Source organism: Nuphar pumila, chromosome 10 (assembly GCF_984573655.1).
Source record: "Nuphar pumila chromosome 10, dmNupPumi1.hap1.1, whole genome shotgun sequence".
NCBI classification, from domain to species: domain Eukaryota; kingdom Viridiplantae; phylum Streptophyta; class Magnoliopsida; order Nymphaeales; family Nymphaeaceae; genus Nuphar; species Nuphar pumila.
In genome coordinates, this window is record NC_143258.1 from 42,465,342 (window position 1) to 42,537,430 (window position 72,089).

Genomic DNA, 72,089 nt, shown 5'->3' on the forward strand with positions numbered 1-72,089 from the left:
TCCTCCGAAACCCCCCTGGTACATTGTCGCCTCCTCTTCTCCCCTCTTTTCCTTTTCTTCTCCTCTTTTGTCTCTCTCCTTCTCTTTCCCCCTCGTTTCTTGGTTATGTAGGGAGGGGAGGGCTGGGCCACCTCCCTGCTGCCCTAGGTTGTAGAGAAGGGGTAAAGCCCCCTCCCTGTGAGCCCTTTTAGAGAGGGAGGGGTGGAGCCTCTCCCTGTGTCGTGCAGGGTATGGGAGGGGCTGATTCCCCTTCTGGTGCCCTTCTGGCTGCAGGGGAGGGGCTGAGCCCTCTCCCTGCTTCCGTTACTGCAGGGGATGGGCTAAGCCCCTCCTTGCTCCTTTTACGGTAGGGGAGGGTGCCAGCTCCTCCTCCCTACCCCTCTTTGTTGTTCCAGCAGAGGCCATCGGCCCCTGCACTGTTTATTTCAGCAAGGGTTGCAGACTCCTGCCTCTTTTTTATTGTTCTAGAAGGGTGGCCCCTGCTCTTTTTGCTTGCCAACAAGGGCCGATGGCCCTCTGCCCTTTGTGCACGAGCCTATACCCTTGGTAGACAGGCCCAGGTAATCTTCGAAAACTACATCGTGATGGGGATAGATCATTGTAATTGTTGGTCTTCAACAAAGAATTCCTAGTAAGCGTAAGTCATCAGCTCACTTTGGCTACATCCCTCTTTTGGCAGCAAGGGTCATTTAGCCCTGCCTCATCCTTTTTTCGAGTCAATTGGGATGCTTGGCCCCAGCCCTATGTATCGGAGAAGTCGAGTCTTCTCTTTGCTTTTGCTTTTGTCTGGGTTGCATGTTAATATCGTATATTTGCAGCTACGACGGATCTCACTCGCGCTCCGCGACCCAAGCCGTCAATCGTATACATCCGCAAACGCCAGCAAGCTCGTAACTCTCCAAGGTAGGGGAAGATTGCACGGAAGACTTGGATAATTGAATTAAGTTCAATTAAACTAAAAACGATCATTAAATGAATATATATATATATATACGAGTATGCACTTCACTCAAGGACGCGGTTTCGCGATCCTTGCCCTTTACCTTCTTACAGTCTTTACCTTGCCGTCGCGCTCTGCGCCTAGGCTCTTGCTTTTGCATATGTGTTGGTATTGTCTTGCTATTGCAGATGACGTGCAAGTTCTTGCTCTTTGTGTATGCCTTAAAGGCATCCTCGTGGAGGATGCAAGGGGCATTTATCACTCTCTCTCTTGCAGTGAGAGTTGAGTTGGGAGCTAGTGTTACATCCTCGTCTAAGGAGAAGGATACCTTGCAAGGATCCTGACTTTTCGAGTATGCAGTCATGCAGACGAGTTGGGGTTCGAGCGAACTACTTAACAGGAGTTCTATTGATAAACCTGTATTTCATCTATCGAGGCCGGTATCGAATCATACGAGGCATGTAGATACCCCGATAGCGGATGAGATTCTAGAAAATCGCATGCATAATGTTGGCACAAGGTACTGTTGTTTTAAAAGATAAACATTATGTCTTTGTGAAACACTCATGTTGAGGCTTCTATTGAGAAGCTATATCCCCTTCATCCTAGAGTACTTGTAGTCGTGCACGACACGTCTAGTACTGCGATGATCGGATGAGACAGTCATGCGACCTCAAACAGTGCTAAATGCACAATGTTGTAATCACATAAATGGCCTCACATTTGCCTTCACAGGCAAGATGCTCGAGTGGTTTAAAGACCACAGCATAGGATGGGTCGTTAGTTAAGCAACCTCTAACGCACCCATTCACTTATGGTTGTTCTATCAAGGGAGAGGACAGAGCGGTACAAAACTCCAATAGATAGGTTGTTAACAACCACCCCACGGGCAATGATCCGGCCTTCCCAATCATTGGAGTTAAGGAGAAAGGGGCTACAATAGTTAGCTCAACACTTCTGCAGAAGTTGGATGCATCCGTGACACTGCCTCCTCTGGGAAATCCTCTCTCGGCTAAAGTCGTCCCTTTGGAGCGGACTCAACTAGCTATTTGGGTTATTGAAAATACATAGAATAACAGACGCCCAAACTAGTCTTAGTTGTTTCTACGTTTTGCCTGCGCGTATCCGCAGGCCAGTAATATCGAAACATAAAGTTTGTTCACACTGGTTGTTGGGTCGTAAGATTCACTTGCACTACTGTCTTGCTTGCACTACTTACTCGCATGCACTACTGACTCACTTGCACTACTTATTTGCTTGCACTACTTACGTGTTTGCACTATTTACCTGCGTGCATTGCTTACCTGTTTAACTGCATATCTGCTTTAAACTACCTAACCTACTGAATTAAACGTACATAATTCAGTTTCCTGTAGTCTCTTTTGTGCACCTACTAGTTTTTCGCAAAACTAACTCATTCTATGGGTACAGGTGATGATTAGGTACACCACGGGCGATGGCGTGATAGCAACATGGCTTCAAGACGTTCTTCTTCCTGCTCTTAGCTTGCGTCCTGGATGTTTGGGTTTTTGTAACGAATTTTTCTTGGGATATCCGAATTTTGTACTATTTGGAGAACTTCTTAAATGAAAGTGGCTTTTTCAAGTGTTTGCAAGTAGCATTGGTTGTGCGTTTTGGTTCTTTTAGCTAACACGCCCAAGGTTGTTAGCTTGCCTTTCTGAAATTAACAAAAGAATAGTCTTCCGCTGATTTCATAAACCATCTCTGAGATAAAGAGATTTCTTTTTAGTCTCTTGTCTGTTTTTCTGAAAGGTTTACAAGTTTGAAATTTTGGGGCGTTACAATATAGGTCCTGGACTGAGTCTAAATCCATATCAACTCGGATTAAAAGGATCTGATCTAATCTAAATCCAGAAAATGTAAAAATAAAGGTGAGTCATTTTTTGAAAAATGTGATTTTTGAGATAATTGTAACCCGATTTCAAAAAAATGAAATACGAATGTTCTTATAATTACGAGACGCATCTAATAGTATACTTAATTGATTTTTGCTTTCGAATTTCGTCTGAATTTTGCTTAAATTTAAAGGTTAAAAATGAAATGTTTTACAAATATTATTCATCTTGTTTTGGTCTTGTCAGTGAGCCCTAGGCCACGCCCAGACCCAACTAACATTGCTTATAATTAAAGTTATTTTTCATGATTTTTATCAACTTTATAAAACACAACCAAATTTCACAGTTTTTGAATTTAAAAACTAAGAAAAACACTTGATATTACACTCCTTGTTGGTGAGGGGTAAGCCATAGTTTTACACTACCGGATAAGCAACCGCAGGTTGGTAGGCTTATTCCAATGCAGCCAAGTCTCTTAGTTCAGGGTGGTTTCTCCATCCTTGTGGAAAACAAAATCTCTCTCTCTCTCTCTCTCTCTCTCTCTCTCTCTCTATATATATATATATATATATATATATATATATATATATATATATATATATATATATATATATATATATATATATATATATATATATGTGTGTGTGTGTGTGTGTGTGTGTGTGTGTGTGCGTGTGTGTGTGTGCGCGCGCACACTAATGAAGATAGGAAACTACTAACACTTTCTTTTCATATTTTTTAGACTTTTTTGTAGATCTGACCTTATGTTTTTATAAGGTTTCAAAAATCAATAGCCTACAATTTCATAAATTTTTGAGGCTTCAAATACCTTTTTTTCATCCAAAATGCATCATTTAAGTGTTAATTTTTAGAAAATAAATCATGTTGAACACATCTGTTAGGTCAAAATTTCTAAAAAAATAGCAAAATTTTGATAAATATTTTTTAGTGGGTAAGTTTGGGAGGTTTTTTATTGGGTAGGTTTTCATTCTCCTATATATATATATATATATATATATATATATATAGAGAGAGAGAGAGAGAGAGAGAGCATATTAGGCCCCATTTCTCATTCTGCCATATAGTTTTGAAGTGTCTTATGATAAATCTGAACCGTTAAATATGTTTAACATTCTCGATTTAGTATGAATCAACCCTAATGTTTTTTTTTTTGACAAAAAAAACATGTTTGTATTGGCCAAAAAAAACTGATACCTTCATAGCCATTGATTTTGGATCACCAAAAAAACCTGTATACAGGTCAGATTATGGTGATCCAAAAGCCGGTTCCCACTAAACAAAACCTATAGATTACATCTATGGTGTTAATTTAGTGGGAAAATGGCGAGTTTTGAGGTGGCAAAATGGGGCAGAACGAGAAAGTAGGCAAAAGGAACTGGCTTTTTGGATAACCGGAATTGGTATTAGGTTTTTGCGGTGATCCAAATCAATGGCTATGAAGGTATCAGTTTTTTTTGCCTGATAAAAATATATTTTTTCGTTGAAAAAACATGAACCAAGAGTCGATTCTCACTAAATCGAGCATGCTAAACACATCTAACGGTTTAGATCTATCATAAAACACTTCAAAACTATGAGACAGAATGGGGCAGAACAAGAAATGGGACCTAATATCTTTAGTTCTCATATATATATATATATACACACCAACCCCCTTACTGAAACTCATAAGGACAAAGCATGTTGACTAGCTTTAACCCCGTGGATATGTTTGTAATGACATGTTTAGTAGGAAATCAACCTTGAATCGTGTTTCTTTGGCTGTAAAGTCATTGATTTTTTGCTCCCTAAAGAACCTGTATAGACGTAGGAAGAACATATCCAAGGGCATGTTCCTATTCACCCACGTAGGTCACATCTGGAGGTTCCGATCTATGGAAAATGAAAGAATAAAAGGTTGGAATTATTCACTTATGGGTTTGAAGCTGTGAGTGTAGCCAACATTTCCAATATTTTCAATGGTATCGTATTTTCTAATAGAAGGCCATGGTTAGTTTTTTTTTTTTTATGACGAGGAACCCTTGCCGAAGCAAAGAAAAACCCTGGGTGGGGCGCCGTGACCAACCTGCCTTACGTCGCCCACCTCTGAAAGCTACGGACACACCCGTGTGCCAGTGGAGTTTGATCAGGGGTCTCATGGTTAGTTTTCGAAACTCTTTAATTTGTTTCTTTTTCTAAAATGAGGTCATGGTTAGTTAACTAGACCATCTGGTCATCTCTGCCATGATTTCTTTACTAAGAATCATTCTTTAAATCTAGTTATTTTGATTGAAAAATAAATCTGTTTTGTGGTAACTTTTCCCAGGTGGGAGGCAATTGGATTTAAATTCCTTTAGGGGCAGTTTGTTGCACCCTGAATGGAGAGAAAGAGGCCTCTCTCTTGGAGTCAAACGAATGCCCAGGTGGGAAAGAAGCTGTGGGGCCCGCAAATTAAATGACGGGCACTTTCATTACCAAAGAAGTTCCGCCCTACCATGTGTAACAGGGAGCTCCTTAGGGAGGTTTGCCCACCCCCAGGTAAGCCGCTCTCCTTCCAAAATGACACCAAGGGAGGGACGTGTTTTTTCATGGGGTGAGTTGTGAACCTCATTTTTATAGGAAATATATTTTTTCCCATTTATTATATGGGTCTCGCCACATAGACATGTTTATTTCACCCTCCTTGAAGTAGGAAAGAGGGCTTCTTTTCGGGCATGAAAAAACACCCTCTTAAAAATTTGTATATACATCAAAACCACTTAATCTAATGTGTTCTTTACTTGAGGGACTATGAGTGTTCCTTTGCGACTTACATTGTAAAGTTGTGTTTTTGTTGAGTCTAATGTAAGTTGCCCGGTTCAGGTGAATCAATACCTTGAAGAGAGCCCAGTATACTTTAACCGTAAATGCTTGCATGCATAATTGTGAATGAATTAAATACGTTGAGTTTTTCTTTTGTTCACCCTAGTTCTGATTGTCATTCTTCTCCCTCTATTCTTCTTTGCTATCTTGCACTCTGATTACAAGCTTTCACTACTGGCAAAAGACAAGTAGGCTTGTGGTAGTGAAAAAAGACCACTGGATTATTGAAAGAATTAGGCCCATGACAATGGGGATCACATCTATATGGTCAGATTTATAAAACATTAAGGGAAACTGTTCCCAAAACAACTCAAGCTCGAAAATTCCAAAGATGTGAGAGTCAATTTTAACACATGCCAATTTCTTTTGAATCTATAAGAAGAAAATTTTAATATGTTTTTTTTTTTTTAAAATAGCAAATTTAATATGTCAATTAAGGGGGGCTGTGAAGTTGCAAGTAATCTCATCCACATGATAAGATAATTGACAACTAAATGTTACCCCGTTGTATTAATAATAGCTACGGCCGAAAGCACACAGGTACATGATGCTTTTTAAAGCACCTTCATTTTGGTGTCGATTTAGCACGGCCTTCAGTTTTATCCTGAACCGCCCATGTCCACTACCAATTAGTCTACCTGACCATGATCAACATCATCAATTGTTTGTAGCTGTATTATCAAGTAACTAAGAGAGAGAGAGAGAGATCGTCTGTTACTGCCATGAACCTTTCGTTTTTTCCTTTAAAATTCAGAATTGTGCACACTCCACACCCCAAAAGTCGTACTTGAATGGAATTGGCATGTTTCTTCACTTTAAAAAGTGGGGATTGCACATACTGTAGCTAAAAGCAACTGCCACTAAGATGGATGTACTATAAATGGCCTTCTGTCACCCATGCATTCAACTCACCTGACTTTGAGCAACTCCTGGAAACAAAACAATCACAAACAACAATCCCAGCCTTTGAAGGTGTCGGTTTGTCCTGGTATACATGATACCCCTGAACATTCTCATTCTGTATTCCAGAAGACTAAAAATATACCACCCTGAAGTTGGTCCTTTCATTTTCAAGTATTTCACCCTTTAGGTTCATTGCATCAACTATATTACTGTATTAGTACTGCATGCTACAAATTTGCAACCATGAAAACTACAATGGTCTCACTGGTTTTCCTCATTTCCTTCCTTCTATTTCCATGTCCTCAAGGTAGAACTCATCCTCGAAGCAAACACTGGCATTTTCATGCTGGACCCCCTTCTTATTCTCCATCCCAACCCCCTAGTTCGGAACCTTCATACTCTCCATATCTGCCCCCTACCGGTGCACATTACTACCCTCCACCCCAGCCCTCTAGAGGTGCACCTTATTACCCTCCACCCCAGCCCCGTAGAGGTGCCCCTTATTACCCTCCACCCCAGCCCCCCAGTGCTGCACCAGAGCCTACTGGCGCGGTCTGCGGCGGCAACTCTTCTTACTCTCCCTGCATTTTTGATGTAAGATCATTTGGTGCCGTTGGGGACTCTGTTACCAATGACACTGAGGCGTTTAAGTTAGCCTGGGAAGCAGCTTGCCAAGCAAACTCAGCCATTTTATTTGTTCCTGCTGGTCACACTTACCTGGTTCAGCCCACCATATTTTCTGGTCCTTGTCAAGAAGGACTTGTATTTCAGGTGGGTGTGAGTTCAACTTATATGACCCTCAGAGTATTTCTACTAAAATTTATGCTTTTTAATCATCTTTGAAGGTCGACGGTGTTATGACTCCACCAGATGGGCCAGATTCTTGGCCTGAAAAAAGTAGCAAAAGGCAATGGCTTGTGTTCTACAGAATACATGGAATGACACTCAAGGGACAGGGGATAATAGATGGAAGAGGTGAAAAATGGTGGAACCTTCCTTGCAAACCACACAGAGTATGATACTCTCTCTCTCTCTCTCTCTCTCTCTCTCTCTCTCTCTCTCTCTCTCTCTCTCTCTCTATATATATATATATATATATATATATATATATATATATATATATATATATATATATATATATATATATATATATATATATATATATATATATATATATATATATATACTCTGAAAATTCATTGGGTTGATCCATTTGGTTATGATCCCTGCAGGGAGTCAATGGAACCACATTACCTGGGCCTTGTGATAGTCCTATTGTAAGAATCCCATGGCTTGATCATGTTCCTCCAGTCAATACAGAGAGAACTGATTGAATGTGATAATAATGTTGTTCTTTTTCTTATGGTATAGGCCATTCGGTTCTTCGAAAGCTCGAATTTAACAGTGAAAGGAGTGAAGATGATCAACAGCCCTCAGTTTCATTTCCGATTCGATAGCTGTACTTCTGTTATTATTGACAGCATTTCGATAAGCTCACCGGCTTTAAGTCCAAACACAGATGGGATTCATATTGAGAACACACAGTCTGTAGGAATTTACAACTCACTGATATCCAGTGGTAAGCTCTTGCCTCAAAAGTTCCTCAGCTTCATCCTTGGTTCTCGACTTACAATGTCAAACTCTCCCAGGTGACGATTGCGTGTCCATTGGAGCAGGATGTTTAAATGTTGATATTCGAAATATCACATGTGGGCCTAGCCATGGAATCAGGTAGACCCTCTGCTTAGAAATACTAATTATTCTTTCAAATTTATGCAGCAACAGGAAGAACTCTCTAAAAGAATTTTAGAACATTACGGAAGTTTTCCAAGAGAGAGAACATAAACTTGTCGTTCAAATGCTTTTCTGCCATTGTTATCTTTTTACCTTTAAAATATGTTTTCATTTTTTTAAGGCTCTTCTTAAAGTGAATTTTGAAAACTCAAACTCCCATTGTTAAATGAGCAATGGCCAATTAAAATGGAAATTAGTCCTGCTCAACTTCTTTTCCACTGCTTTTCTCATGTACGCTAACAAAATTCAATTCTTATTGAACTCTTCAGCATTGGAAGCCTTGGCAATCACAATTCACATGCCTGCGTGTCAAACATAACTGTAACTGATGCCATCATCAAACACTCAGATAATGGTCTAAGGATCAAGACATGGCAAGGAGGGAGTGGCTCAGTTTCATCTGTAAATTTCAGAAATGTGGTTATGGACAAAGTGAGGAACCCAATTTTAATAGATCAGTACTACTGTCTTAGCAAGAGTTGCACAAACCGGACTTCTGCTGTGCTTGTATCAGACATAGCTTACCGAAGTATAAAAGGCACTTACGATATCCGGAGCCCGCCAATGCGATTTGCTTGCAGTGACTCAGCTCCATGTACCAACATAACATTAGCAGATATTGAGCTCCTGCCTTCCCAGGGTGAATTACTACAGGATCCCTTCTGTTGGAATGTTTATGGCGAGTCGCAAACTCTCACTATCCCCCCAATTTCATGCTTACTAGAAGGACTTCCTATAAGAACCATAGAGAGTTCAATGGAAAGATGCTGAACTAATTTATGAAGGACTGTTAATACATAGTTATGCTGCAAGAAATATGGAAGTTATGAGCTTCCTTTCTGGTGTAAAATGTTAGTGCTAATTAGTAAAAAGAAACAAACATAGTTCTTAGGTAGAGCAACTCTTAATACCGTATGTAGTGTACCAACCAATGAAGTTGATTATTGTCAAATCTTTCACTACTATATTTGTGGATGATGGTAAAAAGTTAAATGAACTAATGTTGAGATCATTAATGTCGAACATTTCACTACTATGCTTGTGGGTGATGGTAAAAATGAAATGAACTAATGTTAGAACCAGTACTTTTCAGAAACTTTAAATTGATTTCTTTGAATTTTCCTCAGAGAATCTTGGAGTAAATAAGTTAAATGTCATTTAATAAGAGGAAAGGTGAAGCCACCATTAGTACTTGACTAAAAAGAGGAAAAAGGTCCAGCTTTTGGTCACCATGATGAAGCTAAAGTAGGTATGAGCCGATGGGGACCCAAGGAGAGTGGAACCTTAGTTGACAACCAATGACTTAACTCAGTTCAATCTTAACTCGTTACTCGGTGAAAAGCAAGTCACCAGTTAGCTGAATGTGCATTGGATGTCATGTGAAAGGTGACCAAGTTCATGAACTCCAATGATTACGGTGCAGTCTGAATATTACAGTTTTGAAGAGGGTTACTGAGGAAATTAGATGGCATGGCAACATTGTTTCCATTATTCACGTGGTGAACAGAGGACTTTCTCCTACAGCCCAAATTGTCTTTTCTGCTCTGTTAATGATGGAGAGATCTTGTGTTTAATATCCAAAAGAAACTAAACTATGTGCATAAAACAATAACTGTTATTAAGTTTTATCATTGCACTATCCGGCATGCTAAATTGGCAATTTGGGAGTAGGGAAGGATCTCATGGTCATGCACGAGCGTCAACCATGAAAAGTATAATACATGTTTATGCAAAAGCAACCTGTGGCCAAACAACACATGAGATTAGACCCCTCGCACCCAATAAGAATATATGCAAAATCCATGAAATAGGACATGACCTGACCATCTGATGTACATCCGTCACTAGATTTACATAAGACTAACAAAAACTTTGATTATCTAAAAATATCTAGAGCAGAGAAATAACAGGAAATTCAAATAAACTAGGTAACTGGGCTCTCTGATTTGGACTCTTAACCCTCTCTCATCTATATATAGAGAGATGTTACAATATGATTCAGGTTTTCTATTTGGATAAGCATTTAACTAGCTAGGAAAGCAAATCCTAATCTTACTAAATTGTTAAAATGAGATCCTGATCAATTACTTGGATTTAATATCTATTACAAAGTACTCAATACAAGAAAATGTCTAAACTAAAAGTATGGATATCAAATAATCCCATGAACCCAGTTCAGTGGGCTTCGCTCCTGCAACACCACCTCAAGTACATGAATATCCGGGCATTGATATCTTGAATATGGATATGAGATGGATATCCCATTTTCATTGTACTAGTTCAATAAGTTGGAGAAACAAAAAGGTACACCCCTTTTCTGCTGATTTAAGACATCTTTCAATTTGCAATTTTGCAGTATGTAATTTTCGTGGACAAGGGCATTGTTTACCTTGTTATAGCCAGACATATGACACATGTAACCATTATCCATAGAAGTGCAGCATCCCACTACCGTGTCATTCATGTCAGTTTTCAAATTCGATGGCATGAGGCTGCTGTTGAGAGAGATAAGCCACAGGTACCCAAATCACAATCCACTAATTCTGTATTTAAATGTCAATGCAATGCAGGGAACCCTTTGCAGCGCCATGGTGCTGAATATCGCCAGCCCAAATAGAGGCAGTGTAAAGAAGGGGGTAGTTGGCCTCTCTCTCTCTCTCTCAACCCAAATAAGCTCATGCATTGCATCTTGGCTGATGTGTACGCAATTTTGCGCCTCTGCTGCCCTGGTCTCCATCGCCTTCAGCCGCCCTCTCTTCCTCTTGACCCCTGGCTGAATTTGTCAGATTTTCGTTCTTTTTTGGACTTTTGTCTATGTTTTTCTGTTTGCTTTCGTGTTTTCGGCCCTTGGTTTGATTCTGCTGTTTGTTTGCTCGCGGGCTCAACGTTTGTTGACCCTTTGTCTTAGTAATGTTGATGTTTCGTTCGTCTCTCTCTCTCTCTAGGGGTAATTAAATTGGTCTATGTTTGGCAAACTTTTGTAAAGATTTATATTTTTGTAAGAATGCTTATAATATGAGTTTTCCATTTCTAATTTGTGGGTGCTGTGAGTATTATAAGTGTCTTTCCCAAGGTCATGCGATGGTTAAATCAAATTACATCCACGCCCATCTTGAAAATCAGCCTTTTGTGACTTATGATTTAGATATGATTACTTATTTTTATAATTAATTAACCAAATTAAATGGAACCAACTAAAATTGTTCATACTGGCTATAGCCCATAGAATGCTGACCTAGAGTCAGGCTAACAATACTTATGGTGCGATATAGCAATGCTATTTTCAACACTTCTTAAAATCAAAGCTAGTGACCACCAACTTTCCATATCTCATTCATCGGTTCGGATTCACTGATCTGAAAGAGACGGTTCCACCCCGTAGTGAAAGTAGAAATCACTGTTTCGAAGTAAGATTGTTTTCTCATGATTTTATTGTGAGATGACTGGTAAATGGTTTGGTCAATAGAGGGGATTGAATGTGATCACTGGACTAAAAGAGTTGTGCTACTTTGATTGAGATGTCTTGCACTTTGGAAAAAACAGTTATTTTGTCAAATTAAACCCTATAGAGATTATGTATCTACATTGTTAGTAGAAAATAAGTTTTTCGATCATGTGACAAAGATGCACATAATGGTTTTTGAAGAGCTTTAAAAATCAAATTTTATACATTTTTTTAGAGAGAGAGAGAGTATCACACTTTCGCATGAAAAAAAAAACAACACATGATCCAAATTGCAATCCTTAGAAAACAATGTTGAAGACATTTATGGGGTCACATTGAGCAAATGCAACCTACACCTATGATTTCCAGAGAGAGAGAGAGGGGGGGGGGATTATTTTAGAAAATTTGGGATTTTTTCCTTGTGTATTATCTTTTTATTTTTGGCAATTTTTTAACTACAAAAACAACTTTGTAAGGTTCACTATTCGCGGTCGGTCAATATTGCTCCACTCTCTCTAAGTTGAAAGGTAGTGGTAGCAAGTTTGTCCAAGTGGGATAGAATGATGTCCAATAGAATGGCACAGAATATATATATATATATATATATATATATGGAATAATTTAGGTGCACTGAAGAGAGAGAGAGAGAGAGGATGATTGGTAGCTATGAAGGGAAGTGTGCGTGCTTCCAGTGGGGTTGGCCAAATATCTCTCTCTATCTCTATTTCTCTCTCTATGGGTGCGAGTGGTTGTATTAGGCACGCGCAACGGCTAGCAAGAAATCATGGGCTGACGTGCATTTAGAAAGGCAAAAAGAAGGCGGTGCACGAGCCTCCTTTCCTCCTAATTTTTCTTCTTCTTTTTGGGGTTTCTCCTTTCCAGTCATCCTCTTAGTAAAATGGCTTACGCCAACTAACATACTTAATTGACTCCCAAAAGCCAAGTCCTTCCACGAGGGGGCCATGATCTCATCTTGTCTTGGGTAATCAAATCTTTTTTGAAAAAAAAAAAAATTTATTTTATCCAAAGACTAATGGTGGTCCCACATCTTGCATGGAAAAATGGCCCCACCATGAGAGGATCATGGTGGCCGTCAGATTTTTGAGATCGATGGCCTACATCTTGGGATCGGCTATCTTAGTAATTAATTTCTAAATGACACCATAATAAATTTGTATGTATATATACATGTTGCCGGTGTCCTGCGTAGCATAAGATTGGCAAATAAATATGGTTTGAGTGCTAAATGATTAGGGCATTAGCATGTTGTTTGTCAGGTTCAGCTAGTGTAAGAGGGATTGCAAAGATAAAGAATTTCATCATGGAAAAATTGAAACTGATCAATTTTTGTATTGGATTAAAGTGTGCTGTTTTTTTTTTATATATTTACACCGAGAAACCGCCCCGAGGAACAGAGACCGAGAAACCGCCCCGAGGAACCGAGACCTAACCACGCTGGCTCTGCCTGCTGTACTTACGGTCGCTGTCTTGACAGCATAAAACTCTATGAGCTTACCCCTTTCCCCCAAGAGAGTGGCCATGCTTGGGCTTAAATGCTCTATGATTGCATGGTTCTTGATGAAATACCAATCTAGGCTGTTGAAAACCAGGTGCATGCTCGAATCTACAGTGGAACCCACAATTCAGGTAAAAGAAGTGCCTTCAGAGAAATCAGATCTTAACTACTATATTTATTTAGATCAACGGTCCACGTTTCAAGCTTAGACAATACATAAACCACCACTTTGGCTACCTACAAGATTCGCTCAAAAAGTGACCACATATTGATACAAGTACTTTTTCGAGTGATGTAAAAGCACAAAAATAGGGAAGCAAAACATATATATGATAGTGGTCCAAACAACTAACCAGCCATAATCTTCATCCTCTTTTGGCGATGGAGGATCTTTTGTACACAATAATATTGCACCTTTTGCTTATCAAAAAACTAATAATAATATTGCACTTTTTTCACAATAATCTACTACTCAGTTATTGCCTAAAAGTGTCTACGTCCTAGAATTAGGATTCTATATGGATCGGATCAGGCAGCTCCAGATCCAATACCTAATGGGCCTCAATTGGGTCCTGGTCCAAGTCTTACAGAGAGGAACTAGGGAGGGATGTTTGATGAAGATACAAAGAGGGTTATCTGATTAAGGTCAATCTTTTGTATTTGCATTTTCTTCTTTTGGATCAACAAATTTCCGGCATGCAAGAGATGGTGATCGTAATATGAGTAGAAGAATGGCTAAGTGAGAGAAAATGCATTCCTTCGTATGAACCATATGCACGATTAATGGAGCAAACAAATTATATGTCCACAACAGTTCCGCACACCTGGTTAGGTGTGCAGGCTTAAGACATTCACAACAAAACAACAATAACTACGCCTTCATCCCAAAACAATTGGGGTCGGCGATATGAACCAAAAAAGAAAATCATTCTGGGTCTTCCACATGAATCCTTCTCCTCCAATCATTTCTATCCAATGCCATGTCCTCGGTGAGGTTCAAAGCATTCATATCCTTTCCTATCATCTCCATCCATGTCTTTCTAGGCCTACCCCGACCTCTTTTAACTAATATATTTTTTCATTTCTTCATCCTTCTAACTGGAACATCATTAAGCCTTCGACGAATATGTCCAAACCACCATAAATGATTCTCTCTCATCTTATTTTCAATGGGTGCAATGCCTACCTTTTTACGTATCTCTTCGTTCCGAATCTTATCTTTTATTGTATTTCCACACATCCATTTAAGCATACGCATCTCAGCTACACTCATTTTTTGAATATGATGTCTCTTGGCAGCCCAACATTCCATACCATATAGTAAAGCGGGCCTAATAGTCGTCCTATAAAACTTTTTCTTCAACCGCAATGGCATTCTACGATCGCACAACACTCCAGTTGCACTTTTCCATTTCATCCACTCAACCTTTATCCTATGATTTACATCTCCATCAATTTCTCCATACTTTTGAATGATAAATCCTAAATATTTGAAACAATCATCCACCAGTATTTCTTGCTCACCAAGCTTCACTACACTCCCATCACTATTTCGTTGCTTACTAAACCGACATTTCATATATTCTGTCTTACTCTTACTCAACTTAAAACCTCTTGCTTTCAATGTCTATCTCCATAATTCTAACTTAGCATTAACCACAGCTCTAGACTCATTAATCAAAACAATATCATCAACAAACAACATACACCACGACACATTTTCTTGAATTGATCTCGTAAACTCATCCATCACTATAGCAAATAGGAAAGGGCTTAAAGCAGATCATTGACGTAACCCAACCGTTATAAGAAAATTGGTTATCACCCCTCCACAAGTGCGGACATTGGTTATTACTCCGTCATACATATCTTTAATTATACTAATGTATTTGAGAGAAACACCTTTCTTCATCATTGTTCACTAGAGAATGTCCCTAGGTACTTTATCGTATGCCTTCTCCAAATCAATAAAAACCATATGCAAATCTTTGTTCCTCTCTCTATATCTCTCAATAAGTTGTCTAAGAAGATGTATAGTTTTCATAGTTGATCTTTCAGGCATAAAACCAAATTGATTCTCCGATATCATGACAACCTTCCTCAACCTAGACTCAATCACCCTCTCCCAAAGTTTCATAGTATAACTTAGCATTAGCCCCAGCTCTAGACTCATGAGGCAAAAGACATTCAAGTTAAATAATGTTTGTAAGTTCGATACCTAGGGTTATGGATGGCAGTGGAAAGGGGAAAAATGGGGCCCCACCTCGCCTCGTTTGGATAGGGGATGGAGGACATGAAACGGAGATGGAGGCAGGGATGGAGGTTAAAATCAAAACCCGTGCGAGGATGGACTTACGCTTTCCTCCACCTCGTCTTACTCCGCCCCGCCCTGTCCCCCCGATCCCTGCTAATAAAATGCTAAAATACTCTTTAAGGATGACAATGGACTGAGGGGAAACAGGACCCGCTTTGTCCCGTTTGGACCGAGGATGAAGGACGTGAAACACAGATGGAGGAAGGGATGGAGGTTAAAATCAAAACCCATGCGGGGATGGAGACGGGGATAGAGGGTCAAATTTTAAAATGGGGTGGGGGTGGAGGCCTTGTCCCCCGTCCCCCTCTCCGGTCCACTGTCATCCCTACTTAGGGTGTGCGTCCCTTGCCGCAAGCCTGAAGCCAATGAGAAACTATATATACCATGTGAGCTTGGGTAGTACTTGTGGAGTTTTACACCACGTACACTGAAGCAAGGCCATGGCAAATGTGACACCCAAATCAAAATGGTGGTTCCCCATTTTATCAAAAAGAAAAGGAAAAAAATAAATTCTACAAACCATTTTAAAAAATATTGGATGTTATGTGTTAGGAGGTCCAAGTACAATACAAATTGGTCGCCTAGAGTTTGGATAACACAAGGATGTTAATTTTGATATATATATATATATATATATATATATATATATATATATATATATATATATATATATATATATATATATAGTGTGTGTGTGTGTGTGTGTGTGGTGAGGGGCAGAGCCAGAATTCTAACTTAGGGGTGGGCACAAATGCAAAGTAAAAAAATTAATTACTAATAAATTATTCTAATTCATGATATTAAAAAAAACAAAACTCTAATCCTGCAAGCTTCATAAATTAAAACCACAACCAAATATTATGTCATTCTAAAAAAACCAAATCAAAACCTCAATTCCAACAAACATAAAAAATTATGATTTATGTTAATTAATAAAAAATGTCTAATATTCTAATCAAAATCAAATCATAAATATTCATCGATTCATGTCTAATGGTAATTAAAAAACACGCATAAACCCTATAACCATAAACTATCAGTTTATGACGATATAAAAACACCAAATCAAAACCCTAAATCCTAACAAGCATCATTCATAAATATTCTAATTAAAAAAACTCCAAATTAAATATGTAAGCTTTTAACAAACCAAAATAAAAAATTTAAATTCTTATAAAAGTCAAAGATTTAAAGATTTGATAACCAAAATTAAGCCTTCATAATGGAATCATGCTTAATGATAATTGAAAAAAAAATAGCACAAAATACCCTAAAACCTTAATTACATACATATTCAAGTCATTTGGAAAAACCCTAATCAATATATACCCAAAGTCCAAACAAAATCATAGATTTAAGCCAATTGAAAAAAAACTCTAATATTCTAACCAAAACAGAATGTTCATTACTCGTGCCTAATGCTAACTGAAAAAAAAAAAACCAAGAAACATTAACAAAACATTCATAGTAATTAAAAAAAAAAACTACATCAAGAACCTAAACCCTAACAATACATTAGTCTAATTGAAAAAAAACCTTGAAATCATAACTCTATCAAATCTTTTGAAAAAAAAGTTTGGAAAGAAGACAATGTCTCAACCACCAGGGCTCGGGTTATGCAGCAGAAAGGCTGCCAGATGGTGGACAGCCGAACCTAATCTAGTAAAGTTTAGAGAGAGAGAGAGCATCAAGGAGTGTTGCACAGCTGTTAGTGCTAAGTATGAGAGAGAGAGAGAGGGTTGGGGATGTGGGAGGAGGAGGGGCGTGGGTCGGATCAAGGTGTGCCCACCTTGACCCGACCATACATAGAGTCAGGGTGGGCACTAGCCAACCACTCAGATGAGTCAGGGTGGGCACTACCCAACTAGATCTGAACCCGTGTGTGGTGCTACTGAAGGCATGGAATTTTTTAGTATATATCACTTTTTTCATATTTTTTGGTATCAGACCTTATGGATGCAATCTATAAGTTGTTTAGTAAAAAAATAGTTTTGAATCATGTGATTGTGACATGTAAATAAGCTTTTCAAGTGCTTCTAAAATCAATGGCCAACAGTGCACTAAAATTTCACTACTCAAAAAATCATATTTTTAGGTACAAATAATACGATCCAAGGTTTATTCCGTAGAAAACAAACCATGTTGAAAGCATCTATGTAGTGGAATTGAGTCGATAAATTGCTGAATCCTATGATTTTCAGCTCAATAATTTTGTGCCTTTCCTATACATACACACAAGCATGTACGAGAGAGAGAGAGAGAGAGAGTTAATGGATTAAAGCAGGTTCTTAGGCAAACAACAATGGTAACATATATTCAATGCCACACAAAATCATGAATACATGGATCATTTACTTATAAAATAGCATGTTTGACTCATGGAACTGAGAATCTTACTCCATGGAATGATTTTTTTCTTTTATCATTTCTTTTTTTGATTTGACAGCTAAGTTGGTGATCGCCCTTTGCTAGTAGGGATGGTAAAAGAGCTGTATGAGATCTTGAAGCTGGAATGAGCTCAAGTTGGCTCACTTACCAAAGAAAGACGTTCGAAGCTGGAAGTAATAGGATTTGAATTCTAGAATTGTTGAGCCAAGCAATATCTGGCTCTTAAAAAACAAAAGTGCTTGAAAACTGAAAGCAATAGAATTTGACTTCTAAACCTATTGCTTGCAAGTAATAGGATTTGAAGTCTAGAATCATTGAGCCAAGCAACAAGTGACTCATTTAAAAAAAAAAAAAACTTGTTTGAAAACTGAAAGCAATACCATTTGAATTCTAAACCTATTGCTTGCAAGTAAAGCACTTCATTCATTTGTTCTGCACTACACTATGTAGTAAAAATTAACAAAGACGTAGATGGCACACACTTTTGGCACCATCCATGTTTAGGCCGAGACTAGAAGTGCGATGACAAACATGGCCAATTCATGACTCATAATATGACAAATCTGGCCATTTGATTTTTTCCTTCATGCCTTTCTGTTGCCTGAAAAATTAGGCACCTTGATTAAACGACTTATCTAAATTGTCATCTGAAAAAGTTGTTGGAAAAAGTTTCAAAATATAATATATTTGTAAAGTTTTGGTGACGTATTGTTTTCCACCAAAAGTGCTTTGAAAATATTTAGTCTCATATCTAAATGGGAGAAATTTTTCTGGTGGCTTAAATAGAGTGTGTGTTATCTATTCTTTACTTTGGTAAACCGTGTACGTTAGGGTGACTTGCGAATATTGTTATGTTGTGCACGTGTGGTGCTAAAGTTTGCTTCATGTGCAAGAGCGCTTGAGGTACAATTTGGCATTTTAATAGCACATTTTGCATTCACATGCTTACAGTGGTGTGAGGCACATGTGAGGTGCTAAAGTTTGCTTTGACCAAGCCATTTTTTGATTTTTCATTTTTCAAATGGTTTGAACATTTAAAAGACTTTAAAAATGCATTTATATAGCATTTAAGGGGCATTGTGACTGTTGGACGGTTTTAGAGGTCCTTGATCGTTAGTCAAAGGTGGGTGACCGTTCAGGATCATTTTCATCCAAAATTCAAACATTTGAATTTATGGCCTTTAATTTCATTTATCACAAAAACATCTTGATCATCCTAAAGTCTATAAATTTCATCATTTTTCATCTTTTGAATCATCATATTTTTCTGAATTCTTAAGCTTTATCTTTCCATTTTTTTGTTCTCGATTTGGCTTGCCAAGTTCAAGTGTGGGAGAGGTTACTTGATCTTGCGAAGCAGTGACTCTCTTAAGGTTCAAGCCTACTTGTATCCTGAAAACTCAATCGTAACAAACCTTTTCATATCTTCTAAATTCTCGAAGTGGGACGATTGAAGTTCTAAAGATAGCGATCTTAAGAACGTGCCTCTAAACTTAGAATCTTGTTTTTCCTAAATCTTGTTTTGGTTACCACTTATTCCAACAAAAATCAGGTACCAGGTAAGTTGTCACGTAATAATATCACCTAAAAAAATCAGGTACCATGTAAGCTGTTGATGAAAAAATCAAGTGTCATGTATTGTCACCTGAAAAAATCAATGAATTTGACCAAAGAAAAGAGCAAAACTGTCAAGAAAAAAGTAAATTGGTCATGTTTGTTATATTTTTTAGTTCGTAGTCAGTTATGGTTGTGCTAAAAGTTAGCGCCATCTACGCCATTGTCCGTAATAAAAATAGATCTAAAGTATGCTCGTTGCTACTTAATGAGTCTAACCATATGAGCTGAGTTTAGCAAAACACCTATCATTTGTTTCATCGCATGCAGCCTATTTTACGAGAGAGCCAAGCACGAACCAGCCATGAGTGGCTTGTCTCATTTCCCAGCCCTGTTTGCTAGGGTAGGGACGAAGACCACTTTGACTAGAGATAGTTGACTCCAAAATGAGAAAAGGGCAGCCATTGCATTTTTATCATGTCTTCTCTATTTTTTTAAACAATAATGCTTATCTCTTGATACCAGTGAATCTTGGTCACAAGATTGACCTGTGATCAACAATCATAACTACTTTCTCAACTGCCATTGTTCATCCTGGCCTGTGACCAAAGCAAATGTGCCCTTAAGATGCTTTCAGTTCCATGAACCAAAACACCCTAAGTTCTGTAAGCAGAGACTTGATACAAATGCCATACAAGCAAGACGAGCTTGATATGGTTGAAAACATGTTTGCTTTGGTTACAGATAGAATGAGCAACCACAGATGAGAATCCAAAAGTGGGGAATCTTGTGACCAACTTTCAAAGGAGTCGAGAGAGAATCATTTTCAAGTGAGAATCACAATGACAACTTGCACTTCCACATTTTTTCACTAAACTTGAGAAAATGTTGTGATTGTGATTGGCAATCTCAGAATGCTCTGATAAAATCTAAGAACCACAAGGCTTTCAAAAGTGGCAAACAGTGTACTACCTGCACTTGATTCAAGTGCCAAGTAGAATCATGCATCCAGTCAGGGCATGCTTTGAAATATATATAGGATGTTGTAACAAACCCGGTTTGGGTCGAGCCTGGCCCAAATTGCGGCTGCGATTCACATGGATTGCACCTTATATATATATATATATATATATATATATATATATATATATATATATATATATATATATAGGCCTTTACACATATGTATGTATATGCATACATACACATATATGTAGTGTCATAAACAGAAAATCAATGTAAAGTGCACGTGTGCGACGGAAATAAATAATATGTATGCTTTTCTTTTAAATCTCATAAGTAACGATTGCAATGATCACATATAAAACATACTCTTGCCATAAAATAAAAGTTTAAATCTGATGTACCCCTAAAGAGCCATGCGTACATCGATTTTTCATACTTTAAACATGGAAAATCGAATCAGATTTTATGGATTCCTTTAAAAATCTCATCTAAATCCGATTTAGGCTCTTTTTCCCCAATTGAATCAAAAGAAAGAATCCGTACTTTGTTTGAAGATTGAGAAAAACTGAAAAAATCGTCGGATGCTCGGAGAAGAAGGTGGATCTCCTCATTCTTCTTCTTTTCCTTCCTCTCTCTCTCTCTCTCTCTCTCTCTCTCTCTCTCTCTCTCTCTCTCTCTCTCTCTCTCTCACTCTCTCTCTTTTCTTCCTTTTTTTTTGAAGTTTTTATAATGAGGGACTCTAGAGAGTGCCTCTAGGGTTTTCTAATAGGGGCCCGAGATAGAGCTTTTCATATTGGAGTGTATCTCCAACTCTCTTTCCTTATCTCTCTAGATTTTAGTTTGACTTTTCAAACTTCTTTCCTTTTTCTTAATACTTACCTTCTTTTTTTTTATCTCAGGGCAACTATGAACTCTCCTAGAGGGTGGCTCTCCCCTTTAGAAAACCTAGCTACTCTCACCCAATAAATTTCAGAATTTATTAATTTTAATATTAAAATAATTAATTATTTGTTATTTAATAATTACTCAAAAAATTTTACAGTTTGCATTATCCCTCTGAGAGTCTTTTTAACATTAAATATCTTCAAATTAAATCTTAAACTGATTTTACAACTTTAATTTTATTTCATCTATATCTAGATCCAAGATCTAAAATCTATATAGATCTTAAACTAGATTAGATTCAAATTAATATGGATCTTGGACTGAGTTCAAATCCATAGTAACATGGATCATATGGATCTGATCCAATCCAGACCCGGTCTCATTGAAGCGGGTCTTTTTTGAAAAAAATATGATTTTTGGGTCAACCGTAATCTAAATTCAGACAAATAAAAAATTGTTGAATTCATAATTTCAAGACACATCTAACGATATATAATTTGATTTTTGCCTCTGAATTTTGCTTGAATTTAACCCAAATTTTTCTTGAATTTTGTTTGATTTTAAAGGTTGAAAATAAAAAAATTTATCACCTTTTAATTGGCTCATTTAGGTCTTGCCAATGAGACTTTGGCCAAGCCCAGACTCAAATATCATAACCTAGCATCGAGTGTTTTACCGATGTTCCTACAACACTTAGCCAAATTTTCAAAAATTTCAAAGTCTGGCATAGTATAAAAATACACGATATTACAATCACTCTATAGACCATAGTTGGCAAACCCGACGATCCGACTCAGGAATCATTCAAGTCGGATCGAATCGCTCAGTAATTGGGCCATCGATCCAGCCCAAACTTGTTTTAGCCATGTTCGGGCGTAGATCAGCTACGAATCGCTCAACTCGACTGACTCAGGCGAGTCAACCGATTCAATCCTAAATTAGGCTGAATCGCCTAATTCAAGACTGAGCCATGGCTCAGCGAATCGATACGGATTCTTCGAGTTGTCTTAGATTTTGAACTAGTTCACTTTTATACGAACTGGTTCACTGCTTTAAAGTCACATTTTTTTCGAGAAGGCTCTCGCCCCTTCTACGAGTCGAACCCTAGGGCGACAGTCAGCGACCACCAGCAGCCGCCATCCCTCATGCTGCCGCCAGCCAGGTGCTCTCTCTTTATCTCTCTGCGAGGCGAGGTGATCCTATGCTCTCTCTCTCTCTCTCTCTCTCTCTCTCTGAGGCGAGCTTATGCTCTCTTTCTCTACAAGGTGAGTTGATGCTCACTCTCTCTCTCTTTACGAGGCAAACGTCTGAGAGGTGAGCCGATGCTCTCTCTCTCTTTGCAAGGCGAGCATCTAAGAGGCGATACACGATGCACATTTAGAGGTTTTCATGCATAATGTTGTTAGAAAGGTGATGAATCTAGTGATTTTCAATTTTTAATGCATAATGCTGTTAGAAATTATTAAAACTTAGAAAGGTAGTGAATCTAGTGATTACTGGTTTACTTGTTCATTTTATCTTGTTTTATTTCTACTTGTGTAACATAATTATTAATATTCATTTCACAATTTTCATTATTGTTCTTATGTATACGGCTATGTCAGTTATGAAGCTTATTTATTTTTTATGCAGATATTTTGTAGTTATTGTTCTTTGATGCTTTGATTTAGTGAATTTGCTGCTTGGAGCTTGACTATTTGCATTCACATTATAGTAAACATAGTGTTATATTTACTATTTAAAGTATTATTTAAAAAAACACTAAAAAAATTGTGTCCTAACCTGTCTGAGTTAACGAGTCGACCTGAGAGTCAAGGGTCGGGCGATCTGAGCCCGAGTCACGAGTTTGCCAACTATGCTATAGACCACCTTTTATGTGCTCCTACATTGGTTGTCGGGTGCCATATTCATCTTTGCATATGTGCAAAGTGGTTTCTAAGTTTTCTTTGTGTGTTAGTCCTAGAGTAATCTTTTGATACTTTTCATGCAACCATTATTCTCATGGGCAATGTGTTGTTTGCAACTTCTGCTTGTTTGTGTCAAACATTTTCTGTTGGGATTGTTGATTTGGTCATACTCATACATACACATGTACATGCATTGCACCAACCTTGAACTGTCCCCCCCCCCCCCCCCCCGCCGATATATATATATATATATATATATATATATAGAGAGAGAGAGAGAGAGAGAAAGAGAGAGATGGGAACCTGCTAAATGGACATGATGCCAAATGAAATATGCTATTGGATTTCTGGTGTGTTTTTTTTTTGCAATTTCAATCTCATAGTTATGTTCAACATGATTTTATTAGAAATCAACACTTGGATCATGCATTTTGAATGAAAATAATGGTATTTGGAGCCTCAAAAATTTATGAAAATTATAGTCCATTGATTTTTGAAACCTTATAAAAAAACTATCCATGAATGCTCCAAGAACTGATTCCTATAAATACAAGCATATAGATCACCTTTGTAAGGTCAGAATTTTGAAAAAACACTAAAAATCCAATAACATGTTTTATTAAGCAACATGCCCATTTAGTGGGGTTTCCATTGTAATAAAATATGCAAAAATACAAAATGAAGGCATCTAAGGGCTTACAAGATCATAAATACAAAGTGCGCATGTACGTACATAAGTCCAACCAAGGGATAATACAAAAGCACAAAGGCACAACACAAGCACTAAGTGCATTCAAGACATTAAACAACTAAATAAAATAACACAAAACATAAAAAATATTCATCTTATTGAGCTAAATGCTTAAGAGAAGCATTAAGAAATGAAAGAAAATAAAAACCCTAATTTATACAGGTGCAAAAGAGAGAGAAAGACTTCCAACAACTCTATTGACTAGTCAACTCTACGTTGATTAGTCAAAAAAGGAACCCAACAACTCTATTTGATATTTGACCAAATAGTCCCTATAAAATCAAAAAATGACAAAAAGAAATGAATAAAGTAAATGTATTAATGTGCCCTTAATGGACACAACCTATTACAAGGACTTAAACTATCAAAATACTCCTAATGAGTATTTACCTATTACACCATTACAAAGAATATATATATATATATGAATATATATTATGTATATATGTACAATATGAACCAACAATATATATATATATATATATATATATATATATATATATATATAACTTAACACTCTCCCTCAAACTTATGGTGTGATATGCTAAAAGTTTGAAAATACAAAAAGAATCAACGGGAAGGATTAAAGTCAAGTGTCTTCATTAGAAGTCTCAATTTTTATGTCGCATTAGAAAATTTTGAAAATACAAGTGTTTGAATGTCTTCATTGGTGATTGTCCCCAAACGCCTTCATCGGTTATCTCAATTTTCATGATATGACATATTAAAGATTTTCCTTTCTTAATCTATCACATCTTTAAGAACCTGTAGAGAGAACAAAACAAAGGTTCCAACTCTACAAAGAAAAATATCCTAACTCAATAGTTATAAAATTTTTAAAACAAATATATTTTTGAATAAGAGAAACATTAGATAATCATTAAGAAAGATAAGAGTAGCATACCTCAAAGATAAATTTTTATGAAATCAAATCATAAATCCAAAAAATCAATATTTTTTTTCAAAAAAACATAAATATTGATCATAAGAGAATTAGATCATTAAAAGACATATAAATCATCAAGAAGAGATAAACAATTATGCATAAATCTCGATAAAAGTGAGAGGATCGTATTTGTGATTCTGGGCTCTTTGGGGTTGTGGCTGACACGTCAGGGGTGTTATACCTAATTGACGTAGTGAGGTAAGGGTCAAAGGTCTCTAATGGTGACTGTATGTGAGATAAGGGAAACGATAGGGCAAACAATCAAGTCAAAACTAGGTTGGTGAGTGATGTCGGGAAGGAGGTTCGGTCCAGATCCGCAAGGGGCTGAACACGGGGGTTCTAGGGTCACCTAGGATCATGAAATAGGGGCTGGTATAGGTATTGGGGTCTAGCTAAATCGGTTGGGACGCTGGTTGGCTGGAGAGGTCAACAGGCTAAACAAGGTGACCTGCCGGATTGGCAGGGAGCGATTTTGGGTTTTGGGAATTCTAAAAAAAGACAGAAACTTGGTTAAGGTTGCAACTAGGGTTAGGGATAAAGTAAAAGATCCAAGGACTTATAAAAACATCTAGGTTAAGTCTGAATAGGTTGACCAGCAAAACCACGACTGACAGGGCTCCCATACGGTTTTTCGTGTAGGGTGGCTTCAAAATGATAAAGGGACTTTGCGAAGGGCTTGGGCCCTCTGATGATTCCGGACCATCAGCTAGGGACGTGTTGGACATGTACCTGAGAGAGAGAAAGAAGTAAGGGGTAGGAACGTCTGGGGTAGAGAGAGAAAGTGAGATGGATTCAAAATGGAATCAATATTATTCAATGCACTCAAAGTGTATTTCAGCCATCTTATATAGAGTGGAGGTCTAGCCTACTTCTAATGCGTCTATAATCACTCAAAAAGCCATATAGAAATAGGAAATAATAAACCAAACAAGAGAGAGACCTACATTAATCATGACTCACTAACCACCAAGAAACAAGATTAAAGAAGCTAAAAAAAACTAACAACCATTAAACTAATTTGGGTAGGCTCTCTAGAAGAGGGGGGCGCCCCTTGGGACTTCTCAATTCACACCCCCTAGGACCCACCTGGTGACTCAACCTGCTCCCCATGATGACAAGTGTCAGGCTTTTGGTCTTTCTGAGAAAGGGCCACTTCAACTGCAACCATGTCAGTTGTCTGGGGTCCACATGAGCCTGGACGGCCCTCTTGTTCTGTTGGGCATGGCATGTGGATCCTGGAGCATGGATCCGAATATTTTGCTGAAAGTAGGCGCATAATAGAACTAAAAACATTTTATATGATTGCATATTACTTTATTGCATGTGCTTATGGATAACCCTTATTTAGTTTTATTATATATGAATTTATTGTGGTTTCAAATTAGTATAATGACATTCAAGTTTGTTTAACTTGGTTATGTGGGACTATGCATGTTTTGATGCATGTATACTTTGAACAATTCTTTATTGGGACCTCTTATTGAATGAATCTAGTGGTGAATCTAAAAAAGTATAATATCGAATATGAGGTATGTATCTATTTGAATTTGGAACATAAGGATATGAAGTTAAACTACGGTCTTGTGACCCATGGTTTCGCTTGAGCTATTTAAACTTGCATGAGATCTATTTTTATTATGGATCATGTTGGACTTGATGATAACATCTCAAGTCAATTTTGAATATTGACTCATATAAATCCAATGAATTTGGATATTGATTTTTTGTGTGGATCCATTAATGGATCTGAACTTGTATGTTCACATACTTATGGTTTAATTGCTTATTATCATATTTGATAAAATCATAAGCCTTAAAAAATGAATAGGCTTATAATGTTTGGCATACCTAAATGATAGCTCTCATTGATTATAGATGTGGTACATATCCAAATTGAATATAGATATGAGGACTTAAGCTTTACTTTAAATTTTGGCATGTGATATCTTAATATGAACATATTGCTTAAATGTAATACATTAGAAAAGTGTGAGTTGAATTATTATTTGCACGTGCATGTGTATATTTATTTACATATGATGATAAATAATCATCATAAATCATGCTCCTTATGGTTTGTTTGTTTGTATGAGAATGCATGAAGGGATATTTTCATGTTTTAGAAGCTTTATGCATGGTATGTAACATGGTGATATTCAGATTTTTAGTAATTATATTTATGTCTGAATCTGGATACATTGATCCAAAATGAATAGGTGATGATCAACATGATGAAAGATAAAGCATGTTGCATGTGATGATGATGCACATGGATAGTGAGAGCATTCTATGGTGAAATTTTGAATAGTGAAAGTATTTACTATGTTAGGTAAATCATAATTTATCTTGAATCCATGAGTTGATGAAAATTCATAGTACTCCACTAGTGTGTATGTGGACATGATGATGTCTTATGATATGATCATGAAAGAGTCATAAAGAACCCCATCGCTAACTAAGAAAGTGAGACCCACAATATGATGTATTTGTTTAAATATTGTATATTAAAGGTTATGATTTAAATTATGACATGATGAGAAACTCATATAGTTATGTAAAATGAATTCATGAAATGATGATGACATGGTTAAATCCATATATGTGAAAAGAATCATGGTTCATATGATGATGAAAAAATCAGAGATGGCTATGTGAAAAATAACCCATAGCATATGTAAAAATCATCATACTTGAAAATGAAAGGTGACACTTATATGAGAAATAACTCATATCATGTGTGAAAACCTCGTAACTGAAAATAAATGATGAAAAACTCATATATCTATGTGAAAAAATAACTATAGCATGTGAGAAAAACATTATACTTAGATATTAATATAACTTAAGAAATTGTGCAGGTTTATTTGGTGCATGTTTTGTCATGAAGTGTTATATGTGATATATGATACACCGGTTATGATAGAATATGCTTGTTCGCCCCGTATGGCAAAGGCCAAGTGGTATAGTGGATCTAATATGGTCACAAGGGCTTACAAAGAGAATCCAAGGAGCCACACAAATGGTGGGCACATAACACACATAAATACGAAAACACATAGTATTAAACACAAAAAATAAAGGTTTGGGAAATAACAAAACCAAGGGGAGGTTATTTAACCCAACACCTGCGCACAGTAAAAACAATTCAGAAAATAGAGCAACCCCTTGATGAAGGTCGTTTCCCAATTACCCCATTCACCTCCCTCTTTCTGTTATGTATCTCTGTTTTCTCCTCCCTCACTGCGCATACCCTCGATCCAAAAATTCCAACAGCTTCATCATCGGAAAAGATAAGCTCACATAGATAACAAACAGCAAGAAAGAAACACTAACATAATCTTTTGCAAGACAAAAGAAGATGATAAGAAAGGAGGTGATTTTTCTTAGAGAAAATTATTGTACGGACAAATCTGGAAAAGTTTTTCATTTTCCTTCACTTCTTTTTTATAAATAACATGCATGTACAAATAAAACAAGCAAGATCCCAAGAAAAGACACTTTTATGAACGTCCATCAAAATAAGCCACTAGCTAAGAAAGTGGCTAGTTTAAAGAAGCAAGCACCTCCAAGAGTGAAGCAATGAATTTCATTTGGGTTTCTTCATTGATGGTTAAGAAGAGTGGGACATGAACAAACAGAGATTTGATGCCATGCTCCTCTGCAAATCGAAGAGACTGATAGTAGACATAATTGCACACAAACCTGCCAGCATCTTCAGATGACATCACCTCATAACCCATTTTTGCCAATGCCTTGGTGATATCATCAACTGGAAGAGAGGTCTGTGAAAAAGGTTCAAATGAATCACTTAATGAGAATTTACATAGCACGTAAGGAACAGAAAATACTAATCATAGAATCTAGTGAAACAACTGAATTATTTATATTTTATTGGCAGCTAATGACAGAGTGGACATGCCGAAAAACAAGGTAACAAAAGTCACCATGGCATGAACTTTTCTATTGAAGTTTCAAACATGAGCTTCACAAAGAGCTTATGAAACCTTTCAGTATGAAAATTTCTTGCGACTATCGTTAATCAATAGCATGCCCTTTATCTCTCACACGTGCATGCATGCATGTCTACATATGCATAAGTGAAAGAGTTGTGCATGCATCAACAGTCATGTAAGGAAAATTGTTTTCTGGGAAGTGTACGCACACATGAAGAAACAGTACTTGCTATATGGATTAAAGTTGAAATATTAGATGTTTTTGACAAATAAATTTTAGATAAAAAATGTGTCCAATCACTAAAGGGATAGGCTGAGAAATTAAGCCATTAGATGGACTTCTAATGAGTAACAAAACTTCAGCTTGAGCTTACAGCTTGTGAACATTTCAGCATGAATCGGAACTTGGAGATGTCCATACACTATGGTTTTTTGTATCGAAGTGCATAAGTGGATGAATGCATGCAAAAAGACACACACACACACACACACACACAAAGAAATTCAGATGCATGTGCAACCATAGCAGTTGAATTGCTTGCAGCGAGGAGAAACAGAAGGTTTCATAAATTGCAGAGTCCACCAACTGCCTGAGTGCTTCTCCCACATACAAATTCAACCAACGAATTATGTTTTAGATGATAATTTATCATTTGTGTTCTGATAAGTACTTCAACCGGTATGCCAAACCAAAGAAGCATAAAGCAAACTTACTTGACGTGTCCATGAAATGCTTCCATCTGAAGGGACTATAGGAACTTTCTGCAATTGAATGCATATTACAAAGTTCAAAATTTCAGTAAGCCAAGAAGCAAAATTCCAAGTATGCAGTTTTTTTCATTATATTTATTATTCAATATCCAGCTAAAGGGAGCTTGTGCAACCTGAGGCTTCCAGCCCATCTCATCAGGACATCGAAATGTGGCTTCATTTATGGCTTGATGCTCAATCGCAAATTTTGTTGCCCCACTATTCACTCCAAAATGAAGCTGATGAAAAAAGTTGGTGAATAAAAATAAAATAAAAATGTGCTTTAATTGATCATATAATGAACAAAGTTCAGTGTTAAAAACATGGAGAACCATAAAACCAGTATAAATAAAGCTTCATTAATTAAGACACATCAAACTTTCATTTCCAATAATGGATATTAAATAGCATATCTAACAAATAATGAAGTGAAAAAGGACAAAGTTTCAATAGTAAATCATATTATATACCTAAAATTACATGTGAAGAAATCTGATGTTTGAATGATGGAATATATAAGTGGACATGTATCTGGGGCATGCATTTTTTTCACCTCAGAAAATATGTAGTGTGTGTGCGTGAATATATATATGTGTGTGTGTGTGACCTGATGCAACTATAATACAAATAAGATATGCCAATTGGCTCGTTTTGTAATCCAAGTCTGCAGAGCTTTTTTATATATCTTGCTGACAAACACCACAAACAAAAACATGAGCAAGGTTTTCAGCTTGAAAATCTACTACATGGTAGCTCACAAAGAAATAAAAGTTCATACCAAGAAACTGACATGACCGGCCATGGAAAAAATGACAGTAAAAGCTACTTTAACATGATTATGTCAAGTTTGACAGTTAATGTGTTACACTGGTTCAATCTGACTCATTCAAGTGCAAGCACTTCTAGATTTTTGAACTCAAGGAAGTCACTGAATTAACCGGATATAGAATTGGCTTCAATGTGGAGATACTTGGGGGTCACCATAAGCAAGAACACCAGACACATCATTTTGTTCAAGGATTCAAACTGGTATAAATGGTTTAAAAGGAGATACAGAATAAACACCCAGACACATTGAAACGATAGTTTGCATGATGTAATAATTGCAAGCAGAAAAGAGACAAACCTCTCTCTCTCTCTCTCTCTCTCTCTCTCTCTCTCTCTCTCTCTCTCTCTCTCTCTCTCTCTCTCTCTGGACGCAGCTGCTACGAGCCTACGAGGAAACTCTCTCCCTTGTTGAGCAGTCCCAAGGATTTCATCAAGCAGTTCCACAAAAGTATGCATGTAGATTAAAGAAATCGATATATTGAATTAAAACAAACCAAAGTTCTTAATGCATTGAAAGGCTGGAAGCAGTTGATCATCTAATGTTCTAAAAAAGGATATGAAAGGCATACAAATTATATTAATATTTGCAAATGATATAATTGTCATAGGAAATTCCTCATAATTAACAGATGAAATTAAATATCTAAATCGCAAAATCCAGATGGACTTTAGGAAACAGAAATACTTCAAAGAACAGAAATTGATTGAACAAATACTAATTTTGAGCTGTCCCAACTGAACATGCAACTTTAAGCTGCAAAAGTGCCACATGCTGACTTCTAAGAATAGAGATACACCATTCACCATGAATGGAAACCTATCTAGAAATGAAGGTAGCCCTATTCAAGATCTTCAGAAATATAGAAACTTGGCTCAAGGATACATGATCAGATATAGCTTATGTTATAAATCAAATATGTTAATTCATGCATGCCCCACCATAAACATATGGAAGCATTAAAAAGAATATTGAGGTATGCAAAGGGCACAATATGCAACAGAATCATTTATCATAAGAATGATCATACATATAGAATCAATTATTGCTTTGCAAATGCAAACTGGGAAGAAGAGCGAGATTCTAGAACCTTCTATCAGTGTTATACTTGTTGAGTTGGAATATGATTTCACGATGCAAAAGCAGAAATACATAGTCATGTCAAGCAATGAAGTTGAATATATAATTGCAACGAAATGAGAGCAATCTCACAAACCACAACCCAGTAGGGTTTATGCACAAGAGGCACGAAGATAACCCAATATAAGTTCAAACACTAAATGCCACTAAGGGCCAAACAAACATAAAAAATAATAGTCTTATTGCATTTGTTATGCACACAAAATGCATAACATTTGAAGGGGAAAAGACCCCACATTTATACAAAGAAATGGGAGTGAGAGGCTTCCTTTATAGTCATTGGAGAGATCCCAACGACTAGAAATCTAGCCATTGGGAGGCCCCCAACGGCTCTATTGGTCGAGGACTAAAAAGCCCTTGACCAAAATACATATTACAAAGGAAAATAAAAATAAAGGTAAAAGACAGTTCTGACCCTAATGGGCAGATTCTATTACAAGGGTAAAAAGACTGAAATACCCCTAGAGAGTATTACCCTATGTCACACGGACACTCCATTTTGCCCTCCGTACCTGGGTCGACCCACGTCAACACATGGACATGTCATTTTACCCCCGGTACATACAAGTTTGTATTCAATTTATAATTTATAATTGTATTTTCAGTATATAATATATATATTTTAGATATAGCATATATATTTAGATTATATTCAGTTTACTTTGAATTTATTTTGTATTTATGTGACATTTAATATATATATATATATATATATATATATATAGTCGTGTCCCCATACCCACATTTTTTAAAATTGTCGTGTTGTACCCTTTGTACCCGCACCCGTACCCATGTGGAATAGGTATTACTTATTACAAATAGAAATGAGTATATATATATTATATATTATATATACAGACATATATATTATATAACCATATATATATCAAGTACATTATCTTAACAATAATAGGGTTGGGAATCAGACTGGGAAACCTTAGGACTGCTCCTAGTCTAATCTGAAGAGGCCAGGCTTGGGACAATATTTTGGACCCTGGCCCATCAATGGGCCATCCCAACAGACTGCCCTTGTACAAGGGTGGGCAGCTCATGGAGCTGTCTGTCTGGGTTAGGCCTGGATGGCTCACTCATTTGATTGGGACATAACTGTTAAAATATGTACTCTTTTATATATATATATATATATATATATATATATATATATATATATATATATATATATCATCAAAACCCAATAGGGGTATTTCTGTCTTTTCACATAGTTGTTTTAGAAAACAACTATTTTATTTTTTCAGCCAATGTAATCTTTAATTTTTATTTTTTCCTTTTTTATTTTTTGTTTTTTATAAATCAAAAGGGGCTCCAACCATAGAGTCGTTGGAGCCCCCAACGGTCACAAATGTGACCGTTGGGGGCTCCCAACGACTCCATGGGAGCCCCCTTTTGGCTCTTCTTTTGAGGCCCTTTGGCCCTCCTTTTCTCTCACTCTCTCTTGTATAAATAGGGGTGAACCCCATGTATTCCATATTGGGGGAGATCTCTCTCTCTCCTTTCTATAAGAGACTTTTTATTTTTGCCTTCTTAAAGGCTTGTGTTTGTATTGTCCATTAGTGGACTTGTGAGATTGTCTCTTTTATTCATTGTTGCAAGTGCTTATAAGCACTCTTTATATTTCCGCAATATCTCATTACATGGTATCAGAGCCACTCGGTTCTTGGAAGAAAAGTGTGGTACGTATATTTCATATTTTGTGTATCTCTTCTCTTCTCACTTCCTGGAATCATCATGGAGGCAAAGATCGACCTATCCTTCAAGCTCAAAGGGAAGAACTACATGATGTGGGCATCGGCAATGGAAACCAACCTCAAAGGAAAGAAACTTTGGGGATTTGTCATGGGTGCCGTTCCAGAACCTAAACTTAAGCTCACAAAGAACGAAGGAGGTCAAGAAAAGGCACTTGAAGGAGATGCTCGCCTCAAGGCCATTGAAAATCATTAAAAAAAAGTGGAAGATTGGGAAAGCAATCACGCAAAAATCCTTGCGTGGTTTATGAACAATGTCGAACTCAAGGTATGTGCTAATATAGCTAAATTTCGTCGAGCCAATGAGGGTTGGTTCTTTATGAAGGGTATGTATACCCAAAAGGATCTTGCAAGAGCATATTTTTTGCAAGAAAAGATTAGAACCACCAAACAAGGTGACTTTAGCATTCAAGACTATTATAGTGCCTTAAATCCACTATGGGATGAATTGGCTCTTTTAGAGCCAAAATGGGTTGCTATGGAAAATGTTGAATTAAGACAAAAGCAAATGGAACAAGAACGATTGTTCCAATTTCTTTTCGGGCTACGTCCCAAATTTGAGCAAGTGAGATCCTCACTTCTCCATAGGTCTATCTTTCCTCCAATTAAGGATGTCATTGCCGAAATCACTCAAGAGGAGACAAGGCTTGGCATGAGTAAACATGTTGATGAAGTACTTGCCGTATCCAAACCCGGCAACAATGTTAAAACCTATAAACCCCCCTACTTTGGTAAACAAGGAAACTACAATAGAGGAAGAAAAATGATTGTTTGCCATCATTGTTATGAGCCAGGTCACATTAAACCCGCTTGCCCAAAGCTCAATAGAACTTTCAAGCCTAAGGTGGCATCTCTTGAAGAATCTACCACCAAAGAAGATGAAGGCAAGAATGGTGATCTCAAAGATACCCTTGGTCAAATATTCATGGCTCTTCAACAAATCCTTAAAGCTACTTCCTCCACATCGGGTGCGGCTATTGCGTCTACATCATCATCCGGTATGTACTCTTGGATCTTAGACTCCGGAGCCGCTTTTCATATGACCCCTCATGAAAATGCATTAGTTGATGTTTGCACCAATTCAAAAGGATCTTGTGTTACTACGACCGATGGAACTCTTTTGAAAATTTCTAGTATTGGAACTCTTAACACCAAAAAATTTCAAAATCTTTTGTTCTCAAAAGTTAGAGTTGTTCCAAAATTAAATTTAAACCTATTTTCGGTTTCCCAAATTGTCGACCATGGATGTCAAATATCTTTCTCATCTAATGGTTGCTTTGTGCAAGATCTCCAGTCCGGGAAGCGGATTGGGCAAGGTCATAGGAAGGGAGATCTCTATTATATGGACCATCTAAACATTCCTTCAAATTCTTTTTGTTCTTATGTCCAAGAGAAAAGTATTGAAACTTGGCATAAAAGGCTTGGTCATCCAAGCTATTTAAAAATATATATTTTTTCATTTGGAAACAAATTTTGTAAGAAAAAAGACATTAATTGCAAAGATTGTATTTTTGGAAAAATGAAGTTTATTCCTTTCCCAACTAGAACTTTTCTTTCTTCAAGACCCTTTAAATTGGTGCACTCGGATGTTTGGGGTCCATCTCCGGTTATGTCTAAAGGGGGTTACTCTTATTATGTCACTTTTATCGATGACTTTACTCGATATGTTTGGATTTATTTCCTTAGTCATAAATCGGAAGTTTTTCCCTTCTTTAAAGAGTTTCATATGAAAATTCAAAACCAATTTCAAAGTAACATATTCACTTTAAGAACTGATTCCGGTGGTGAATACTTGTCTAATGAATTTCAAAACTATTTAACCAAAAATGAAATTTGTCATAAAAAATGATGCCCTAGGACTCCACAACAAAATGGACTAGCAAAAAGAAAGCATAGGCACATTATAGAAACCGCTAGAACATTGCTTGTTTCTAGAAATATTCCAAAAAAAATTTGGGCCGAAGCCGTTCTAACCTCAACATACTTAATCAATAGAATGCCTTCCTCAAAATTAAAGAATGCCTCTCCTTATGAAAAACTTTTTAAATTCTCTCTCAATTTCAATCGCCTCCGCATCTTTGGTTGCAAATGCTTTGTTCTCTTCCATAAGAGAGATAAGTTATCTCCAAAGGCAATTGAATATGTTTTTCTTGGTTATGGAGAAAATCAAAAAGGCTATAGGTGTTTTGATTTAAAAAATGACAAGCTTTATGTTTCAAAAGATGTAACCTTCTTAGAAGATGAGAATGGTTTTGAAAATATAGAAAAATCACATGAAATTGATTATATGTTTTTACATGATCTTATTGATGACATAAATGATGCTTCTATGAATCATCTTGAAAATATAGAGGACACTTGTGAAGTGTCCAACTGTGATATAACACCACCAAGTAGCGGTCCTAATAATGAAAATATTAATGTTTACTCTCGAAGAGATCAAAAAAGGCCCATTAGTGCCTTAGAGAAATTCTCTCAAATTCTGAATCTTCGGAAGAATCTCTCATTAGGCACTCTTCGAGAGAATCAATACCACCCAAGATATTTGTATCCTATGAGTCTTTAGCACCCAATTATCGGGCATGTTTAATAACTTTACATTCATATTTTGAACCCGCTCATTATAATCAAGCTAAGACTCTACCACATTGGGTTGAAGCAATGAAAATAAAATTAGATGCGCTACAAAAGGTTAAAACTTGGGACATAGTCGAACTTCCTCCACATAAAAAACCTATTGGATGTCGCTGGGTCTTTAAAGTTAAAACTAAAAGCGATGGATCCCTTGAAAGATATAAAGTCAGGTTAGTAGCCAAGGGATATTCGCAGGAATATGGAATTGACTATGAGGAAACATTTGCTCTTGTAGCATGAATGACTAGTGTCAGGACTCTAATAGTTGTCGCATCAACAAAAAAATGGCCTATATATCAACTCGATGTGAAAATTGCATTTCTAAATGGGAATTTAAATGAAGAAGTGTATATGGATCCACCACCCGGAATCAATATTGGTCAAGGTCAAACCCTTAAACTTTTAAAAGCCTTATATGATCTTAAACAAGCCCCCAAGGCTTGGTATGATCGTTTTAGTGATATCATGGTTACATAAGGATTTCATTCATGTTATACTGACACTGCTCTCTTTGTTAAAAATGCAGGTACTAGTATTGTTATCTTATTGCTTTATGTTGATGACATGATTATCACTGAGAATGATCAAAATAGTATTGTTAATGTTAAAAACATGTTCAAAAATAATTTTGACATGTCTGATTTAGGCTTCCTCAGATATTTTCTTGGTATTAAAGTCGCATATTTTCCGCGAGGATATATTTTGTCACAGATGAAGCTTGTTGCTGATATATATACTAAGTCTGGCATTTCAGATGATAAAAAGGTAGAAACTCCAGAGGTCATTAATGCCAAATTAAGGTTGGAGGACGAAGTTCTTCTGGAAGATCCCACTCCCTACAGACAACTCATTGGATCTCTCACATACCTGACCATCACCAGACATCGCTCATGCGGTTCACCCTGCAAGTCAATTCCAACATGCTCCTACAACTATGCATATAAGCGTCGTGCTCTGGATCATTTGATACATCAAAAACACTATAAATAAAGGGGCTATTTCTATCCTCATCTTCTTCCTTAAATCTTCTTGCTTATACTGATGCAGATTGGGGAGATAACCCTAAAGATAGAATCTCAACTACCGGTTTTTGTGTCTTTTTAGGAGATTCCTTAATTGCCTGGAGATGCAAAAAGCAACAGAAAGTCTCATTATCGTCTACTAAAGCTTAATACCGGGCTATGGCAACCACAACAATGGAACTAGTTTGGTCTCACAGCCTTCTCAAAGACATGGGGGTTGATATTACTAAAGCCTCAAAGCTATGTTGCGACAACAAGAGTACTATCTATATTGCAAGCAATCATACCTTGCATGAGCGTACCAAACATATCAAGATGGATTGCCACTATGTTCGAGATGAATATTTACGAGGCACAATTGCTCTACCATATGTCACTTCAGAATATCAGTTGGCGGACTTCTTTACTAAAGCTCTTCCTGCTCCCCGCTTCATGTTCTTTCTTGGCAAACTTTTTGTCATCTCCCCGTAAAGTTTGAGGGAGGGTGTTAAAATATGTACTCTTTATATATATATATATATATATATATATATATATATATATATATATATATATATATATATATATATATATATATATATATATCATCAAAACCCGATAGGGGTATTTCTGTCTTTTCACAAAGTTGTTTTAGAAAACAACTATTTTATTTTTTCAGCCAATGTAATCTTTAATTTTTATTTTTTCCTTTTTTATTTTTTGTTTTTTATAAATCAAAAGGGGCTCCAACCATAGAGTCGTTGGAGCCCCCAACGGTCACAAATGTGACCGTTGGGGGCTCCCAACGACTCCATGGGAGCCCCTTTTGGCTCTTCTTTTGAGGCCCTTTGGCCCTCCTTTTCTCTCACTCTCTCTTGTATAAATAGGGGTGAACCCCATGTATTCCATATTGATTGAGATCTCTCTCTCTCCTTTCTATAAGAGACTTTTTATTTTTGCCTTCTTAAAGGCTTGTGTTTGTATTGTCCATTAGTGGACTTGTGAGATTGTCTCTTTTATTCATTGTTGCAAGTGCTTATAAGCACTCTTTATATTTCCGCAAGCTATACATGTTTAGAGACTGTTCAACTTGAGGCCTTTAAGAGGAACTGTGAGGCAGAATGAGTTTGGTCGACCAGAAGTATTTTTGTAAATCAAGTTCAAACAACAGCATTATGTCAATTGCATAGTTATTATTCATTGTTTGTATTTTTTCCTAATGGGGATTTTAATAAAAATATAACCTAGATGTGCCGCCACCCATATTGAGAACAATTGGGCGCTGAATCCTTCTTAGAGAATTTTTCCCCTTCCCGTCTCTGACTCCTCTGTGCTTATAAATATTAGTTGCCAGTCGCCACCTATTAGTGGCATTAATGTGATATTCAGTGAAAAGTAGCAGTAGCATACTTGTAACTTACATCTAGGCTTGGCACCAACCTTTTAGTGGTAGTCTTGTAATATAATAAGTGGTGGTGGCAGTTCTTTAATATTTAAGTTTCACTACGTGCACCCACACACGAGTTGGTTACAATGTACACAATGATACTATGGGACACTCCAACACACAAGTTGGCCAAGTTACTTCCTCTATACCCTAGTCATTCCTTCTCTTCTTCCCTCCTTTCTCAAAACTTACTAACACGGTATATGCCCACAATTACCAGACAAGAATCTGTCGCTAAGGCTAAAAACTTCAGTTAGATGTTGCATCCATGCTGATGCTAATTATAATAAAAATTAATGTCCAAAACTCTTAAATCAAATAACTCTAATATCATTCATCAAGTAAGACTTGTTCCATTTCATGTTAGCACTTGAAGCTGACCTGGTACAATCTTTTTGAACCACAAGTTATTGATTAACTGAAAATCTTCCATGGTGTCATTGAAGATTACAGATAGCACATTTATTAATTCAATGTGCTTTCTTAATGATGTGTGGTAGTATCTATTAAGAAGAACTTGTATTCAAAATACCCACCACAGATAGAAGGCAATTAACTGGTGGAAGTTCTGCAATATTATAATGTATAATAGTTATTTTTTGGTCATCCACTATAATGCATATTTTAATTAAACTTACAATTTGTTGTGGTTGGGTCAGAGATCCAGATACTAGAAAATCTACATTGTCTATTATTTATCAAAATCTTAATTTCATGCAAAAATGAAAAACAAAACAGAGCGGTGAGAATGAGAATTAAGGATGAATATGGGATCATGCACGCAATATCTCAAACATGAAATGGATGGCACGGCAGTCTTTTAGTAATAGAATATTCTAATAACAGATGTGCTTTGGCATTGGCTTAAAATCATGTATTCCATGATAAGTCACAGCATTTTCAAATTGACTAGCATTTTGTGAAAAAAACAATAGAAAGAAGTAGAATCCCAATTTGTGGATCAGAGAATCAGACAGCCTACATATTGACAAAATGATTATCAAAACTGAGACATCATTATCTTAAAAGTAAGTTGTGCATGTTACGCAATGTATAACTTGAGGAGGCAAGTTAAGGAGCATTCAATTGTATATAAAATACTCATGATGGGTATTTTGGTCATTCATATAGAAAGTCACTAACTAGTGGTAGTTCTGTAATATTATGATGTAAATCTATGTCACATAGATGTGGGTGGGTATGTGGGTGAGGATATGGGTGCGGGTGCGGGTGCGGGGATATATAATAAAAAATTTATTAAAATAAAATTCATAAAAAAATGGGTCAAACTCGGAGCCCAACCTAATCTTGGGTTCGGTTCTGGTGAACCTAGGCTTGGGTTCACCAAAGCCTCTTTTGGAGCAAGCCTGGGTTCGACCCTTGCGCCAACGAGGGGAGGAGGAGGAGATGGAAGAAGAAGAAAGAGAGGAGGCGATGGAGGGATGAGAAGAAGAAGAATAAGAAAGAGAGGAGGAGGAGGCAGAGAAGGAAGAAGAAGAAAGACTGAAGGAGGAGGAGAAAGAAGAAGAAAGAGAGGAGGAAGAATAAAAAGCAATGTACCTTCTTTGTCGTCGGAAGAGGAGGAGGATGTCACCGTTGTCGGAAGAGGAGGAGTCAAGGAAGAAGGAGAGTCGGGGTCGGGGAGGGGGAGGCATCTTACTCGAGGTTGGGAGAGAGGGGATGAGTCTTGCCCTAAACCCCCCTCTTAAATTTTTTTAATGGACCAAAATGGACTCGATCAAAGTTAACTGAGTCTATTTTGAACAAAAATAACCCTAGGTGCGGGTTGACCGCACCGAGTGTTGCACCCACATCGCGTCACGTCGACGCGGGTGCAGAAGCCTATTAGGCGAGTCCATGTGACAAATATATATTAATCATTGTTTTAGTTGTCCATTACTGTAATAAACGAAAAAAAAAATTTGTTCGACCCGGGTCGGATCCAGATTTGGACCCGACCCGGATCCAAAAGGGAGAGGCGGTCGGGCACAGCCTCACCACCTCCCTCGAGCCTTCTTTAGAAAACAAGGCAGGGGGGGTTCAAATACGAACCCCCCCCCCTCGCTGTCTCTCTCCCGACTCTCTCTCCCTCACTGTCTCTCGTTCTCTCTCCCCGATATCCCCGACTCTCCCTCGTCTTCGGTGATTTGCCGAAGAGTTCTGTCAGGTCGCCGTCGGCGACAGCACTACCGGAGCCCACCCTCGCCGGCGATAACTTCCCCTCTGCGACCTCGTCGGCGATGCTTTTCTACCCGACGACCCCCAGATTCGCCGTCGGCCACCTCTTTCCTTCTCTCTGCTGTGAAGGCGCCGACGACCCACCGCCACCGCCTTCCGCTCCGGCGACTCTCCAGGTACGCACCCACCTCCTCTCCCCTTTTCTTTTCCTTCCGCCTCTCATCGACAGGGGGGTTACCTCCCCTGCCTTTCTCAGCATCGGCCGACAGGGGGGCTGAGCCCCCTGTCGTCGGCAGGGGGAATCCCCCCTGTCTCTTTCTTCGGGTCGACTGACAGGGGGACAGAGCCCCCTGTCGTCGCCATTCGTCGGCAGGGGGCTCCTGTCACTTGCCGTGTCAACAGGGGGCTCTGCTCCCCCTGTCCCTCTTGTTTCGCCGGCAGGGAGCGGAGCTCCCTGTGTCGGCCCACCTTTTCGACAAGGGCGGAGCCCCTGCCTCTTCGTGGTTCTTCCGGCAGAGGAGGGGCTCGGCCCCCTCCTCTCTGTTTCCTCTGTCAAGGCAGGGGAGGGGCCGAGCCCTCCTCCCTGCCTTCTGTTACGGCAGGGGAGGGGTCAAGCCCCTCCTCCCTGCTCTTTGTGTTGGCAAGGAAGGGGCTGAGCCCCCTCCGTGCTCGTTGTTTTGACGGGGGAGGGGGTCGAGCCCCTCCCTGCTCCTTGTTGCAGCAGGGGAGGGGGCCGATCTCTCCCTGTGCCTCTTTTCTCGTTAGGCAGGGGAATCGCCCCTGCCTTCGCTGTTTTCGGCAGGCCGGGGCAAACCCCCTCGCCTCGTTTTTCCCTAGCATCAGGCGGGCCTCCGTTCGTTGTTGACAGGCAGGGGCTTTGACCCTGCCTCTCTTCTACTTTGTCAGGCAGGGGCGCAACCCTGCCTGCCCTCGCTTTATGAGGGCAGGGGTGCAACCCCCTGTCTCCTCGGAGTTCGCTGACAGCAAGTTAGCAGGGGCTTGCAGCCCCTGCCCCTGCTTCTTGCGCTTATAGCAGGTGCGCATGTGCACGATGCCCTGCCTCTGCTTCCTTTACGTCAGGACGGCGATAGTGCCCCTGACTTTCTATTTTGGTATTAGCTTGCTAAGATCGTTACTTTTGCAGCTCATACGACGGATCATGCTCGCGCTCCGCGACCCGAGCCGCCAATCGCGTACATTCGCATATGACAGCAAGCTTGCAACTCTCAAAGGTAGGGGAAGATTGCACAGAAGACTTGGACAATTGAATTGAGTTCAATTAACTAAAAAGGACAATTAAATAAATATGTATGCATATATATCATATATATTTATACGAGTACGCATTTCACTCAAGGACGCGGTTTCACGATCCTTGTCCTTTACTTTGTCGTTGCGCATCGCGAAAAGGATTGGCGTTGCACTCCTGTTTACAGTCTTTACTTGACGTTGCGCGTTGTACCGAGGGTTTGCGTTGCACTTCTGCTTACCGCCTTTACTTTGTCGTCGCGCTTTGCGCCTAGGCTCTTGCTTTTGTATATGTGTTGGTATTGCCTTGCTATTGCAGATGACGTGCAGGTTCTTGCTCTTTGCATATGCCTTAAAGGCATCCTCGTGGAGGATGCAAGGGGCAGTTGTCACTCTCCCTCTTGCGACAAGAGTTCAGTCGGGAGCGAGCGACACAGCCTCGTCTAAGGAGAGGGATACCTCGCAAGGATCTTGGCTCTTCGTGTGCGCAGTCCTGCAGAGTCGACTTGAGATTTTAAGGAGCTGCGCAAAAGCATCAAAGACTATTCCAAATCGAAGTATTTGAAAGGATGTGACTGGTTGGTTCTGCTCGCCTTTTTGGCATATCTCGGGTGATCCCGAATTGGGGGTTCGAGCGAACTTCTTAGCGGGTGTTCTGTTGAGAAACCCGTATTCCGTCTATCGAGGCCGGTATCGAGTCATGCGAGACATGTAGATACCCCGATAGCATATGTGATTCAAGATAATCACATGCATAATGTTGGCACAATGTACTGTTGTTTCAAAAGATAGAGTAAAGTTGATAAACTTTACATCTTTGTGAAACACTCCTGTTGAGGCTTCTATTGAGAAGCTATACCCCCTTCATCCTAGAGTACTTGTAGTCGTGCACGACACGTCTAGTACTGTGATGATCGGATGAGACGGTCGTGCGACCTCGAACAGTGCTAAATATACAATGTTGTAATCACATAAATGGCCTCACATTCGCCTTCACAGGCAAGATGCTTGAGTGGTTTAAAGACCACAGCATAGAATGGGTCGTTAGTTAAGCAACCCCTAACGCACCCATTCGCTTCTGGTTGTCTGTCAAGGGAGAGGACAGATCGGTACAAAAAAACTCCAATGAACAGGTTGTTAACAACCACCCCACGGACAATGATCCGGCCTCCCCAGTCATTGGAGTTAAGGGGAAAGGGGCTACAATAGTTAGCTCAAGACTTCTGCAGAAGTTGGATGCATCTGTGGCACTGATTTTTCAGCCTCCGGGGAATCCTCTCTCGGCTAAAGCCGTCCCCTTTGGAGCGGACTAAACTAGCTATTCGGGTTATTGAAAATACATAGAATAATAGACGCCCGAACTAGTCTCAGTTGTTTCTACGTTTTGCCTGCGCGTACCCGCAGGCCAGTAATATCAGAACATAAAGTCTGTTCACATTGGTTGTTGGGTCGTGAGACTCGCTTGCACTACTAATTCGCTTGCACTACTGACTCGCCTGCACTATTGATTCGCTTGCACTACTGAATCGCCTGCTTGCTCGGTAGTTCAGTATGCTACTCGTTGAGCTGTGCACGCCTGTCAAGGCATTACTCTAGTTGGTTAAACTGATTATGCAGTTCTTTGCGGAGTAATAAGGAGCTTCTCATACTAGTTAAATGCTTATAATAATAGCATTATGTCAGTTGCTACATATTAGCATGTGACTTGTTTTATCCCTGGGTCGAACTGTTTGGTGCTTATTGTAGCGTAGCACTTATTGGCTTGCATCTCTTATGATTGATGTGATTGCATACAGCTCGTAATCTACGAACTGGTGGCAACTAGGATTGATGTAACTGTTGTCGTATGATTCCTTATGAATGCCTTGTGATGAAATGGTTTATGCCTTACGATTAATTTAATTACTTGTTGATGGACTGAGCCATTTGATGATAATTGTATGTTTTACGAGCATTGTTATGAGTGCTCGTCTTATTCAGTTGTTTTGTTTGGCTGACGGGTAGAGTTAGTTACTCTTCGCCCATAAAATCAACTGGATTGCCATGTCTGCATGTTCTCATGTGTCATTTACGCATGCCTTGAGGTCCTATTTGAGGATTGTAATGGTCCTCGTAACAATAACACGATGCGTAGGATTATATGCTTCTATGTGAAGAGATATGATGCATATTGCTGATATGCATGCTTGTGCCCATATTGTGGCTACCGACCCCGAGGCGGTCAATGGTTCAGAGCAGTCAATTATGATGCATGTATCACTGAGTGGGGTGTCTGTCGAGCACCTGATCTCCAAAGGATTATCTGCGAGGGCGTGTATGATCAAGACCAGGTACCCAGCTAGAGTGGTAGATTCTCTGTGAGGATGTACATTGTCCACGAACGGGTAGCCGCAAAGACGGTGAACTCCTGTGAGGAAGTGTATGGTCCAAGACCAAGTATACCATCTAGGGCGGAATTCCTTGTGAGGTTATACATTTCCCAGACCAGGTGATCCGGCGTTGATCTTATCGTTTGTATTAGTGGCTATCGACCCTGAGAGCGATCATTCGTGTTGATGTGTGTATCACAATGATTTTCATTGGATATGGCATTTGTTGGGGACCGGCTTCCCAAAGGTTTCGCTGTGGGGGTATGTATGATCAAGATCAGGTGACCCGGCTAGAGTGGGAGATTCTCTGTGAGGACATACACTATCCACAAACGGGTAGCCGCAAAGACGGTGAACTCCTGTGAGGAAGTGTATGGTCCAAGACCAAGTATACCCTCTAGAGCGGTAATTCCTTGTCAGGTCATATATCTCCCGGACCGAGCGATCCGATGTGGATCTTGTGTTTTTCTTACCATAAAAAGTTATGGTGAGCTATGACGATCTCCTGAGATTGTTGTGATAGCTAACTATGAATTCATAGTTTCGGTTTCTGTTTTAGCATGATTACATGCAGGACTCAGATGTGAGAATCAGATTGTTAATGATTTGAATTAGTGTTTATGTTTTGGACCTTCTACGGAAGGGTGGGCTTTTCTGAGGAAGTATGACGCCTTAGTGCGTCATAACCGGTGACAGTTAGCCGCGTAAGGTTTTGAGAGATGCGAATAGATTAAGGTTGTTCAGGACAAAGCGTTTGTTAGAAGTAGTGGGTGACAAACGATGTCCTGATGGTGATTAGATGCAGAGACCTCATTCTAGGAACAAGGACAAGCTTGTTGCGCAGTAGTTTACAACTTATGATCAAATGGATCGTATGCTGCGTTAGTCAGTTGCACAGCCTACTTGCTTTGCACCGCTTACTTGCTTTGAACTGCTTACTTGCTTCGAACTGCTTACGTGTTTGCACTATTTACTTGCTTGCATTGCTTACCTATTTAACTGCATATCTGCTTTAAACTGCGTAACCTACTGAATTAAATGTACTTAATTCAGTTCCTTATAGTCTCTCTTGTGCACCTACTAGTTTTTCGCGAAACTAACCCATTATATGGGTACAGGTGATGATTAGGTACACTACGGGCGATGGCGCGATTGCAAGATGGCTTCAAGACTTCTTCTTCCTGCTCTTAGCTCGCGTCCTGGATACTTGGTTGTTATATGCATCCTGATTAAATCGTAGTAAACCTATGCCGCTTGCTAACGCAAATTGATATATTGCTTACAAAACATTCCACTGTCTTCTTTGATTTGTCGTTGTTGTTAGGCATTATGGAAGAAAGCAATGATGCACAAACATTCCAACCAGTGCCATTAAGACAGCGTGAGTAGCTTTTCATCTCATCATGCTATCGATGAAGAAGGCATGTCGTCTTGTGTGCCATTAAGGCATTGTTTAGTTATTGCAGGTAGATCTTGTTCTTACGAAATCAGATTTCCCTTAGGATATCTGAATCTTGTGAATTTTTGGTTCTTTTGCTAACGTGCCCAAAGTGTTCAGCTTGCCTTATGATTTATCAAAAGAAAAGTCTTCCATTGATTTCATAATCAAACTCTGAAGGAAAGAGATATTTCTAGTCTCTTGCCTGTTTTTCTGAAAAGGTTCGCAAGTTTGAAATTTGGGGCGTTACAATTACACCGGTATACCGTAATCAAATTTGCGCTTAGTCACTGTTTTCAATACACCATATTTAGGGTTTTATATAAATTAATGGAGTAATAGATGTTTCCCCTTCATCTACAATAGGAGAAAAGATCATGATTGCAAGGATTCTTTTCTTTCCTTTCTATTGCATGTAATTGATACCAGATATATAGTATCCTCAACCCACACTTGGGAAAGATAATCTTCATAATGGCACAGACTTCTTATAAACCATTTAAATTAATAAATAATTGATTTAGTTTTCTAGCTAATATACGAAGAAAGATTACTTTCACTACCTAATGCAAATAAGTCATGTAAATTATGGTTATTGAAATTCAAGAGGTGTTTAATACTAATGGGAGCATCTATAGAATTACCATGTACAGCTTAAGAGATTTTTAGATGAAAAAAATTCCCCACAAGGGGAGTTACTTTTTCTCAAAATTAACTTATAGCATTCAATGTCCAGCACAGCAGGTTCTTATTGAAACATGACATCCTTATATGGCCCCGTGATCAGCAATAAGTAGCTGCAGCACTAGCAAGATATATAATGTGACAAGACCCAATCATTTGTAAGACAGTCATATGACAAGCCAAACTATTTATAGTAATTTCTTTGGGTTTATCATTGCACAGGAATACTCAACTCCACAACCAAAAATTAAACAACTTCTGAGGAAGAATACTGACATAATCATCAAAAGTACTCAACTCCAATAAAGTTGCATGCAGGACTCAGGGAAAAAAAAACTTTCAAATTGAATAAGAAACAAGCAAGGAAGCATGAGATATTTATTATGAAATCAAGAGACAGTTTCCCAAATTCATATAGAATCTTAAGGTGGAATATCCATCTATGACATAAAAAACATATAATCTACATGAAAGAAAATAAGCAACCACATGATAAGTTTAACATAAAACAAAGCATTCATTGTGTAATATCTTGTAATTTTTCCTATATTTTCAAGTTCAAAAATACAAATTTTAATTAAATAATTATATTTAATATATCTAAAATTAAAAACAATAAATTATTATATAAGAGCTGACGTCAATATGGGCTTGGGCATGGTACATGGCCCATTGAAGAGATCCACATATGAAATGTAATACCTGCGAATTTTATTCATTTTTAACTTTTAAATTCGAGCCAAAATTATGTTAAATGCAGGTTAAATTCAGGTGAAATTTAAGAGTTTAAATGGAACTACGACCCTAGCTAGATCCGTTATGAACCGTAGATCTCGTAGGAGATCTGATTTGGCAATGTTGGATATGGGTTGGTTCAGAAAATGGGTTTTTCAAATTAGACCGGCCTCTATTTTGGGTCTTTTTCACTTGGATCAGAGTCGACCGGCCTATATATATATATATAGGTTAACGTCAATATGGGTATATATATAGGTTAACGTCAATATGGATCTGGACCTAGTCCAGGATCCATAATGACTAGTGCCCATGAATGCGTTGAAATCCAAATAGATATGGATTTGGATCATGGGTCCAACCCAGACCCATAACACATCCATAAACTTTTAAAATAAAGTGAAATTTAAAGCTTCAATTTAATATATATATATATATATATATTAAGAAGTAGTTATGATAGGGTAGAGTTCTACCTTTGGTGGAACTCTACTTAAGCCTATCAAGAGGGGGCGTCACCCCCAAGAGGTTTACTATAAAGAGAGAGGCCAAGCCTCTCTCTCTCTAAAAAACGTAAAGTAGAGAAAGAGAGGGAGGAAAAGAGGAAAAAAAGAAGAGAGAAAGAGAGAGAAAAAGGAAAAAGAAGAGAGAGAAAAAGAGATAGGGAGAGGAAAAAGAGAAGGGCATCACTTTCTCCACCTTATTCTTCTTCTTCTTATATTCTTTTCACATATTTTCAGCAAAGCAAGGTACAGGTTCTTCTCTTTTCCAATAGAACGAGGGTTTAGCATGTCTTAAATCATATGGGTTTAAGGGTTGATAATGTCTGAAAATTTCTGCATGCATACCATGTATATTTTTAGTGTTCTTGATGCTTAAAATTGATTTTCTAAATCCCTAAACATGTCTGCTAATTTCTGCATGTATATACTATATATTTTTTTATGTTTTTTATGGTTAAAATTTATTTTCTATATCCCTGAACATGTCTGTAAATTTCTGCATGTATATACTATGCATGTTGGTTTAGTAAGCAACGAAGTAATGATGAGAGTGTAGTGAAGCTTGGTGAGCAAGAAATATCGGTGGATGATTGTTTCAAATATTTGGGATCTATCATTCAAAAGTATGGAGAAATTGATGGAGATGTAAATCATAGGATAAAGGTTGGGTGGATGAAATGGAAAAGTGCAACTGGAGTGTTGTGCGATCGTAGAATGCCATTGCGGTTGAAGGGAAAGTTTTATAGGACGACTATTAGGCCTGCTTTACTATATGGTACGGAATGTTGGGCTGCCAAGAGACATCATATTCAAAAAATGAGTGTAGCTGAGATGCATATGCTGAGATGGATGTGTGAAAATACATAAAAGATAAGATTCGGAACGAGGAGATACGTAAGAAGGTAGGCGTTGCACCCATTGAAAATAAGATAAGAGAGAATCGTTTACGGTGGTTTGGACATATTCGGCGAAGGCCTAATGATGCTCCAGTTAGAAGGATGGAGAAATGGGAAAATATATTAGTTAAAAGAGGTCGGGGTAGGCCTAGGAAGACATGGATGAAGGTGATAGGAAAGGATATGAATGTTTTGAACCTCACCAAGGACATGGCATTGGATAGAAATGATTGGAGGAGAAGGATTCATGTGGAAGACCCATAATGATTTTCTTTTTTGGTTCATATCGCCGACCCCAATTATTTTGGGATGAAGGCGTAGTTGTTGTTTGTTGTTGTATATACTATGCATGTTTTATGTTCTTGATGCTTAAAATTTATTTTCTGCATTCCTGAACATGTCTGCAAATTTCTGCATGTATATACTATTTATTTGTAATATTTTTTATGCTTAAATCTAAAAATTTTTCATGCATACCATGAATATTTTTATCATTCTTGATGCTTAAATCCAAGTTTCTGCATCCCTAATCATGTCTGAAAATTTCTGCATGCATACCATAAATCTTTTTATCGTTCTTAATGCTTAAATCCAAGTTTTTGCATCTCTAATCATGTCTGAAAATTTCTGCATGCATACCATGAATATTTTTATTATTCTTGATGCTTAAATCTAAGTTTCTACATCCCTAATCATATCTAAAAAATTTTACATACATACCATGAATATTTTTATAGTTTTTGATGCTTAAATTCAATTTTCTGAATCCCTGAATGTGTCTGCAAATTTCTGCATGTATATTCTATATTGTTATGTGTTCTTGATTAGATTTACAGCACGTATAGTGTACATATATGTGTTGGCTGCGTTCTTGATGAGAATCACAATGCATATAGTGTTCACACATATGATGTCTGCATTCTGGACAGGTTTGTAGTAGCATATATATACATATATATGTGTTGTCTGCGGTCTGGACAATTTTGCAGCATGGATATATATATATATATATATATATATATATATATATATATATATATATATATATATATATATATATATATATATATATATATATATTGTCCACGTTCTGGACAGGTTCGCAACAGCATATATATACATATATATGTGTTGTCCACGTTCTTGACAGGTTCGCAACAGCATATATATACATATATGTGTTGTCCATGTTCTTGACAGGTTCGCAACAGTGTGTGTACATATATATATATATATATATATATATATATATATATATATATATATATATATATATATATATATATATATATATATATATATATATATATATATATATTGTCTACGTTATGGACAGATTCACAGCATGCATATACATATGTATATATGTTGTCATATGTTGTTTACACATGTTGTCTATGCATGTGTTGTTTGCACATGTTGTCCGCATATACCATATGCATATGTTGTCCATGCAAATACTGTTTGCACATGTTGTCTGCATACGCCGTTTGCATATGTTGTCTAGACATTTTGTTCGCTTTTTGAAAAGCTTCGCAGCAATATATATATATATATATATATATATATATATATATATATATATATATATATATATATATATATATATATATATATATTGTCTATGTTTGAACATAAAATTTTGATTAATTATGTGTGTTTCATGCTCAATGAAAAAATTTGCAATGCTAATTTATTGTGGTAATGTTTGATCCGTTGAGGGCTATGAGCATGTGTTGCTTACAAAATATTAAATTGTGATTTTTGCATTGCAAAATGATTTTGTTGAAAATTGGTTTTATTGAATTAATTATATTGTTGAATTTAATAGGGCAAGGACTCGAATTTATTATTTCACATGGATTTGCATAATTGTTTTTGTGTAAAGAACTCTTAATTAATTAAGATAGTAAAAGAGACCAAATGGTGTAATAATTTTCTTCCTTAATGTCCCTCTGAAAAGGTGGGAACCTTGGATGGTAATCATGAGGGACCGTGAAAATACTAAACACTGTGTGCATTTGTTGTCCCCAAGAACCCGATGTGTGGTTCGTGTTCCTGACCACGGTTATAGGAAACTTTCAGCCACTTTACCTGGGAGTGGTGTTGTTGACTCAGCTATAGTTATTGGTATACCAGGAAAATGACGTCAATGGTTGTAGATTTTCATTGATGTCCTGGCATTAGGTGATGATTCTTAATGTTCTGATAGATGGTGTGAATTCCTGATATCGGTCGGGGAACAAGTGTGAAATCCAGTAATTCAAATTGTATGTTAAGCTACGACTGAAAATTGCCTTAAACCTTAGGAACTTTGCCTGTTTTGAGTATCCACGAGTTTGTAAGAAGGTGAAAATTAAATTTGTGTGCACTAAATAGGGATATGCATACAAAAACAATTCTGATAATTTAACTTAAAAAGTTATTCATTCATGTTGCATTGATTCACGCATCCCTAAATATTTGATTTAACATAAAATTGTTGAGTGCATGCTTAAACTGCTTAGATGGTAAGTTTGTTTTGATGATATGTTACATGTGATTCATCTTAAACTTGTGGTTGATTTATTTTATGTTATTTTTTTACTATTGAAAATTTACATGTACGAGAACTTTGGTTTTTACCCGGTTTCTAAAAATGTTTTTGAGGTACTGAGGCTCGGTGATGAGAGGGATTGGATGGCTAGAGGACTCGAGGTTTGTGGTCTGGTGGCCCGGGTTCTGATGTGCATAGGATTGGCTAGAGTTGATTTTGAAATTATTTGAAACTTTATTGATAATATTTGATTAAGTAAATGAAGTTTAGTTCATAGTTTAAATGTATTTTATGTCTGAAATGGTTGATAGGTTGCAAATATTAAATTTGTAATGTGCCCCTAGTCTTTGGGCGGTTTTCTGCAATTGTTTAAAAAAAAAAAGATTCAACATATTTTCGAGAGTCAGTTTGGAGTCAGTTACACATTGCAGGCAAAACAAGGAACCACGTGACAAGTTTAGCATAAAACAAAGCAATCTTTGAGGAATGACAGGCAGATACTTGTTAACCTTCATGAAACTAATCTTCTTCACCGAACACTGCAGCACCTTAGTAGATCATGTGAGACAGGCCAATTGCGAAAGGCTGAATTAGTGGAAGGCACTATCTTAAGCAAGGTTCTCAAGTTCAAATCTCGCCAGAGGCGATGCCCCAGCTTGGCAATCCAAAAGAAACAACCCATGAGAATAAAACTAAATGGTTAATGAAAAATAGGAAGGAGAAAATACGGACAGTTTCATTAACTCCTTTCACAGAGATACTTGTGGTAAAACTAATAGCAAATGAAAAACAGGAAGGAGAAAATAAGGAGTTTTATTAACTCCTTTCACACATGATGCACACAAAATCTCTCCATATGTAAATAAATCCCAAGCATAAACAGATTATGTGCAAGAATTACAGATATATATATATATATATATATATATATATATATATATATATATATATATATATATATATATATATATATAATCCTGCTGTGATGCACAACAATTATTCGTTCCCATATCCAGCGCACCAACTAAACTGAGAAACATTGAATAATATGTATTAAGCAATTGAAACAAAATTCAACCCAGTGATATGACTCTGCAGCCATCAACTAGGCTGCATAGCATCATGTAGTATGAATACAATAAGCAACCAAGTCTGAAACAGAACAACTCACCAGTATGACTCTGCGTCCGCTTGAGGATTCAGGTTTATTGCCAGCTGCAGCTGCTTCAAAGATCTTATAAAGCTCAGAAAGCACACCCTGTCCAGCTGTTTCAAGTACATTGCAGCTTCCAATAGCCAGTCCTTTGGGTAATCCACTTTTCTGCATATATGCACTAAGATTGCTTACAATTACCTCAGTTGGATTCACAGCAACGCCATGAAATTTCTTGAATCCAGTAATGTGGACTGTAGCAGCTGGTGGCCCCTCTGATCCCATTTAGAGATACGCAAATCTGCCAACTGCAAAGATATTTAGCATTTAAAATTCTGAGCAATCGACCACCACCACGCAGGTAAACACTAAGAAAAAATTGAAACGTCTAAAGGTAGAAAAGGAAGAATTCTTCTCAATTTATCTCCATCAAAATGCCCGCCATGAGACTCTTAATAATGGCCCTACCGGCAGAGATTCACAGATAATCAAACTAGAGATATGATTTCAATACGAGCACAAGAACTAGTTATACAGAACAAAATTTATGGTATGTAAAGATACATTCACAGATAATCAAACTAGAGCAATAATTTCAATCTAAGCACAGGAACTAGATACAGGATAAAACTATGATCTATAAATATTCCGAGAATTTCACCCCACACCCAATTTTTTTCAGACACCAAATACACATAAAACCTGAATTTAGGTGTCTTCACATGGTCCAAAACCATCATCACAGAAGCAACAACCTCGTATGCAAATCTGGTTAAAATAACAAAACAATCCTACCCATCTTAGAGGTCAGAAAACAAAGCCCAACCCATCAATAATCGCAGATAATCACATAATCCAAAAAATTATTCAATACCCATCAACCCAATAAATGAATAATCGGACAATAAACTTTAACCATAGCCACCCAATCATTGAAAACCAACTTTTAATAATTCCGCAAAAAGCAAAGAAAAAAGAACCAGGAACCAGCAGAAATTCTCAAAATACGAACTTTAGTTCTCAATTGGTCAAAAACTCAACTCATTAGCAATTAAAACCAGAATGAAATTCTGGCTCAACACCCATCAAAAACCACTACCCATCTTACGCAAATGCCAGAAACCAACGATTAACCAGTCAAGAGTGAAGGAAAGGAAGGAATGAACCTTACCCACCAAAAAATCCCACCATTTTTAACAAGAAGAGGATGGAAAAAAAGGAACAAAAAGAGGGGAAAACAACATACCTCTGGCCTCGTATAAGTTACAGGAAAGGAGTGCAGATTGCGTTTTTCTATGAAAGGAGATAAAATTGAAATCAGAAGAAAAAGGTGGGGTGCTCAATTATAGATTACCAACAAATGGTGATTTTATTGTACAATTGAAACAAATTATGACTGATGGTGAGGCTCTAATTTGATAGGAAGATCGGTTCCTGAATAAAGAAACGTTGGGGAGACGTCTTTTGTTTATTCATTATTGTGTCAACATGAATCTGATCAACAGCTTGTTCTCGAAACAAAGGATGAGGCCTTTCTTGTGGTGCCGTCTCTCTCTCTCTCTCTCTCTCCCCTTTGTGTGTTGTCAATAAAGGACAGTTAAAGTGGGCCCATGAGCTTTTCTTTTATCTCGACCTGCATGCAGTGACGCAATCGTTGGTGGGGCTTACGTGGTTTGAGATAACAAAGCATGACACGTATCTAAGGTTCTCTTCCCTGTCACATTGATATATGTGTGTATGTGTACTGGATACATCTTCCTTCCTGTTTTCCTTTTTTTAAAAACTGAAAATAAAAATAAAACCTCCACGCTTGTTTTCGAGTGATACCTTCACAGCTCTTATGTTAGCAAGTACTTTTTATAAGAAAAAATATCGGTTACCTTCGAGTGTATCGTACACTCTAGTAAAAACAGCTCATTTCTTTAAAATTTCAACTTTATTTTATAGATCAAGAACTACAGAGAATTTATATAGTTTTTTTTACTCAAAATCATGTTTGTTTTAGATCCATCCGATCATACTGTATAATCCTAAATTTTTAGGACTGCAAAATTCAATGGTCCACAATACACCAAAATTTTATGATTGTCAAAATCACATTTTTATGCCAAAAACGCTCTCTGCAAATTGCATTCTTTAATAAATAGTATCATGCTGAACGTATTTGTGAAGTTAGATTCATCAAATAAAGCTTGCATCTACAAAATTTAACTAGCAGTACGATACTCTAGAGTGTAGCCAATATTTTGCCCTCCTTTTTAAATAAAACGAGCAGTCTTGTATAACAGCATTGTTAGGACTGGGTTCTATGAAGTACAGATGATGAAGGGACAAGAAGAATTTAAAGTTTCTGCTGTTGGGATGTGTATGGTCAGGTGAATACTTGAGGTAAAAAAGGCTATACGAGTAGAAGATTGAAATAGCACTTAATAAAAAAAGAAGAAATTAGTCAATATCGTTTAAATTGTTTGGACATGTCACATGATACATGACTTAGAAATGATATGTAGCTTCAAATTTAAGGTGAAATGATATTTGATATAGCTTGGAGGCTAGAGTAATCTAGATCAAGCAATGCTTGATGATGCTGTCGATGATAACACTCAAAAGTCTAGTCTCCAAGCTAAACCAAATTTCAGAAAATTATAAGCAAAGTTGATTTGAAGATCTTGGAGGGTTTCAATTTATGGTGATTCAAAAGGATACAGAATTAAGAGATATCAATGTTGTTATCGATTTGGTTGAAAGCAGAATCGAGATCATGTAGTGTCTCACTTGGTATCTGTCCAAGATGCAAAGGGCTTATATAGCAACACTCCAAAGTTCAACCTACTCGTTGATCCCAAATTGAGTTGCATTCGTGTTCTTAGTCAGAGGTAAATCAAACCTTGACTGACTTGCCCAGGAGATGGGATCAGGTGATCTTAAAAAATCACCATTGGTGGTGATTTTTAATATCCAGCACCCATCCTGGTGGATCAAGGGTTGGATGCAAATCCCACATTCAAAAGAATTGTTAGGGATTTGGTGATCGGTGCAAAATACTTGAAAATCATCATCAATCGTGATTTTCAATTTCATTTGATGTAAAACCTTTGCCTGGGACAGTTAGGGTTTTTCAAACCTAATAGGTTGAACATAATAGAGCCTGGCTGATTGCTTTAGTCAGATGTGTTAAAGTTAAACCCATTGGTCTCTATCGAACCGAGTCATGCCCAATAGAGACCAAATAGTTCCAAAAAAGAGACATTTCCAACCATTTTTGGACCACATACTGCCCAAAAGTAGCCAAGGCTAGAAAATGACTAATTTTTTTTTTTTTACCATTTTCTAACCACAGTCAGATGGGAAATAACTAGGATGGTACTGCCTTACAAGGGTGATACCCTGGCCATTTTTCTGCCAATTGTCTTTTTGTCATGGGAAAACCTAGATAACCATATTTTTGGCCATCCAAACATTAAAAATTGAATTTTTTGGCAAAACAAAAAAAAAATAAAGCAGCATTCATCATCTTTTTTAAACATTTCATTCAAAATAATAATCTTTCTAAATAAACCTAGCTATGATTTTGGAACCTTTCCACTTATGTAATAAGGTCCTACCAGCCTCCTCTAGGATGACCACCACGGGGTCAGCAGGGTGGTTGTGAAAGTGCTCAGATGAAGGCCCCCGGATCAAACCCCGCTAGTGCACAGGTGTATCTGTAGCTTTCAGAAGTGGTCTATGTAAGGCAGGATGGTCATGAGGCCTCACTGGGGTTTTCCTCGCTTCAACAAGGGTTCCTTGTCATAAAAAACAAAAAGACTCCAGGATGGTAATATTGCCAAATAGGTCTAGCTTTGGCCATGAAACCTAGGGATGGCAAAACCTGACACGACCCGCATCTTAGGCGGGTTCGGCTTGGGCTTAAGCCAACCCGTTTAATAAACGGGTTGACCTGCCTAACCCGTTTATTAAACGGGTCGGGATCGGGTTGGGGGTATGCCAACCCGCCAACCCGGCTGACCCATTTAATAAACGGGTTAGGCGGGCGGGTCAACCCGCCAACCCGTCCACCAACCCGACCCGCCAACCCGCCCGCTACCCACCAACCCGTTTTCCCGACCCAACCCATTTATTAAACGGGTTGGGGGGTCATGTCGGGTTACCCGTTTATTAAATGGGTCGGGTTAGTGTTTGCCACAGCCGACCCATTTAATAAACGGGTCAGGTCGGGTTCGGGTTGAGGTATGCTGACACACCAACCAGACCCTATTGCCACCCCTAATGAAACCATATTCTCACTAATTAAGATGGCTTGACACTCTTAACTAGTGGGAATCGGTTATTGGATGATCTAATTATGACACATAAGCACGATTTTTATGAGCCTTAAAAACTCAACAGCATACAATGTGTGATATTTTCTTCACTTATAAAATCATGTTCTTTTTTTGTCAAAAAAACAAAAAAACAAAATTCAAGAGCCGATTCCTAACATTTGGACCATGTTAAATCCATCTATGAGCTCTGATTGAGTTCACATGACCTGCACCTATGATTTCTACCTCTTTTGACTGGATGTGTTTGACATGATTCACTTATTGGAAATCATACACTAGATCGTATTTTTTATGCAAAAATGTGATTTTTTTTAATCTTAAATTTTGATGCATTGCAGACCATAGATTTTCTAAGATCTTAAAAGTCCTACTTATATAGAAAGATTGATGATCTAAAATACATTTTTTGACTAAATATGCATATTATATACATGGAGTTTGATCTATAAAAAATTAAGATAATTTTTTTGAAAAACAGGTGGATTCTAACATACACTATTTACATTGAGGGTGCCAAACCTCTCTCTCTCTCTCTCTCTCTCTCTATATATATATATATATATATATATATATATATAGAGAGAGAGAGAGAGAGAGAGAGAGAGAGAGATGTGTGTTGGTAATGATAGGGTGCTCCCGAAGTACCTACTCTCACCTAATAGAAGCTTTAGATTTTCAAATTTCTTAAACTTTTTTTATTGATCAGGCCAATAGATATGATTTATAAACATTATTTAGCATAAAACAAGTTTTGGATCATGTGATTATAGCATAGATGTATGTTTTTTAAGAACTTTAAAAATCAACGGCTCGCAATGTATCACAATTTCATGACTTAAAAAATCTCATTTTTATGTCCAAAAATCATGATCCAAAGCATGATTCCTATCAAATAAACTATGTTGAGTACATCCATAAGGTTTAATTGAGAAGATACAACCTACAACCATGATTTCTAATATGTGGGAGTAGGTACCCGAGAGCACTAGCAGTACTATATATATCACATCTAATAAGGTTAAATTTATCAAGAAAATAAAAAAGTAAGGATTTTGCTAAGTTGATTGTAGCAAATAATATATATTCTTATTGAAAATACATAAAAAAATCACTGTGGATACACGTTTAAAGGGTAAGCCCTTACCTTGCAATACCCTTGTCAATGCAAACAAAAGGATACAATTCTGCTGATGGGAAAGCAAGAGAGAAACATAGCTTATTAATTTGTGCTCCGTCATCTGTCTTACTAGACTTTAATGTGCTTGTCTTATAGTTGCATTTTGGTTTTCATCTACTAAAGTACGTTTTTCATTCTATTATTAGTTGAATTAACATAAAAGGAACTATTTTCCAGCAACAGAAAAAGTAGAAAAAATAATTGAAACAGTCTTAACAAAGAAAATAAGCACTAAACAATATGGAAAAAATGTTGTTTTCATCCTGCTAACCACCTACCAATTATTATCATCAAAGTCTACTTAATTAAATTATTATTTATATTCATATACCAAGGATTTGTTGTTTTCTACGTCAACTTTAGATACATTTGTATTAAGATAGTTAAAAAAAGAATCAAACTGTGTTGGGTGACGCTATGGTTGACGACAATTTAGCATTTCAAAATGCGAGTGACACGTTTGGGCACGTACCTTGATTTCAGCTGTTTATTTGTTTAAAGCATAGGGCTGGTGAGGTTCTGGTGTGGTTAATAAACCAACCAAGGAATCAATTTAATTAATAGGAAACTGGTGTTCCCCTTGGATCTAGACAGTGAATTGGGTCTCAGCACTAGGGGTGGCAAAACCTGACACTACCCGCCAACCCGCCTCTTAGGCGGGTTCGGGTTTGGAAAAAATGAACCCGTTTAATAAATGGGTCGACCCGCCTAACCCGTTTATTAAACGGGTCGGGTTCGTGTTAGGGGTATGCCAACCCGCCAACCCGGCTGACCCGTTTAATAAACGGGTTAGGCGGGTGGGTCAACCCGCCAACCTGACCTGCAAACCTGAGAACCCGTTTACCCGACCCAACCCATTTATTAAATGGGTTGGTGGGTCGTGTCAGGTTACCCGTTTATTAAACGGGTCGGGTTCGTGTTTGCCACAGTCGACCCGTTTAATAAACGGGTCGGATCGGGTTGAGGTATGCTGACCCGCCAACCCGACACGATTGCCACCCCTACTCAGCACCAGCCCCAACCAACACTGCCAACGGATTCATGAGGCACCCTCTAGCGTTGCTGACCAGTTTCAGCTCTATTGAAAGGCAATGATGAGAGCTTTCATTTTTTTTTCTTTCATTAAGGATGGGTAAATCACCCTTGGGATCTGAGACCTAGTCATGCTGGTTAAGCCAGCCGTACTTATGGCTGCTTTCCTAAACCCGTGGCCCACCCTTACCTAAGCGAGTCACCCGGCTCCCAAGGGCTTATCCATTGCCCTCATTAATGCAAGGGGTTTGACACTTATGAGAATGGTACCCTCAACTACCTGTCTAGTGGCCAAGGCTCCTTCCAATGCACTCAACCCCTTAGGCCCTAGTTCTTTCATATTAACCAACAGTATTAACTTATTTATGAAAATATCTTTGAGAATTGTTGGAAGGACTTTTTTCCACCTTTAAATGAAAGAGCTTTTTCTTTTTTTTATAGTCCAAGGGTAAAAACCCCATCACTAACCACACATTGGCTGGCCTCGTAAAACCCTTGAGGTCTCCCCTGCCCACTTACCATATGAGTATAAATTTAATCTAAATAGACATCAACCTTTTGTTTTCAAATTTATATTCAAAATATGCCATATTTATTTGACCAAATCCAATCCATGTAAATTGTTGCTTTATATTACAGGTGAAAATTGATTGCATAACTAGAATCATGGCTGTTTCAAAGCATGATATAAAAGTTGTGGTGAGCATAAATTTGAAGCCATAAACACAAAAGAACGAAGAAAAGCAAAATTGAGATAAAAAAATTTATATGATAATATTAGTCAAAATGGAAAACAAGTGTTTTACATGAAAAAATGATTTGATTGAATTCGGCCTAAATCCATCTAGGTGCAAATAAATCTCATAAGATAAGCCCATAACCACACATACGGTAGGATTTACTCCAATTAGAGTCAATTCTTCATATATATTTTTGGATTGAGATCAAATTCAAGCCATTTACACTTTCTACATATAAAATCCAACCATTTTTCATCAGATTCTAAAAACCCCTAAATCTAAGTCATATATCAAAAAAATACAATTAGCAAGGATTCAATAAATAAATAATAAAATAGATAATTAATATGTAAAACTTTTAAAATCTAAGTCATATATGAAAAAAATGTATTTAACATGCATTCAATAAATAAATCAACCAATAGACAATTAATATATATAACCCCTAAAATCTAAGTCATATATGACAAAACGCATTTAGCATGCATTCAATAAATAAATCATAAAAAAGAAAATTAAAATATAAAACTCTTAAAATCTAAATTATATATGAAAAAACACATTTAGCATGTATTCAATTAATAAATCATAAAATAGAAAACTAAAATATAAAACTCTTAAAATCTAAATCATATAAAAAAAATAATACATAAAACCCTTAAAATATAGAAGTCATATATGAAATAAAAAACACATTTAGCATGCATTCAATAAATAAATCATAAAATAAGTAATTAATATGTAAAACCCCTAAAATCTAAATTATATATGAAAAAAACATATTTAGTATGTATTCAATAAATAAATTATAAAATAGGCAAGCAATATGTAAAACTCTTAAAATCTGAATTATATATGAAAAAACATATTTAGTATATATTCAATAAATAAATTATAAAATCGGCAAGCAATATGTAAAACTCTTAAAATTTAAATTATATATGAAAAAACGCATTGGCCTTGCCGATAAACACAATGTGAATGAGATAGATCCCATGAATCTTAGTAAGGGAGACATAGATAAAGAGAGGAGGCCACAAAGAAAGAGAGGGGGCATGGGCAAGAGAGAGAGAAAATGGAATGTTCGAGAGATGTGACCTTCCCGCTTCTCTCAAACCTTTTTTTCTAATGTTTGATGATGTCATTACTGGCGTGAAAATTTTTTGTGCCAGTAAATGGCACCTTTAATGGCGCAAAAAAACGTCATGTCATTTAAGGCCAAAAAACACATTTCATATTTTTTTGTTTAGTAGGATCTAGTTTCATGCCATTACTGATGCAAACATATTTTGCATCAATAAAGGCAAAAAAGGATTTTATAGTTTTAAGTATTAGCCTTTACTGGTGAGAAATATATCCATGCCAATAAAAGGCCACATGTACTTACGTGAAATATGTTCGCACCAATAAAAGTGTTTACTTTACTCACTAAAATATTTTGCGCTAGTAAAAGTGCCTTATTACTGACACGCATATGAGTCACACCAGTAAAGACATAATTTTTTGCAGTGTACTTGTAAAAACTTTAAATTTTAGATATTATTAATAAATAAATAAATTACCTTTATCTTCGAGTTAGAAATGTGTTTCTATCATTTAAATCTCATTTATTGGTGTTTAAATGCTCAATTACTCATTTCTGGCTAACAAGGGTAAAATTAGTATTTTTAAAACTATTTCAAATATTTAACAATCAATTATATTACTTCTGATCAAAAACATGCTTTTAAGAGTTTTGTAAAATATTGGTGTGATATCATTGAATTTTGAAATTTACTAGATGAATTTAGCAAGTTAAAAATCTTAATTTTTAACCAAGAGGCATTTTGGTTATTTCAATCAAAAGTACTATTTAAAATATTTAATTTATGTTTTGTAGTAACCAAATTTGGTGGGATGGAGATGTTGATGTATACATTATTTTTTGCTCAACAATTAATATTTATTGGTGGCTCACCCTATTTTTCTAGATTTTTAGAGATTTCACATTTTTATAGTTTTTGACATTTTTGACGGTGCATCGTTGCTTAATCGGTCTTTGTAAATTTTGAAACCACTTAGTCTTTTGGGTTTCGATTTGTTGTTCTTCACATTATTAAAGTATGTTTTTTTAACTGAACTTGTAGAGAGCATGTTTAGACACTAATTGCATAAGCATGATGTTGTGCTAAATACTTCACTTAATTGCAAATACAAATTATGCGCACACACACCACACGTAGTTGTAGATATTTAAGAGTATTATGGTTGCCTATATGTTTAACTGATTTGAGTACATGATATACTAAAAATATGATACTTATGCTAAGTATCAAAACAACTATATATCAATGTGCATTGAATGCAATGTAATGCGAAATGCAAATCAGGTAAATGCCTGTGGTAAGTACGTAGTGTAAATGCATCACCCAATAAATTTATTTTTATTGTATGCAACACGTTTTTGCCCACACAACAACTTAGTTGTGGATATCTAGGATTATTGTGATTGTAGTTCAGATATCATTTTGAGTATGATTTGAATATATGAGAATATAAGTAATTTTCTTATCATAGTTCGAAGATCATGCTCGTCATCATTTTAGATAGCAAAATATGGAGTGTGATTGTTGCAATACATGTTTGAGCATACATTTGTGTGAATGAATATTGTATAAATTGATGTGTTTGATATGACCATATTGAATGCTAGTGTAAAATAATAATTGTGTAATTATGCACAAAAGTATGAGCGATACAATCATATTCATGATAAGATTGTGCAAATACCGCTATGTATGGATTGATACAGCATGTGCTCTCATGAATAAACCATGATTTGTGTGATTGCTATTAATATATATATATATACTATGTACGAGACACATTATGCATAAAATATTTGCTTTGCATATTGATTCATGTGGTGAAACAATGCATATATAACTTGAATTCTATGTTCATAACTCAAACTACGTAGGAGTTATGCATATTGAGGTTTAGTTGCTTCGTATTATGAAATATGCATATTCACGTATGCATGCATAGAACTCATATTTTATTTACGCATACTTCGAGGTTCAATTTATAAAATGCAGTGTTCCTTGTGGCGATGATATAATGCGTAGAATAATATGCTTTTGTATGATATGATTTAAATACCACGTGATATAAAATTATGAATACATGTGATAAATGTTTAAGTTCGATAGTGAACTATGGTTCATGGAACCTTATTGGTTAAATGTGTGATTTTATGATTTAAGTGTCATATGAAGTAATATATGATGTTATGTATATTAATTGTATACATACATGTGACTGTGTTAGTGGATATTGACCCTGAGAGTGGTTAATTGTATTGATGCATGTATCATAATAGTTTTCGTTGGATATGGTACCCGTTGAGGAACTGTTCTCAAAGGATTCTTTGTGAGGGTGTGCATGACCAGATTAGGTAATTCGTCTAGAGCGATAAGTCTCTATAAGGAAGTGCATTGTCCAAGAGCGAGTAGCTTGCAAAGACAATATATTCTTGTGAGAAAGTGCATTATTCAAGATCAGGAAGACCATTCGTCCAGAGCGGTAACTCCTTATGAGGTTGTATATTTTCTGGATCAGGCGATCTGACGTGGATCTTTTGAATATTTATATGATTAAATAAAATGTTATGATGAATTGTGATTATCTTTTTAGTTGATTAAGATAGCTAATTATGAATCTATAGATTTGGCATTTCTATTGTAGCATGATTATATACTGAACTTAGATATGAGAATTAGATCTTTATTGATTTTAGATCTTGATATGAGATTATGATTGTGGCACTTATGTTAGCATATAGGTGAATGACACATCATGCATATAAATGACTAGTTTTGACTTATTAAGTGAATGATACATCACACTTATATAGTTTTATTACAAATGATTGCATTATGATTGTCTGAGTTAATATATAACACCTATGTATCATGATTGATGTGTGTCATGAATATATAACTAAATTACTTAAAAGATATCTGTGTGTGTTTCATGTTGGAATAATCAAATGTGATTTGATTTATTGTTTATAAGAATTATGAATGTATATAAAAATGATGCAATGATCTGAATGTCTTAGATGCATATATATATATATATATATATATATATATATATATATATATATATATATATATATATATATATATATATATGTGTGTGTGTGTGTGTGTGTGTGTGTGTGATAACTTGTATAACTTGAATGCAGATAGTTTATGCTTTATTATGTGGGTTAAGGTTGAATAGAATATTAAGTGATGAAATACTTTTAAATGCATTATGTTCGAATGCTTGAAATGAATAACTCATAGGACGTTGTTCTCTTGTCTATCATTTGACGATTGATGAATAATATATCATGTACCTTTACATGCTTGATATGTTTTCTTTAAGTTTGAGTTTGGATTGTTTTACTAGACTTTAGCGAGTCTGCCCTCATTTTATGGGGGACAGGTAATGCAGCTAAAGTATGATAAGTAGTTGGAGCGAAGGACTGACCGAGTTGTATCTTTGAGGGTCCACTCTTACCTTGCGATCTTGCTAGACATGAACATTTCGTTTTAAGTATTTAATCATGTATAGACTGAACTATTGTTTTTATACTCTGATTTAAAATTAAATTAAAATTATTCATATTTCAGTCTTATATTATACGTGGTTTGAAATGTGTATATCCCATACATTTTGATTTGATTGTTATCGTTAGTGTAACCCCGCCTAAAGTCTTAACTATTTTTTTAAATCGGTTTCGCATTATAAGATTTGATTTACTTATACTTATAAAAAAAATGGTCTCAAAATTTTAATATTTGAATAATAATTAAGGTTAAAATTGGTATCAAAGTAGTTTGGTAACAATGACCACAAGATGCGAGTAAGATGACCTTCGCAGGTATGATATACATTTATAAATCTTGTTGATGCACATATATGAAATGTGTCGATATTAAATGTGAAAAACCTATATGATATGTGATATTTGAAATGTTGTTTATGTGAACCTAAAAATATGCCTAGTACTCATATAATCAATTATATTACTTCTAATTAAAAACATGTTTTTAATAGTTTTGTAAAATATTAGTGTGATATCATTGAATTTTGGAATTTGCTAGATGAATTTAGCAAGTTAAAAATCTTAATTTTTAACCAAGGGGCATTTTGGTTATTTTAATCAAAAGTACTATTTAAATATTTAATCTATATTTTGTAGTAACCAAATTTGGTGGGATAGAGATGTTGGTGTATGCAGTGTTTTTTGCTCAGCAGTTAATATTTATTGGTGGTTCACCCTGTCTTTCTGGATTTTTGGAGATTTCATATTTTTATAGCTTTTGGCATTTTCGACCGCGCACCAAATGTTGGGTGCATTTTTGCTTGAGTGGTCTTTGCAGATTTTGAAACCTCTCAGTCTTTTGGGTTTCGATTTGTTGTTCTTCACATTATTAAAGTAAGTTTCCTTAACTAAACTTGTAGAGAGCATGTTTAGGCACTAATTGTGTAAGCATGATGTTGTGCTAACTACTTCACTCAATTGCAAATACAAGTTATGCGCACACACCACACATAGTTGTGGATATCTAAGGATGCTATGGTTTCCTATATGTTTAACTGATTTGAGTGTAAGATATACTAAAAATGTGATACTTACGCTAAGTATCAAAATAGCTATAAGCCAATGCGCATTGAATGCAATGCAATGCGAAATGCAAATCGGGTAAGTGTTTGTGATAAGTACGTGGTGCAAATACATCACCCAATAAATTTATTTTTATTGTATACAAAACTTTCTTACTCACACACGCTACTTAGTTGTGGATATCCAAGACTATTGTGATTATAGTTTGGAGATCATGCTGAGCACGATTTGAATGTATGGGAATAGAAGTGATTTTCTTGTCATAGTTCAGAGATCATGCTCATCATGATTTTTAATAGTGAAATATGAAGTCGGTTTGTTGCTAGTACATGTTTGAGCATGCATTTGTGTGAATGAATGTTGCATAAATTGATGTGTTTGACATGACCATATTGAATGCTAGTGTAAAATAATAATTGTGTAATCATGCACAAAAGCATGATTGATAGAATCATATTCATGATAGGATTATGCAAATACTGTTATGCATAGACTGATACATCCCACGCTCTCATGAATGAACCATGATTTGTTTGAATGCTTTTAATATATGTATGTATATATATACACTATGTGCGAGACACATTATGCATGAAATGCTTGCTTTTCATATTGATTCATGTGTTGAAACAATGCACATGTGACTTGAATCCTGTGTGCATAACTTGAACTATGTAAGAGTTATATATGTTGATGTTTAGTTGCTTTGTATTATGAAATGTGTATGTTCACGTATGCATGCATATAACTCATATTTTGTTTATACATGCTTCGATATTTAATTTATGAAATGCAATGTTTCTTGTAGCGAATATATGATGCATAGGATAATATGCTTCTGTATGATATGATTTAAATGTCACGTGATATGAAATTATGAATGTATGTGATAAATATTTAAATTCAATAATGAACTATGGTTCATGGAACCTTATTGGTTAAATGTGTGATTTGATGATTTAAGTGCCATATGAAGTGATGTATATTGATTGTATACATGCTTGTGCCCGTGTTGGTAGCCATCGATCCTGAGAGTGGTTAATTATATTGATGCACATATCACAATAGTTTCCACTAGATATGATACTTCTTGAGGAATTGTTCTCAAATGATTCTTTGTGAAGGTGTGCATGACCAGATCAGGTAATCCGGCTAGAACGGTAAGTCTCTGTAAGGAAGTGCATTATGCAAGAGCGGGTAGCCCGTAAAGATGGTATATTCTTCTGAGGAAGTGTATTGTTTAAGACCAGGCAGACCATCCATCTAGGGCGGTAACTCCTTATGAGATTGTACATTTTTCAGACCAAGCGATCCAACGTGGAACTTATGAATATTTATATGATTAAATAAAATGTTATGATGAATTGTGATGATCTTTTTAGTTGATTGAGATAGCCAATTATGAATCTATAGATTTGGCTTTTCTATTGTAGCATGATTATATACTGAACTTAGATATGAGAATCAAATCTTTATTGATTTTAGATCTTGATATGAGGTTATGATTATGACACTTATGTTAGCGTATAGGTGAATGACACATCATGCCTATAAATGACTAGTTTTGACTTATTAGGTGAATGATACATCACACTTATATAGTTTTATTACAAATGATTGCATTATGATTGGCTGAGTCAATATAGCACACCTATGTATCATGATTGATATGTGTCATGAATATCTAACTAAATTACTTAGAAGATATCTGCGTGTGTTTCATGTTGGAATAGTCAAATGTGATTTGACTTATTGTTTATAAGAATTATGAATGCATATTAAAATGATGCAATGATTTGAATGTCTTATATATATGCGATGACTTGTATGACTTGAATGCATATAGATTATGTTTTATTATTTGAGTTAAGGTTGAATAGAACATTAAGCGATGAAATGCTTTTAAATGATTTATATTTGAATGCTTGAAATGAATGACTCATAGGACATTGTTCCCTTGTCTATCACTTGACGATTGATGAATAATATATCACGTCTTTACCTTTAAATGCTTGATATGTTTTCTTTAAGTTTGAGTTTGGTTTGCTTTATAAGATTATAACGAGTCTGACTCTATTTTATGAGAGATAAGTAATGCAAGTAAAATATGATGAGTAGTTGGAGCGAAGGACTAGTCGAGCTATATCCTCGAGGGTCCACTCTTACCTTGCGATCCTGGTAGACATTATCTTTTCGTTTAAAGTACTTGATCACGTAGAGACTGAACTATTATTTTTATACTCTGATTTGAAATGAAATTAAAATTATTCATATTTCAGTCTTATATTGTACGTGGTTTGAAATGTGTATATCCCGTCTATTTTGATTTGATTGTTATCTTTAGTGTAACCCCGCTCAAAGTCTTAATCATTTTTTAAAATCATTTCTGCATTATAAGATCTGATTTACTTATACTTATAAAAAAAATGGTCTCAAAATTTTAATATTTGAACAATAATTAAGGTTACAATTTTAGGGGTGTTAAAGTACTGTCATTGCTCAAAGAAGATATTACTACTAGTTTTATCCAAACATATATTGTTTGTTTATCATATTAGATAAACAATTATTACATTTGACCAAGTTAAATTAAACACACCCATAAAATATGCATATCTAACACTAGTTTAAATCAAATATTGTACTTGACAAGTTACAAAAATATGAATCTAAATTGAATAAAAATCAATAATAATGAGTTATGATCAAATTGGAACAGTATTAGGCCCAATCCATTTTTAAACAAATATACTACACACAAAAATGGACATGACACTTTAAAGATCTCAAGTACTATTGGATCTGATAGGCAAACTCAACAAACATGGGTCCAAATCCAAAAACATGAGAATTAGATAAAAATGAAATGGACCAAATGCAAGATCATATGAAGTCCATGAGATAATATAATTTATCAACATATATACCTGACTACAAAATGAATAGACTTCAATCTCAAATGGATCCAAAATTCAATTTGAAAACAAATACAAATTCAAAATAGGATCGAAACAATAAAATTCATATTCATAAAAGGGTCAAAATAAAAGATCTTGTAGTTAGTTATTTTCTACCTTTTAACCATAAATAAACTCATATTTTATATATATTATAGTGGTTTCAAAATATAAAAATGTATTAACATATTCTCAAATATTCTAATAAGTAAACTAGGCATACAATCACATTAGGCATATGTTTAGGCAACAAACTAGATATACCAAATTAAATATAAAATTAAGAATATACATCATTTGCTTTTCCATTGAATCTCTCTAACATTCACCATTGCACATACTTTTCCAGTGTCACCTCTTTTTGGACATCTCTCTTAATTCATCAACTTTCAATGTAGTTTTCATGTTACAAGTTATCACTTTAAAACTATTGAGAAATTGAGTAGGTGTGGCAATTAAGCTTGATCAAAGTTAGTCTCAAAAGCATGTATTGGTTATGTTGTCTTTAAAGCTATAGTTGCTCTACTTAGGATTAGATCATTGGTACAATAAGTATTCTCAATATACAACTGAGCTTGTACCTACTGATGAAGGTCGGTCCATACCCTGCACTGGGTGAAGCCGAGCAACTCGACATGAACCACCTTAAATAGCATTTCAACTACCCAAACTCTTAACTAAGTCAAGTCTAATGCTAGAGAGAGAGAGAGAATAGTAGGAAAGAAAAGAGCAAGATCCGAGAGCTCTGGGTAGATAGGAAGAGGGGAGAGTTCAAAAAATGGTGATAAAAATAAAAATTTGTGTTTATATAGGCCCAAGCTCCAATGACTAGAAATTAATGATAACGGCCAAAAATAAGTATCTTAAGTTGGCATAATGGCTAGCAATATGTCTCTAAATGACCTTAACAACTAATAAGAAGAGGTTTATAAGTTGACTTAGGCACAATCAATGGATCAAAATGGTTATCAATGGGACAAATAATAGTTTATTAGGTCTAAAACAATTCAAAAATTGGAATGTAGTCAAAAGTCAAGGCAGGTCAAACAATCATAGATAGATGAGAGAAATTGGATGACAGTTTGACCATAAATACACTTAACAGTTAGCCATGAATGCCTTAAATGGCTTAAACTAACAGAAATAAATAGGCTTTAGTGAGTCAAACAACTACCGTCCAATGGCCATATAATAGCTAAATCAATTAAGCTAGACGGGCGATCAAGGTTCGATTCTCATGGGTGTCGCCCTTCTACCCAAGCCAATACATAGCATAGGCCTCAGGGGCAGGAGTCCTAGCATCAAAGTTTTATACTATCGACACGATGATTGTAGGTATGGCAGGTTGAACCAGCATGACCAGGTCTTCGTGTTGGGTAGGTGCGATTTTTTTGTGTTATAAATTAAAAAATTAAGTTCTCTAATAACTAATTTAAAAAAATTTAAAAACAATCAAATCAAACACAACCATGAACTTAGCCTAGCTAGGTTGCTTGGTCAAAGTTAAGACAAACATGATCAAAAGTTTAAGCTAGATAGAAGAATTTTGGAACACAATTCCAACAAAATCAATAATAACCAATACAAGTTCAAACCGATACAAGTTCAAGACTTGAGATTTCAAAGTTTTTTTAAAGTGAGACTCGGAGATGGATTTTTTTCATCTTAATTTTTAATCTATTAAAAATATTATCAATAATAACCATACCTGTCACGAGTGTGCCCCCATGTTGTTGCGTCACCGGAGATGGACTAAAAACAGGAGCCCGGATCAGGTCAGAGCAGGCACTGACGCCCGTCCCGTCAGTTTTGGATGAACGGCATCCCAAATGCCATGCAGGAGCTATGTTTTCCAGCAGTTCATTTTGAAGACCTTAGATGCCGTTCACGCAGGGCATCAACGGCTGGGAAAAAAACATGTGGGACCCATCTAGAAGGTGTAGAATCCATCCATGATAGATGAACGGCACCTGATACGCACTCCAAAAATAGCGTGTCCTTGCTACCAGTGGTGTTAGTATCCATGCAAATCAGCCTATTTCAAGCCCGTTCGTACCTATCGGCCCAAAACTGATTTGATAAGGGCCGATTCTGCCCTTAGCCAATTTTCAATATTTTAACAAATTTTGAAATGCTTAATATTTTTTTAAAATATTTAATATTTAAAAAAATATTGATACTTTTTTGCATTCTTGTAAATGTCACGTTAAAAATCGCACAATATTTTTTTTCAAAATATCAGTCTGAGACCCTTGTCCAGAATTCAAGATTAGGGGTGGCAATCGTGTCGGGTTGGCGGGTAGACCTGACAGGTTGGCGGGTCAGCATACCTCAACCCGAACCCGACCCGTTTATTAAACGGGTCGGCTGTGGCAAACACGAACCCGACCCATTTAATAAACGGGTAACCTGACACGACCCGCCAACCCATTTAATAAATGGGTTGGGTCGGGTAAACAGGTTCTCAGGTTCTTGGGTCAGGTTGACGGGTTGGCGGGTCGGGTTGACGGGTTGGCAGACGAGTTGGCGGGTTGACCCACCCGCCTAACCCATTTATTAAACGGGTCATACGGGTTGGCATACCCCCAACCCGAACCCGACCTATTTAATAAAAGGGTTACGCGGGTCGACCCGTTTATTAAACGGGTTGGCTTAAGCCCAACCCGAACCCGCCTAAGAGGCGGGTTGGCCGGTCGTGTCAGGTTTTGCCACCCCTATTCAAGATCCACCCACAGAAACGAATGGGAATATAAGCTGCTCTCTGAAAAGAAAGAGGGAAGTTGAGGGTATAATGGAAATTTCACTCAAAGTAATTATCTATTCTGTTCCGGTTTTGAGACAGCCGCCTTGAACTTGAGCTTTTGGCGCACTCTGCCACCGACCGCGACGTCGATGGCGGCCCCACTCCCAACTCTCTGCAAACTGTCGCCGGAACCTCCGATTCGGACCACCTCTGCCTTCTCAGGCCGCCGGAAATCTCCTACTCCGGCCACCCGCACCTCCTTCCCGGTATCCCCCCCCCCCCTCTCTCTCTCACTGTGGAATGTCAACGATCATCGAATTATAGCCACGGGATTGTAGGTATGAATAATGAACTGAGCTAATCCAAAGGAATCGGTTGCTGTCAGTCCATTTCTTTGCTTCTTTCCGGGTTTGATTTGATTTTGATTAGTCATTCTTGATAGCGTTCGTTGAATCCGGTGGAGATTTTGATATTTACTGCAAAATTCAAACTCTACGAAATTCAAGCTGCTATTGGATACTTAGGCATAAAAAAATAACACCGATATCCGGGACTAGTCGAGGTCCAGATGGTATTACTTTTGAGAGAAAAAAATATACAGAGTTTACAAAGAGAAAACATTGTTATTTTTTTTTAGTAAACTCATTTTATTTGATAAAGTTAATCATTAATAATATACAAAAATAATAATTATATGAATAGTTGTTCTTGTCCCGCTTATGCTAATATGCCTAGAACCTACAGTTAAAATTATACAGGGGATGAGTATACACCTCAGCAAAAAATATTTATAAGTAATAAATGACTTTAACTTACAATTGTAATAGACTCTAAGCTTCTAATCTAAGTTTAGTTTTCGACACACCACACAAAGTTTTTATATTTTAAATTTCTTACTTAATTCACTTAATCTAACACTCACTCATAAGAGACTATAACACTAGGTCGGCTATACCGCTCATAGCCATCTATGAGTGTAGCAATTAGTTTAGAACACCTCAATTTTATATTTTTTGTTAGACTATTAACTATACACTCTCAGTGATAAGCACTGCAGTGAAACAATAAGAGAGACCCCACCGGTAGCTAGCCGAGAGGTCAGGCTCAAACTCAACATAATTCATGCTGCATCCTAACAATAATGACTTTCAATTATCCGTGGTTGTCTAGAG

At 36.7% G+C, this 72,089-nt stretch overlaps 2 protein-coding genes across 3 annotated transcripts; one reads left to right on the plus strand and one right to left on the minus strand.

The window, feature by feature from the left end:
* The first annotated feature begins 6,804 nt into the window (after positions 1-6,804).
* LOC149826749 (polygalacturonase At1g48100-like) lies at positions 6,805-9,333 on the plus strand. Its single transcript, XM_090018374.1, has 7 exons — positions 6,805-7,332; positions 7,407-7,574; positions 7,794-7,838; positions 7,933-8,140; positions 8,211-8,292; positions 8,625-9,091; positions 9,272-9,333. The coding sequence occupies exons 1-7, from the start codon at positions 6,805-6,807 to the stop codon at positions 9,331-9,333; spliced, it is 1,560 nt and encodes a 519-aa protein (XP_089874500.1).
* Positions 9,334-28,423: 19,090 nt separating this feature from the next.
* LOC149826750 (uncharacterized) lies at positions 28,424-53,832 on the minus strand. Of its 2 annotated transcripts, XM_090018959.1 has the most exons (5): positions 53,528-53,832; positions 52,300-52,589; positions 29,865-29,969; positions 29,695-29,742; positions 28,424-28,809 (listed from the first exon to the last, which is right to left on the minus strand). In XM_090018959.1, exons 2-5 carry the CDS (start codon positions 52,564-52,566, stop codon positions 28,570-28,572), a joined length of 660 nt encoding a protein of 219 aa, XP_089875085.1. In that variant the 5' UTR covers positions 52,567-52,589; positions 53,528-53,832; the 3' UTR covers positions 28,424-28,569. The 2 variants fall into 2 exon arrangements, with proteins under 2 accessions (XP_089875085.1, XP_089875086.1); XM_090018960.1 differs by lacking the exon at positions 29,865-29,969.
* Positions 53,833-72,089: the final 18,257 nt, after the last annotated feature.

Bases quoted from the DNA above. Each gene is read 5' to 3' on its own strand.
- LOC149826750 (XM_090018959.1), bottom strand. From the start codon at position 52,566: ATGGGATCAGAGGGGCCACCAGCTGCTACAGTCCACATTACTGGATTC. The intron at 29,970-52,299 runs GTGAGTTGTTCT...TTTTTTCATCAG, and splicing joins GCGGACGCAGAGTCATACTG to CTTCATTTTGGAGTGAATAG. The intron at 29,743-29,864 runs GTTGCACAAGCT...ATTCAATTGCAG, and splicing joins AGATGGGCTGGAAGCCTCAG to AAAGTTCCTATAGTCCCTTC.
- LOC149826749 (XM_090018374.1), top strand. From the start codon at position 6,805: ATGAAAACTACAATGGTCTCACTGGTTTTCCTCATTTCCTTCCTTCTA. The intron at 7,839-7,932 runs GTAAGAATCCCA...CTTATGGTATAG, and splicing joins GGCCTTGTGATAGTCCTATT to GCCATTCGGTTCTTCGAAAG. The intron at 9,092-9,271 runs TAAGAACCATAG...TTAATACCGTAT, and splicing joins CTTACTAGAAGGACTTCCTA to GTAGTGTACCAACCAATGAA.